The sequence below is a fragment of the Carcharhinus amblyrhynchos genome, chromosome 9, assembly GCF_965287045.1.
Source record: "Carcharhinus amblyrhynchos chromosome 9, sCarAmb.v2.hapA, whole genome shotgun sequence".
Classification (NCBI taxonomy): Eukaryota; Metazoa; Chordata; class Chondrichthyes; order Carcharhiniformes; family Carcharhinidae; genus Carcharhinus; species Carcharhinus amblyrhynchos.
This window is the reverse complement of record NC_137332.1, coordinates 98,782,291-98,853,249: the sequence shown is the minus strand read 5'-3', so window position 1 is coordinate 98,853,249 and position 70,959 is coordinate 98,782,291. Positions and strand designations below refer to the sequence as shown.

General features: G+C 49.9%; 3 protein-coding genes and 1 non-coding gene across 4 annotated transcripts in view; 3 read left to right on the top strand and 1 right to left on the bottom strand.

The window, feature by feature from the left end:
• Positions 1-8,683, top strand: part of LOC145348481 (zinc-binding protein A33-like) — a 12,572-nt gene extending 3,889 nt beyond the window's left edge. Inside the window, exons 3-6 of the mRNA XM_080196669.1 lie at positions 1-234; positions 4,587-4,609; positions 5,046-5,161; positions 7,094-8,683. Of these exons, the coding sequence (XP_080052795.1) occupies positions 1-234; positions 4,587-4,609; positions 5,046-5,161; positions 7,094-7,638 (918 nt within the window). The 3' untranslated portion in view covers positions 7,639-8,683. The remainder of the gene's footprint in view (positions 235-4,586; positions 4,610-5,045; positions 5,162-7,093) is intronic.
• A 10,583-nt stretch (positions 8,684-19,266) lies between these two features.
• On the top strand, positions 19,267-19,430 carry LOC145348770 (U1 spliceosomal RNA). Its single transcript, XR_013888008.1, has one exon. It is a non-coding gene; the product is annotated as a U1 spliceosomal RNA (small nuclear RNA).
• A 9,848-nt stretch (positions 19,431-29,278) lies between these two features.
• LOC145348645 (nuclear factor 7, ovary-like) lies at positions 29,279-38,940 on the top strand. Its single transcript, XM_080196811.1, has 4 exons — positions 29,279-29,526; positions 33,693-33,709; positions 33,975-34,087; positions 38,393-38,940. Exons 1-4 carry the CDS (start codon positions 29,341-29,343, stop codon positions 38,938-38,940), a joined length of 864 nt encoding a protein of 287 aa, XP_080052937.1. The 5' UTR covers positions 29,279-29,340.
• Positions 38,941-43,839: 4,899 nt separating this feature from the next.
• On the bottom strand, positions 43,840-64,525 carry LOC145348137 (butyrophilin subfamily 1 member A1-like). The gene is made up of 8 exons (XM_080196299.1): positions 64,458-64,525; positions 61,061-61,168; positions 59,754-59,870; positions 54,894-55,232; positions 52,109-52,390; positions 49,111-49,149; positions 48,975-49,001; positions 43,840-44,721 (listed from the first exon to the last, which is right to left on the bottom strand). Exons 1-8 carry the CDS (start codon positions 64,489-64,491, stop codon positions 44,180-44,182), a joined length of 1,488 nt encoding a protein of 495 aa, XP_080052425.1. The 5' UTR covers positions 64,492-64,525; the 3' UTR covers positions 43,840-44,179.
• Between the last annotated feature and the right edge of the window lie 6,434 nt (positions 64,526-70,959).

The window sequence follows — 70,959 nt, the reverse complement described above, 5'->3', positions numbered from 1 at the left end:
GATATGATTGAGGATCTGACGAGCCATGTTGCGGAGCAGTTTACAAGGATGCACCGGATCCTGGATGAGAGGGAGCGAGTCATGAGGATGGAGCTGGCCGAGTACACGAGCGGCTTGCTGCTACCCTTGGAAGAAAACCTGCGCGGTATCCAGCGGGCCCTGATCTCCATACAGAAGGACATCATCTACTGCCAGGCTGCTGTCAATCAGCGCGACAGCCTGCAGTTCCTACAGGTAGCACAGACTCGGGGCGGGGGCACTAACACTGGACATGCACACTCCTGGAGCTTTCACTGCAGGAACTCTCATCAGTCACCACCCCAGCCCCACTCAATCTGTCTTAGGGGAGGGGGAGAGGTGTGCTGAGTGGGATTACTCCTCAGTATCTTAAAGAAATTGGGGCCGCACAGCTGACACAGTGGCTCGTGCTGCTGCCTCACAGCACCAGGGACCTGGGTTCGATTCCCAGCTTGGGTCACTGTCGGTGTGGAGTTTGCACATTCTCCCCATGTCTGCGTGGGTTTCCTCCGAGTGCTCCGGTTTCCCCCCACACTCCAAAAGATTGGCCATGATAAGTGAACCGCAGTGTCAGTGGGATTAGCAGGGTAATATGTGGGGTTACAGGGCTGGGATTATAGTCAGTGCAGATTCGGTGGGCCAAATGGCCTCCTTCTGCACTGTAGGGATTCTATGATAAACAAAAATGGTCAATACACACAGTTTTTTGACACTCCTTTGATGATTTTCTCACATGGTTTCCTGCAGCAGCGTCTTGGGGCTGAATTCTTAGTCTCTGCTCGTGGGCTGCCTTGTTCCGAGGCTTTATTTCAGGAGTCGAAGAGAAAATTCCAGTTGGCCTCAAGGCCCCGAAAGGCATCAGAGATCACAGCCTTCCCTCTCCGCAAAGGCGCCAAGGAATGTTTAACAATATCTTCAACTGAAAACATCGCCAAATTGAGAGAGAGAGAGAGACTTGTGTGAGATAGATAAGGGGGGGGGGGGGGGGGGGGGAGGTTTCCATCTTGGGAAGCTCGCACTCTCCCTTACCGAGAGGCCGTCACCTGCTTTTAGAGGGCTGAATGGCCTCCTAACCACCCTGTGGGCAACCCACCTCTACCACCCTCTCAGGCAGCGCATTCCAGACTGCCACCACCCTCTGGGTAAAACAGATTTCTTCACGTCCCCCCTCAATCTCCTACCCTTCACCTTGAACCTATGTCCCCTTTGTGACTGACCCTTCAACTAAGTGTAACAGCTGCTCCCTTTCCATTGTGTCCAAGTCCCTCATAATCCTGTCCAGCTCAATCAGGTCATCCCCTCAGTCTTCTTTGTTCCAACGAGAACAACACAAGCATACGTAACCTCTCTTAATAACTTAAATGTTCCATCCCAAGCAGCATCCTAGTGAATCTCCTCTGCACTCCCTGCAGTTCAATCACTTCCTTCCTATAATGTGACGACCAGAACTGCACACACTACTCTAACTATAGCCTCACCAAAGTTCTATACAACTCCAACATGATTTCCCTGCTTTTGTAATCTATAGATCTTAGAATCCTACAGCACAGGAGGGCATTCGGCCCATCGAGTCTGCACCAACTACAGTCTCACCCATAACCCCAAGCATTTACCCTAGCTACTCCCCTGACACTAAGGGGCAATTTAGTACTGCCAATCCACCTAACCCACACATCTTTGGAGTGTGGAGGAAACCCACACAGACATGGGTCGAATGTGCAAACTGTACACAGACAGTGACACAAACCGGGAATCGAACCCGGGTCCCTGGCGCTGCAAGGCAGTAGTGCTAACCACTGTGCCATTGTGCCTCCCATCTCAATGCCTTGATTGATAGATGTAAGTGTCCCATATGCCTTTTTCATCACTCCACTAATATGCCCTTCTGCCTTCAGAGGTCTGTGGACAAACACATCGAGGTCCCTTTCTCCCACAGAACTTCCAAATTCTCTACTGAGGACTTCTTCACTGAGCACTTCTTGTCAAATTACTCTTTTGTACCGTTATGCTAAAGAATTTAACCTGGTCACTTTGTTTACCTGTTTTACACACGGCCCTGCTGGATTTCCATGGTACCGACAGAGATGGAAGATCAGCCATGACATATTGAGTGGCGAATGGAGCAGGCTTGAAGGGCCAAATGGCCTACTCCTGCTCCTAGTTAGCGTGAGACAGAAAACCAAAGCAGCCTTGTATAAAATGGGTCAGCAATCCGATTGTGTTAGCTTCATAATGGAAAGCATAGGCTAAAATGAACCCTCAAGATTCTCTCTCTCTCTGCTCAGTGAAAAGCCAGGCCTATCCTCTCTGGTTAGAATAACTTCTCCTAAACACCCCAATAGTAGAAGCTATCTTATCTTTAAGCCCTGTTTTCAATCTCTTCCAATTGGCAGTCAATGTTCTTCCAAAATACCCACTTTTCCTCAAAATCTGCCGTTCCCGTCAATCTTCAGCCCAGCAGTGTTTGGGTCAAGTTTCTATACTCTTTTGCTCAGTTGATGTCCCAGTACCAATGTCCATTTGTCACTGGAATTCCAAGATTGTTTCTGCAAACCCTACCCTGCTGATTTTTCAGTAAGAATCAGGAATTAAAAATCTACGGATGGCCATGAAACCATTGTTGATTGGCCCACGAATCTGGTTCACTAGCTTTCAGAGCGCTTACTACCCCTCCCCCACCTGACGAAGGGGCAGCAAGCGCTCCGAAAGCTAATACTCTATGGTACACAGAGGGCTAAGGAGTAGGAGTGGGCCTTCAAACCTATCCACCCTTCATTAAAGTCACGGCTGATTGGAACTGAGACCCCAATCCACTTTTCCATCTGCCCCTTTGCTTATCAAAAACCTGTCTAATGCAAGTCTTGGATCATGTTGATGGGCTAACCCCATTACTTGCTAGACAAGCAAATTCCAAGGACAAATGGTCCTTTGAGAAAAAAAAACTATTCTCCTCATCCCCTTCTTAAATGGTAAACATCATATTCTCAAACCGTGCCCCCTAGTTCCGGTCTCTACTACGAATGCAAACATCCTAATGGTATCCCCGTGCCTGAAAGAGCATCAAAAGGAGATTTGATAATTACAGTCAAAGGGGAATTGGAGAAATAGTTGAAAAGAACACAATTTGCATGGCTCCTGAGCGAGAGGAAGGGAGTGAGATTCATTTGACACTTCTTTCAAAGACTTTTCAGCTATAAAGAGAAAAGCAGTAGACATAGAGGGTTTTCTGCACTGCAGTGCTTGCTGGGATATCTGACATCCATAGCTGTACATTGCTTCCCCCCGCCTCTCTGACTACACAAAGAGTGACAAAAAGCCCATCATTAGCTGCACTGTGAAACAGAAAGGCAAACACAGTGGAAAACAAACTCCCAAAAGCCGCTACAAGTTGCGAGTCAGGAGTACAATGGAACACTCTCCACTTCATAAAATCATAGGCTCCCAACTGTGCAGAAGGAGACCATTCAACCCATCAAGTTTGCACCAACTGCAATCCCACGCAGGCCTTATCCCCATAGTTCCTCATATTTACCCTGCCAATCCCCCGACATTAGGGTTAATGGCCAATCCATCTAACCCGAACATCTTTGGACAGTGGAAGAATGAGCGCCCGGAGGAAACCCAGGCAGACATGGGAAGGATGTACAAACTTGGCACAGACAAACCCGAGGCTGGGATTGAACCCGGGTCCCTGGCGCTGTGAGGTAGCAGTGCTAACCACTGTGCCGCCATGCCCGATTCTGTGCCGGAGTGGTTATTATGTTTGGAGGTATGATATTGAACACTGATAAAGATCATAAGACCAGTGATAGTAAACTAGTGGAACAGTTTATTCTATATCTAAGTCCTAGCACAGTCAACATAAGACTGCCGCAGACAAACTCAACGCAAAACGGGGCTTAAGTCCTGGGACCTGACCCGTTCTCCCAAACGGGCAATATCTTTCTAACCTAATCATGCCAAAGGGCTTTCATTTAGAAAGGCATCATGTGACGGCACAGGCTTGGTGGGCTGAAGGGCCCGTTCCTGTGTTGTAATGTTCTTTGTTCTCTTTCCCAATGCGAGCTCACTTTAAGGCTTCAGAATTGGCCCAGGGGAGGGGTTTCTGTTTTGGCTCCCGCGTGGAGGGGTGTGATGGCTACTGAGTTCAGTGCAGTGAGAACTGTGGGGTTTAAAAAAAAACTATCTTTTCCCAAGGCCTCAAAGAGCTGTCCTTAAAGCCATATCCACCAATAGAGAAACAGGAGACAGGATTTAATAGGACGTTCAGTATCAGATCTACAGCAGCCATTTTGCTGCCTCTGAGGTCACACCATGACCCCAAAACCTCACCCCACTGATTTCAGTGATGAAGAGGGGGTGGTGGGAGGTTGTGGGGGAGGGGGGGGTGGTAGTAGAGGGGGCAGAGGTGAGGAGGATGGGGAGGCAGTGGCGGTTGCAGCCTAGGCCCTTGCCAAGGCCCAGAGTTTGGGGAACCCCCTAGTAACAGTGATTCAATTTCCGTGAGTTAACTGCCGCGGCCATCTAACATTTGTTCTTCTATCTTTCTTTTGTTTTTTTAAAAAAAGGAGATCAACTGGCTGAGGGAGAGGTATGTATGCAATTCACTCGCCTGCTGTTCATCGCAATTCTTAGAATCACATTGTCGTGTATGAGGACCCGTGTTTAATTCCCGGCTTGGATCACTGTCTACGTGGAGTCTGCATGTTCTCCCCGTGTCTGCGCGGGTTTCCTCCAGGTGCTCTGATTTTCTCAAATAGTCCGAGAGACGTGCTGGTTAGATGCATTGGCGATGCTAAATTCTCCCTCAGTGTTACCCAGAGTGTGGCACTAGAGGATTTTCACAGTAACTTCATTACAGTGGTAATGTAAGCCTACTTGTGGCACTAATAAAAAAAGCTTAAATAAATAAATGGATCACTGCATGTCTTAACAACCACCTGCATGGACCCCACCACCCCTCCTCCCACTCAGATCTGTTGTCACTGGTTCCATCCTCTCACTTTCTGTACTCTTACTGTGCACAGGCCCCACGAGGAGATTCAACATCCCAAAGTGCTCTCCGCAAAGCTGTGCATGGGCCTATTCAAAGGCCCTCTCCAGTACCGGGTGTGGAAGGAGATGAGGAACAGCATCGTCCCAGGTAAAGAATTCGAATGGTGGTGGGGGGAAAAAAAATTTAAATAAAATTCTGCAGCTGCCGATAATCTGAGGCAAAGTGTGGATGGGCTGATTTGTTCCATTAGAACATAAGAACATAAGAAATAGGAGCAGGAGTAGGCCATCTAGCCCTTCGAGCCTGCCCCGCCATTCAATAAGATCATGGCTGATCTGTTGTGGCTCAGTTCCACTTTCCCACCCTCTCCCCATAACCCTTAATCCCCTCTCTTATCAAGAACCCATCAACCCGCTTCTTAAAAATATTTAGCGAGGCAGCCTCCACCACTTCAACGGGCAGAGAATTCCAGAGATTCACCACCCTTTGAGTGAAGAAGTTCCTCCTCAACTCCGTTCTAAACCGCCTCCCCTTTATCTTGAGGCTGTGCCCCCTAGTCCTACTGTCTTTTTTGAGCGGGAAGAGTCTCTCCACCTCTATCCTATCCATCCCATTCATCATCTTATACGTCTCAATGAGATCTCCCCTCATTCTTCTAAACTCTAACGAGTACAAGCCTAGTTTATTCAGCCTCTCCTCATAGCTCAATCCCCTCAACTCCGGTATCAGCCTAGTAAACCTCCTCTGCACCATTAACTCCTCACTTGTCTGTGCTGAAAGTTTCCTGTCAGATCTCCAACCAGGCACTTTCTGGGAATTAAATCTCTCGAACCGGTTACTATTTATAGGCGGAAATTAGAGTTAGGGGTGCGGCGCAGTGGTTAGCACTGCTACCTCACATTGCCAGGGACCTGGGTTCAATTCCCAGCTTGGGTCACTGTCTGTGGGAGTTTACACGTTCTCTCCATTTCGGTGTGGGTTCCCTCCGGGTGCTCTGGCTTCCTTCCACAGTCCAAAGATGTGCCGGTTAGGTGGATTGGCCATGGTGATTTACCCCTTAGTGTCAGGGGGATTAGGAGGGTAAATGCATGAGGATAGGGTGCCTGTGGGGCTGTGGTCAGTGCAGGCTTAATGGACCGAATGGCCTCCTTTGCACTGTCCGGATTCTATGTTCCATTCAAGAGTCACGTCAGGGAACACACAAGTCTTCAAATCCAGGACAGAATTAATCTCCTTGGAACACATACCATCAACAAAATAGAGGATCGAGAAACTCAAATACAAACGTTTTTAGGGCATCAGGGTTACAAATTCAGGGCAGTTGGGAGACAATGGCCTAGTGATATTATCACTAGACTATTATTCCAGAAACTTAGTTAATGTTCTGGGGCATAGGTTCGAATCCCACCACAGCCACTGGTGGAATTTGTATTAAACAAGAAGAAAATCTGGAGTAAAGAATCTACCGAAGAAACCACTGTCCATAAAACCCATCAGGTTCACTAGAATTGTAGAATCGCAGAAGGAGGCCATTCGGACCATCGAACCTGCCCTAACAACAATCCCACCCAGTAACCCCCACGCATTTACTCTGCTTCTCCCCTGAACACTAAGGGGCAATTTAGCATGACCCATCCATCTAACCCGCACATCTTTGGACTGTGGGCGGAAACCGGAGCACTCGGAGGAACCCAGGCAGACACAGAGACAATGTGCAAACTCCACATGGGCAGTCACCCGAGGCCGGAATTGAACCTGGGCCCCTGGCACTGTAAAACAGCACTGTGCTGTCATGCCACCCTCTTAGAGGGAAGGGAATATGCCAACCTTACCAGGTCTGGCCTACACGTGACTCCAGAACCACAGCAATGTCGTTGACTTTCAATTGACCTCAAACAACTAGGGATGGGCAATGAACGCTGACCAGCCAGCGATGTCCGCTGAATGAATAAAAGAAAGTATAGTTAAGGGTCAGAATAATAGAGGGGCTGAACAGCCTTCTCCTGTGCTGCTTGAGGCTCTGACTCCAGGCGATCAAGATTTTCAATTGGCTTAACAGGCTTCCTCTCTTTGTTGCAGTCCCCACAGCCCTGACCCTTGACCCAGACACTGCCAGCCCCTGGCTCACCCTGCGGGAGGACATGACCAGCGTCGGGGTCAACGAGAACTGGCAAGAGGTCGCCGATGACCCGCGGAGGTTCGACTCCTCACCCTGCGTCCTGGCCTGCCAGGGCTTCACGGCGGGCAAGCACTACTGGGAGGTGGAGGTGCAGGACAAGACGGAGTGGGTGGTGGGGGTGGCACAGGAGTCGGCCCAGCGGAAGGGGGACATCACCCTGTCGCCGCAGGACGGCTACTGGGCCGTGTGGCTGAGGAATGGCAGCAACTACCGTGCTCTGACCTCACCCCCCACCCGGCTGGACCCAACCTCCCAACCTGGCAAAATGGGCATTTACCTGGACTACGAGGGGGGTCAGGTGTCCTTCTATGATGCCGACCGGATGTCCCACCTCTACACCTTCACCGCCAACTTCACCGAGAAACTTTACCCGTTCTTCAGCCCAGGGCTGCGGGACGGGCGGAGGAATTCGGCCCCAGTCACCATCTGCCAGCCCAAACTCTAGGCCAAGGGGCGACCTGGGCGCGTGATCCATCTTGAAAGGTCGCTGAGGGGTCGACTAATGGGAAGGAAAAAGGACTTGACCGCGCAACCACACCTTCAGAACATCCCAAAGTGCCAACGCCACGTTACCACTGTTGCCATGTAAGGGAAGAAGGTGGCCAATTTTTGCACAGGAAGATCCCACAACATGGCACCAGCATCCATTTGCATTTGAGCATCATTGTTTCGAGAATTATGTCTATGCAGAGCCTTTTATGATGCTTTCCCCAACCAGTCCTTTCCTGAAGTGAAATCATGGTCGTGAGGGAGGAAACTCCACTTTCAGATTGTGCAGAGTAAGATCCCACAGCAGCAGCATGAGCATCTGCTTTTGTTCCATTGACATCAGTGAAAGCATCGCATTGATGCAGAGCCTTTCCGTGACACCTGGAAGCACTTCCCCAACTAATGATGTCCTTCTTTGAAAATGCAGTCACTGTCATGAGGTGCAACAGATCAATGCGTGCACAGCAAGATCCCAAAATCAGCAACAGAGCAACAATAAGATAACCTAGGAGGGTGGCTTTGTGTTGATGCTGGTTGAGGGATAAGCACTGACTAGGTCACCCGGGAGAACACATCTGCTCTTCCAAATGGCACCCATGGGTGCCTGAGAGTGGAACCCAAGACTGTCGATGCACTTATGACTGTGAGCACAGAATGGATTTTCTATAACTTGAACCCAGAACCTTCTGCCTCTGGGGTGGGAGTGTCACCCTCATGGCAACAGCTGACATTCTGCTTGACCACCCAGTTTTATAGTTACAGTGATAGACTCAGAATCCCTACAGTACAGAAGGAAGCCATTCAGCCCATTGAACCAGCATTGACTCTCCCTGACATATACCTTACCCAGGCCCTTTCCCATACACCCTATCCCGTAACCCCACACATTTCCCATGGCTACACCCCTTAACCTGTGCATCTAGGGACACTAAGGGTCAATTTAGCATGGCCAATCCCCCTAACCTGAACATCTTTGGAGTGCGGGAGGAAACCGGAGCACCCGGAGGAAACCCTCACAGGCACGGGAGGACACGTAAGTAACTCGGCTAGCATTGCTGCCTCACAGCGCCAAGGATCTGGGTTCGATTCCTGGCTTGGGTCACTGTCTGTGTGGAGTTTGCACATTCTCCCCATGTCTGTGCGGGTTTCCTCCGGGTGCTCCAATTTCCTCCCACAATAAGAAAGACATGTTGGTTAGATGGATTGGCCATGCTAAATTCTCCCTCAGGGTGCCAGAATGTGGCAACTAGAGATTTTTCACAGTAACTTCATTGCACTGTTAATGTAAGCTGACTTGTGACAACAATAAATTTTTGAAATATTTAAACAGGGTTTCTGAAAGGATTATCAGCGTCACATTTAAGGTTATTGTAGTTTGAACAATGTTTGCCGGGCAATTGTCACTCAAATCCGTTTTATAAAATGTATCTGCAAAGTTTTGTACTCTGCCTTTCAGTGCTGTTGTTTGTGGTGATCTGATAATTAAACAGGGACATTGTAGAGTCATTGTGTGTCTGCCTGTCATCTTGTATGAAGTTAAGGGAAAGAAAGATTGTACATTGATATAGCACCCTGTCATATCCTCAGCCCATAGTTCTTCACAGCTGACAGAGTAACCCTGGAAGCGTTTTGCAATGTCAGAATTGAGGCAGCCACAGCACAGCAAGATCCCACTTACACCAAGGAGATAAATGACAGTATTTATGGTGTAGGAAATGGAGGTAACCCATTGTGGCTCCAACAACAAACAGTGTATTATTAATAATACACTACACATACAGGATAGGAAGTCTGACAGAACTATACACAGGTCAAATCTCTTCCCCTCCCTGCCTCCAACTGAGGGTCCTCCCCATCCCAGGACATGCACCCTCGCGAACCCTGCTGCCTCTCCATAGGATCCAGCCCAATCATGCAACCCACAAACGATCACCCCCTTAAAAGGAATCACATTACCACGCATTTATTTCCCATCCCTAATTGCCCCTTGAGAAGGTGGTGGTAAGCTGCCTTCTTGAGCTGCAGTCCCTGAGGTGTAGGCACACCCACAGCGCAGTTAGGGGGAGAGTTCCAGGATTTTGATCCAGTGACAGTGAAGGGACGGCTGATATATTTCCAAGTCAGGATGGTGAGTGACTTGCAGGGGAACCTCCACGTGGGTGGTGTTCTCAGGTATCTGCTGTCTTTATCCTTCTAGATGGACAAATGTCAAATAGCATGTACAAATATCTGCAAATTAACAGCAGGGGTAGGCCATTCAGCCCCGTCCAGCCTGCAAAGGTAGAGACCACTTTGTGCTAGTGTGCTCCTTGGTCAAGTTGGCCAATTAATCCCACTCCAGTTCCCCCCCCACTCTTTTCCCACATTCCAACACATTACTGCTTTGAGGAATTATGTAATTACCTTTCAAATGTTAATCTGCTTCCTCTGCTCTTTTGGATAGCACATCCCAAATCACAAACACTCTTTTAAACAAACAATTCTCCTCATCTTCCCTCCGTCTCTGTTGTCAATTGTCTGCAATCTTCAACATCCTGGGCATCAGTATTGACCAGGGACAGAACTGGACTAGCCACATAAATACTGTGGTTACCACATCAGGTCAGAGGTCAGGAATCCTGTAGTGAGTAACTCACCTCCTGACTCCCCAAAGCCTGTCCACCATCTACAAGGCACAAGTCAGGAGTGTAATGGAATACTCTCCATTTGTCTGGATGAGTGCATCTCCAAAACACTCAAGAAGTTTGATACTATCCTGGATACTAGCCCGCTTGATAGGCATCCCATTCACCACCTTCAGTCTCCACCACCGACACACAATGACAGCCATGTGCACCATCTACAAGATGCACTGCCGGAAACCACCAAGGTTCCTTAGGTAGCACCTTCCAAACTCAGAACCATTTCCATCAGGGCAAGGTCCATCGGGGACAAGGGCAGCAGATACCTGGGAACACCACCACCTGGAGGCTCCCCTGCAAGTCGCTCACCATCCTGACTTGGAAATATATCGGCTGTTCCTTCACTGTCTATGGGTCAAAATCCTGGAACATCTTCCTTAATAGCACTGTGGGTGTACCTACACCTCAGGGACTGCAGCGGGTTCAAGAGGACAGGACACAATCACCTTCTCAAAAGACAATTAGGGATGGGCAATATATGCTGGCCTAGCCAACGATACCCACATTGCATGGACGAATACATTTTTTAAAAAATTATGTTAAATCTCTTCTGCACCTCCTCCAAGGCTCAAACATCCTAACGTGTGGTTAGTCCATAACTCAACACAAGACTCTAACTAAGGCCAACCGCGGTTTTATAAAAGTTTAGCATAGTTTTGTACACGTAGCCTGCTGTTACTTCAAAGTAGTCAGGATTGCAGTGTGGTTGGAGGAGCCTTAATCCCACCTTGAACTGTGGGCAATACCTCAGAGGTGATAATGATCAGAATAGCATTTGATATTCTGGGGGGCTGGCATAGCGGTTAGCACTGCTGCCTCATAGCATTAGCGACCCAGGCTTGATTCCAGCCTTGGGTCACTGTCTGAGCAGAGTCTGCATGTTCTCCCCATGTCTGCATGGGTTTCCTTCAGTGCCGTCCCACGGTCTGAAAATCGTGCTGGTTAGGTGTGTTGGTCATAGTAAATTCTCCCACAGTGTACCTGAGCAGGCATCGGAGCGTGGCCACTAGGCGATTTTCATAGTAACTTCACTGCAGTGTTAATTTAAGCCTACTAGTGACACTAATAAATAAACATCCATCATATAAGAGGATCTTCATCCTCAGAAACATACACAGTTATCGTGGCTTGATCCTGGGACCCATTAGCTTCTTATTCTATAAGAGATCTCGCGAGAGGCTTCCACATAATTACAGTCCACTTTTTCACAGAGGTTAGAAAATGAGCACTCTCAATAAGAACAGAAAATCTGGGTGGATCCTTAGTGAGATTAGCTTTATCTGACTTTTGTCCTAACTTATTTCTTTCAAGGGAGGTGAAACTATCCCAGCTGCCCTTGAAGGGAGTGTCTCACTCGGCCATGTCAGAGAGTAGTCAAGGGTTCATCACATTGCTGTGGGCCTGGAGCCACATACAAGCATACATATGAATTAGGAGAAGTAGGCCACTCTGCCCCTCAAACCTGCTCTGTCATTCTATAAGATGTTGGCTGATCTGATGTTAACCCCATGTACCTGCCAATCTCCCATAATATTTCACCCCCACATTAATCAAGAATCTATCTCGCTCTGCCTTTAAAATATACAAAGAATGTGCTCCCACTGCCTTTGGAGGAAGATAGTTCCAAAGATTCACAATCCTCAGAGAGAAATTTCTCCTCATCTCCATCTGAGAGACCCTTTATTTTTAAACAGTGAACCCAGTTCTAGATTCTCCAACAACAGGGAGCATCTTCTCCACATCCACCCTGTCAGTATCACTCAGGAATTTAACTCTTCTAAACTCCAATGGATAAAAACCAAACCTCTCCAGCCTTTCCTCATAAGACAACCTACCTATCCCTTATATTAATCTGGCAAACCTTCTCTGAACTGCTTCTGACACATTTATATCTTTCCTTAAACAAAGAGACCAATATTGTACACAATATTCCAGATGAGATCTCATCAATTCCCTGTTGAACTGAAGTATAATGTCACTACTTTTAAAATCAATTCCCCTCACAATAAATAACATTTTATTAGCTTTCCTAACTATATGCACTAGGACACCCAGATCCCTCTGCATCTCAGAGCTCTGCAATCTCTCACCATTTAGATAATAAGCTTCTTTGTTATTCTTCCATAATAGATAATTTCACATTTGCCCGGGTGTCACCGTGACAGTTTGCACTACTGCCTCATAGCACAAGTTCGATTCCCGGATTGGGCCACTGCCTGCTCGGAGTCTGCATGTTCTCTGCATGGGTTTCCACTGGGTGCTCGGTTTCCTTCTATAATCCAAAGATGTGTTGGTTAGGTAGATTGGCCATGCTAAATTGACAGGGTGTCACTATGGATAAAGTGTCAGGGGGCTAGCCAGGGTAAGTGCACGGGGTTATGGGGATAGGGCCTGGTGGGATTATGGCTGAAGCAGACCCAATGGGCCAAATGGCCTCCTTGTGCACTGTAGGATTCTATGATTCTGTATCTCTTTTGTCAGATTTTTGCTCCTTTGTCACCTCCTTACGTCCTCTTCTCTACTTATTTTCCTACCTATCTTTGTGTCCTCAGCAAATTTAGCAACCAGACCTTTAATTCTCTTGCCCAAATCATTTCTGAAGATTGAGGACTTGGGCACAGATCCCTGTGGTACACCATTCATCACATCTTGCCAACTAGAAAAAGACCCATTTATGCTAACTGTGTTTCCTGTTGGTTAGCCAATCTTCAATCCATACCAATATGTCACCCAGCCCTTCAACTTTTATTTTGTGCAATAACTTTTGATGTGGCACTTCTGTCAAATGTCTTCTGGAAATCCAAGTACAGTACATCCACAGGTTCCCCTTTATCCACAACGTATGTGACTCCTTTAAACAACTCCAATCAACTGGTTAAACAAAACCTCATTGGCTTTGATTCCCCTGAGTTTTTCCATGTGTCCTGCTAGAACATCTTTAATAATAGCTTCTAACACTTTCCTTATGACAGATTATTAGGCTAACTGGCCTGTAGTTCCCTGCTTTCTGTCTCAATCTATTTTTAAATAAAGAGGATAACTTTGCCGATTTCCAATCTAATGGAACCTTCCCCAAATCGAGGGACTTTTTGAAAATTAAAACCATCATGTCAACTATCTCACTCGCCATTTCTTTCAACACTTCAGGATGAAGTTCACCTGAACCCAGGAATTTGTCAGCCCGCAGACCCAACAACAAGGAGGTGATGGCTTAGTAGTATTATCACCAGACTATTAATCCAGAAACTCAACGAATGCGCTAGGGCCCAGTGTTCGAGGCCCGCCACAGCAGATGGTGGAATTTAAATTCAACAAAAAAAATTCTGGAATTAAGAATCTGTTGATTATTGTCTGAAAATCCTATCTAGTTCACTAATGCCCTTTAGGGAAGGAAATCTGCCATCCTTACCTGTCCTGCATGTGGGTGGCACAGTAGTCAGCACTGCTACTTCATAGTACCAGGTGCCCAGGCTCAATTCCAGGCTCGGGTCACTGTCTGCGTGGAGTCTATACATTCTCCACACGTGAGTTTCCTCCAGGCGTTCCAATTTCCTCCCACAGTCCGCAAGATGGACTGGTTAGGTGGATTGGCCATGCTGAATTCTCCCTCAGTGTATCCGAACAGGTGCCAGAGTGTGGTGACTGGGCGATTTTCACAGCAACTTCATTGCAGTGTTAATGTAAGCCAATTTGGGACACTAATAAATAAACTTTAAACTTAAATGTGACACCGGAGGTACAGCAGTATGTTTGACTCTCAACTGACCTTGGCCAACTAGGGATGGGCAATAAATGTTGGCCAGCCAGCGAGGTCCATGTCCCACAAATTAATGAAAAAAAATTTACTCAGTAGCACTTTCCTAGTGATTGTGATTTCCTTGTGTTCCTCCTGCCCTCCCATTTTGTGATGTGCAGCTATTTCTAAGTTGTTGGCTATCCTCTATACGAAGACAGGTACAAAATACTCATTCAATCCATCTGCCACCTCCCTACTTTCTATCATTAATTCCCCAGACAATGCACTATTTTCTTATTTAAATTTCTATTCTTCATTAAATATCTATTGGAATTCTTACTGTCCACCTTCATATCACTGGCTCCCGCTTTCTCTCCCAGACATGCTCCCTTCCACCTTCTTCCATCGGGAAAAAGATACAAAAATCTGAGGTCACATATCAACTGACTCAAGAACAGCTTCTTCCCTGCTGCTATCAGACTTTTGAATGGACCTACCTTACATTAAGTTGATCTTTCTCTACACTCTAACTATGGCTGTAACACTACATTCTGCACCCTCTTATTTCCTTATCTATGAACAGTATGTTTTGTCTGTATAGCGTACAAGGAACAATACTTTTCACTGTATACGAATACATACATAGATCAGCTAAATAGTCAATATCTTTACTCAAGAGTAGGGAAGTCTAAAACTAGAGGGCATAGGTTTAAGATGCGAGGGGAGAGATACAAAAAGGTCCTGAGAGGCAATGTTTTCTCACAGAGGGTGGTGAATGTCTGGAACAAGCTGCCAGAGATAGTGGTAGAGGTGGGTACAATTCTGTCTTTTAAAAAGCATTTAGACAGTTAGGGTAAGATGGCTATCGAAGGATATGGGCCAAATGCAGGCAATTGGGACTAGCTTAGTCACTAAAAAAAAGGGTGGCATGGACAAGTTGGGCCAAAGGGCCTGTTTCCATGCTGTAAACCTGTATGACTCTATGTGACAATAACAAATCAATCTCGTAGGCCAGACCAGCAATTACTGAGACCAGATTTATATTCCAGAAGTATTCATGGGTGGCACGGTAGCACAGTGATTAGCCCTGCTGTTTCACAGCTCCAGGGACCTGGGTTAAATTCCTGGCTCGGGTCACTGTCTGTGTGGAGTTTGCACATTCTCCTCGTGTCTGCATGGGTTTCCTCCCGGTACTCCGGTTTCCTCCCACAGTCCAAAGATGTGCGGGTTAGGTCGATTGACCATGTTAATATTGCCACTTAGTGTCCTGAGATGCGTAGGTTGAGAGATTAGTGGGTGAATATGTAGGGATATGGGGGTTGGGCTTGAGTGGGATTGTGGTCAGTGCAGACTTGATGGGCCGAATGGCCTCTTTCTGTACTGTCGGGTTTCTATGATTGGATTTAAGTTCCATCAGCGGCCGTGCTGGGATTGGAACCCATGTTTTCCCCAGAACAGTTATCCCCCTGGGGGCCCCATTGGATTCCAGTGTCATCACAGCAACACCGCCATCTTGCTGACGTCACTGTGACAGAGCTCCTTTTGCACATGCCCAGTAGTTAGTTTTGCACATGCCCAGTAGTCGATAAAGTTAACCCTTTAATCCACAACTCATCCCCAAGTCCTTACCCCCAAACAGTCTGACACACCTACATGTCTGACTTCAATCATGTACCTGCAACATCTCTGCCGCACCGAGACAGAATTCACCAGCATAATGAGGCCATTTAGTCAAAACGGAACAGCCCTGCAACAACAACAAGGTGCATTTATATAGCACCTTTAACTGTCCCAAACACTTCACAGGAGCATCAAATCAGACAAGAATCTGACACCAAAACATGCACGGAAGTATTGGCTTAGCTGATTAGAGGCCATGTCAAAAAGGCAAGTTTTTAGGAGCGTCTTAAAGTGAGAGAATGAGAAAAAGAGTGAGAAAGTGGGAGCGCAGGAATGGGAGAGCAGGAGTGAGAGAGAGCGGGTATGTCATAATTCTTATTCGCCAGTTAAGGGGAAAACAGGATTTATTGCAGAGAGAGGGAGGGAGAGAAGGGGGGGAGGGCAAGGAAGAGGGTGGAAAGGGGAGGGGGGGAAGATAGATAAGATTGTGAGTGAGTGATTTAGGCCGAGGGTTCCAGAGCTCAGGGCCTCAGGCAGTTGAAGGCACGGCTGCCAGTGGTGGAATAATAAAATCTGGGGATGTTCAAGAGGTTGGAAATAGAGGAGTGCAGAGATCCTGGGTGGTTGTAGGGTCACAGGAGCTGGAGAGGCAGGGAGGGGGCTAGGCCATGGATTTTAAATCGAGGATGCGACCGCAGGCTTTATCTAATGGAGATGGTGGCTGCTAATCCTTGCTCAGCCTGCAGGATTTTTCCAGAGCGATCCAGCCTGGAACTCCCCTGATTCAGAGAAATTCTCTGTCCAAGTTGCGGGTTCATCTAAAAATTGCGTCGGAGTAATTAGAGAGTGAAACCATTCATTTAGTGACCTCCAGCATGGTGTCCTAGGCCCAACCAACTTCAGCTGCTTCACCGTCCTTCCCTCCGTCATATGGTCAGAAGTGGGGATGTTCGCCAATGACTGCACAATGTTCAGCACCATTTGCCACTCCTCAGGTACTGAAGCAGTCCATGTTCAAATGCAACAAGATCTGGACAATTTCCAGACTTGGGCTGACAAGTGGCAAATAACATTCCCGCCACACAAATGCCAGGTAATGATCGTCACCAAAAAGTAAGGATCTAACCAATTCCCCACTGACATTCAATGGTGTTACCATCACTGAATCCCCCACTGTCAACATCCTGGGGGTTACCATTGAGCAGAAACTGCACTGATATGTAAATACAGGGCCTACCAGGGCAGGTCATAGTCCAGGAGTCCCGCAGCGAGTAACTGACAGCAGTGTGTACGGACTCCCCAAAGTCTGTCCATCATCTACAAGGCACAAGTCAGGAATATGCCCCCCTTGCCTGGATGGGTGCAGCTCCAACACTCAAGAAGCTCAACACCATCCAGGACAAAGCAGTCCTGCTTGATTGGCACCACATCTACAAACATTCACTCCCCCTATCACCAACACACAGCGGCAGTCGTGTGCGCCACCCATTAAATGCACTGCAAGGACTCACCAAGGCTCCTTAGGCAACAGCTTCCAAACTCACGATCACTATCATCTAAAAAGAGACAAGGGCAGCAGATACCTGGGAACACCACCAGCTGGAGGTTCCCCCTCTAAGTTACTCACCATCCTGACTTGGAAATATATCGGCCGTTCCTTCACTGTCACTGGGTCAAAATCCTGGAACTCCCATCCTAACAGCACTGTGGGTGTACCTACACCACAGGGACTGCAGCGGCTCAAGAAGGCAGCTCACCACCACCTTCTCAAGGGGCAATTAAGGATGGGCAACAAAAGGCAAATTTGTCAGCATCGCTCACTTCCTACAAATGAATTTAAAACAAGATATACGGATCGGATGGACCGAACGGCCTAGCTGTCTTCAGCATCGTATATCCAGTGTAAAGAGGACTCACATTGATGTAGTGACTTCCCAATCCCTCACGGCATCTGTAAACAACGCTAGGATGGCCTGGGTGCTGACTCTGTGACGTCAGAAATGCAGCAGTTCATTTGTGCATAGCAAGATCCCACAAGCAGCCACGCGAGAATGACCCCTCCATGATGTCGGTGAAGGGATGACAATGGGGCGGGGGCTCTGAACAGGAGGGGACGGAGAGGTGGGATGGTGAGAGGGGGCAGAGGAGAGAGTTGGAGGGGGATCAGGGGAGTGGTTTGCTGGAGCGTCTATTCAGTGGCTATCAGCGTCTTTGACAAGCGTTCAAGAGGGCAGTTTGTGTCCTTGCACAGAAACACCTCCGCAGAATGACTGACAGGGGTATGATTGCAGCCAAGGTTCCTGAGTCACATTCACCTATTTATTGACGACAGCTCAGCCTTCAACACCATTATTCCGATGAAACTCATCTCCGACCTCTGTGGCCTGTGGCTCGGCTCCTCCCTCTGCAACTGGATCTTGAACTTTCTACAGACCACAATCAGTACAAAAAGTGGTGAATGTAGCCCAATCGATCGCGCAAGTCAGCCTCCTATCCGTTGACTCTGTCTACACTTCCTGCTGCCTCAGCAAAGCAGCCAGCATAATTAATGACCCCATGCACCCCGGACACTCTCTCCCCCACCTTCTTCCTTCAGGAAAAAGACGCAAACGTCTGAGGTCATGTGCCAACTGACTCAAGAACAGCTTCGTCAGACTTTTGAATGGACCGACCTTGCACTAAGTTCATCTTTCCCTACACCCTAGCTATGACTGTCACACTACAGTCCACACTCTCTCATTTCCTTTTCTATGAACAGTATGTATAGCGCGCAAGAAACAATGCTTTTCACTGTATGTTAATACAATATTAAATCAAATCAAAAATATTTCTATGTTCCTCAAACTTAGAAAGCTGCAATCAAATCACCAGTCAACTTTCTACATCCCAGGGGATACAACACTACCTGCTAGTCTTAATCTTGTTTCATGGCCTCGAGTTTTATTTTCCCCAGTGTTATCAATAGAAATGTGGTCAATTTTTTTTTGCAGGTATATGTTTTAAAGCAATTCTGCCTTTCCTTTTGGGTTTAACGAGGATTGCTGGGTTAGTTCATCTGTCTGCAAATGTGAAAAGAATCAATGTAAAAGCAGTGTGAAATTTAGTGGCCAGGTTCACCATGACTCCCCCTTTGACTTATCAATGAGTGTCATGTCCTTCTGCACTCTAAAAGCTAGTGGCTTTTGCTACTGAATAAACCTGTTGGACTTTAACCTGGTGTTGTGAGACTTCCTACTGCGTCACGTCCTTCCGCAGAGGTGAGGAAACAGCGCCACCAGCTGGAGATTATCCATACTGCAGCCAACTTTCCAGGAGGGCGGTTCATTTTCCTTTTACGGGTAATATGCAAATAAGAGCTGAGAGTAGCAGAATTTTGTACTCAAGATAGAGGAATGTTCAATATTAATCGTAATATCTGAGGAACAGTGATATGGGCAGTGCAAATAGATTGATAAAAAGGCGGGCTTGTGTGTTTTTGAAACTGAGTAGGTATGACTATGAAAGGTAGTGATTGAGGCCTAGGGGAAGTGTTTGTGAGTGTTTGAGCATACTTACCTGGCAGGGGTGAAACCATGATCAAGCAGGTGGTTCGCCCAGGACGAGGCTATCCCATTGCACTCCGGGTGTGCTGACGCCTGCGATGTCCCCAAATGCGGGATACTCGACTGCAAAATTTGTGGTAGTGGGGGACTGCGTTCGCGCTCTCCCCTGACTTTCGAATTAAAAACAGATTTCGCGTTTCACTTGTGCCCAGAAGAGGGCGTCTGAGAGTAGTTGTTCTGCTTTAAAATGTGTCTATTGTATTTTATCCTTCAATTTGATTTATTCTTGTCACGTTTGTATTGTCAGACACTGCTCAGTGAGATTGCTTATCACTGCTGGTCCCAGCTTTTGAATCCTGGCTCGGGTCACTCTCTGTGTGTAGTTTGCACATTCTTCCCGTGTCTGTATTCGTTTCCTCCCGGTGCTCCACTTTCCCCCCACAGTCCAAAGACGTGCAGGTTTGGCCTCTTTCAAAGCAAACCAAATAAACCAACTCAAATTAACTCTGGGATCACGTAAAAGGGGCAGCTCCTCAAAAAGAAGGGAGAACAGCCTGGACAGAAACTTAAAACGTCAAATTGTAATGTCATTATCGGGGTCTATATCGCACTCCAACCCCTGCAGTGCCCAATGGGCACGGAAGGCATCTACTGTGCCCATGGACACTGCATCCTCCCTCCCCAGGGACACCTGGCTGCAATCGTAGCCATGGTAGGGGGGCAGACAGTCAGTATGGACCACCCCATCGATCGCCCTCTGCCTGGACTTGTTAATGGAAAGTTTTGCCAAGCCCAGGAGCAGGTTCATGAGGAGGTCGCCATCCTGACCCGCCCCTCTCCCTCAGGAGTATGGGATTGAAGTGCCAACGAAACATTAATAAGAGGCTCTTTAGGAAAACAAAAAAGGGAATGCAACCTAAGGCCCAACACATAGGCATGGTCCACGGACTCCACAAGGCCACAGAAGGGGCAAGCTTTGGAGCCCGTCAGACCGCGAAACCTACGATTGTACGGGCACTGCTGCATGCATCACCCTCCATCCCAGGCCCCCAAGATAATTGGGGGGGGGGGATCCCTCCGTCGAGGGACCTCCACTGGGGACCTCTGCTGGCCAGCGGCAACAAGGCCCACCAAGGTGAATCCGGGCGAGAGGTGAGGGCGCAGTAATGGAAGGCGGCTCATGATGTGCCGACCTGACCCAGGAGGGGGGGCATAGGCTTTGGGCCAATGTGGAATTCCGTCCGAACACGGAGAATGCTTGGGCGGGATCCCAACACACCGCCTCGCGACCGCGTGCACTTTCGGGGCCAAGCACGACCGCCCTAAGGTCTTGGGCAGTTTTGGAGCGCGCCAGACGGGCATCCCCGTGCGCTCAGCCAGCATGTGGGGTCTCATCCTGTCCGCTCCTCCACATCCAACACGTCCCCGATCCTGGTCACCCTGGCATCCATAATCCTCCCTTTCCGCCAGCCTCCTGAAGTTATACGGCTGGAGGAGCGGATTCCTGATCACACGAGAGCCGCTACTCCTGACGGGGACGAGCTGCACCGCGAGGCGACCGTGTTCCAGGCAGTGAGGAGGTCCTGGGAAAAGACGGGACAACTCCTGCAGGGGGTTCGAACCGCGCCCCAGATTGATATGCAGGAGCTGCACTCCTTAACTCGGGCTGTGCAACTGGCACATCGCCAGGGCGCGCCATCGTGGAGAAGGCCCCACGTAGAGGTACCTCTGCCGGGTGCGGAGGCGGAAGGTCACCACCTCTGTGCGAAGGCACACGAGGTGGGAACTGCTCCAAGTAAAAGGCCTGAGCTTGTCCGGAACATTTGGCCCAGTTGGTCCTGGCGGAGGACGTGGCGGAGTACACCGCCTGGCATTCTCGCATCCTCCGCAGGTCAGCCGGGTCCGTGAACACGAGGAGCCCGTCATTGGCGTAGGCCGACAGGACCACCCCTACGTCCGGGCTGCGCAGAGTCAAACCCGACAACCTCCTCCGCACAAGGCGCAGGAACAGCTCCACGGATATAGAATGGAGTCGGCCAGACAAGGGGCAGCCCTGCCGTACTCCTCTCCCAAAGTGAGCGGGCACCGTCAGAGACCCATTAACCTTAATCAGACACTCTGCGGCCGAGTACAGTAATCGGATCCGGAGACAAAACGCGTCCCAAACCTGAATGCCCGCAGAGTTCCGAGTAAATACTCATACTCCACCCTGTCAAACACCTTCTCCTGATCTAATGTCAAGAAGGTGCGCGACAGACCAGCCCCCTGGGAGTGGTGTATTAGGTCTTGGGTCAGATGGAGATTGTCATAGGACTGTATAGGACTGGTCAAGGTGGATCATGTGGTCCAGCACGGATCCAAGGCGTGTAGCCATCACATAAGAACATAAGAAATAGGAGCAGGAGTAGGCCATCTAGCCCTTCGAGCCTGCCCCGCCATTCAATAAGATCATGGCTGTTCTGTCGTGGCTCAGTTCCACTTTCCCGCTTTCTCCCCATAACCCTTAATCCCCTCGCTTATCAAAAATCACCCCGGCAAAGATCCTGTAATCCGTGCTGAGGAGGGAGTTCTTAAGTTGGGGGAGATCGCCCTTCTTGGGCAGCAGAGCAATTATGAATCTGCACCACAAAAGGGGCATATCCCCAGTAGCAACGCTCTCCCCCAGGACCTCTGGGTAGTCGTTCCCCGGGACGTCCCAGAACATCCTGAGGAGCTCCACTGTCACCCCATCGAGCCCCGGGGCCTTTCCCCGCCTGAGGCCACTGGGGGCGCCGGTCAGCTTGGCCAGGCTGATGGGGGCCTTGAGCCTGCCAATTCCCTCCGGGCTGACCTGCAGAAGGTCCTCCCACAAAACTCTGCGGGCATCCTCGCTGGACGGATCCGGAAAGAAGAGGTTGGTGAAATAATCCCAGGCAATGGCTCGGATACCCTCTGGATCTGTGACGGAGGAACCATCATCGGCCAGCAGTGTAAGGAGCTGCTAATGGTTAGCCCGTCCTGTTTCCAGCGAGGAGAAGAAGGGGGAACCGCGGTCGGGGTCCACTCGGAACTGGAGCCGCGACCTCACATACGCGCCCTTCTTCTCCCTGTACTCCAGACGCAGGACCAGGTCCGTGTGGTGCTGACTGAGACGTGCATCCAGTTCGAACACCTCCTTCTCCAGCTCCTCGAGCTTGGATTCCCACCTCTTTGTCCACTCCTTTGCGTACTCCTGACAGAAGGTACGGATATGACTCCTTGCCCATGTCCCACCTTAGCCTCAAGGAGGGGAAGCCTCCCCACTCCCTTCTCCAGCTGGCCCAGAATCGACAAAACAAGGCAAGGAAGCGCTCGTCCTCCAGCAGCGTGTTGTCATAGTACCAGTACGCACCATTCCAGGGGCCATTGGTCTTCGTCTCCTGGAACGGTATAGGTTTCCTGCAGGAAACATACTTCCCCTCACAGGAACTCAGGGACCTGCGGAGTGGCTCACTGCTGCTGTTGGTGTTGAGGCTGGCTATCGTCACCTTCATGTTAGAAGCATCATGCCACCGTCACCACTTATCTCATCGTGTGGGGTAGCATCAGTCCATTCCCCACAAGCCCGTAGAGGAACTCCAGTACCCATTGCTGCTCTATTTCAGCGAGGCCCAACGAGCAGTGCCAGGTCTGTCCAACGTTTGAGGGATAGCGGATGCTGTCAGGGTGACCAAAGTGGTCTCGCAGAAAAGCTCTGAGTCCCCCAGAGGAGTTGATCTTTCTCTATCCCCTGGCTATGGCTGGAACATTACAGTCTGCACTCTCTCATTTCCTTCTCTATGAATGGTATGCTTTGTCCGTATAACGTGCAAGAAACAATACTTTTCACCGTACGTTAATACGTATGACAATAATAAATCAAGACAGAGTAGGGATAGGCAACAACACCTCCTCCACGATCATCCTCAACACCAGTTCCCCACAAGGCTGTGTTCTCAGCCTCCTACTAAAGGGTTATGGGGAGAGGGCGGGAATGTGGAACTGAGCAGCGACAGATCAGCCATGATCTTATTGAATGGCGGGGCAGGCTCGAAGGGCTAGATGGCCTACTCCTGCTCCTATTTCTTATGTTCTTGTTATGACTGTGCGGCCAAATTCCCCTCCAACCCGATTTTCACCACAGCGGGTCGGATCTCAAACAATGACAAGACAGGGTACAGGAAAGAGCCAGCAAAATTTTCCTGTGCTGCATCTGGAAAAGCTGTCATCCGTGGGAGTCATGGCAGACATCCCAAATTTCCTTAGTGTTTGAGAAATTAGAGGCTTTGTGGCTTTCTTAACTGTAGTGTTGGCATGGGGGGGGGCTTCAAATTTTTAGGTGTCCAGATCACCAACAAGTCCTGCTCCCCCCCATGCCAACACTACAGTTAAGAAAGCCCACCAAAGCCTCTAATTTCTCAAACACTAAGGAAATTTGGGATGTCTGCCATGACTCCCACCAGCTTTTCCAGATGCAGCACAGGAAACATTCTTGCTGGCTCTATCACAGCTTGGTTTGCCTCCTGCTCTGCTCAAGGCTGCAAGAAACTACAAAGGATCATGAATGAATCACTCACACCAGCCTCCCATCCATTGATTCTGCCGACACTTTGCCTTGGAAAAGAAGCCAGCGTAATTAAGGACCCCACGCACCCCGGACATTCGCTCATCCACTTGCTTCAGGAAAAAGATACAAAAGCCTGAGGTCACAAACCAACCGACTCAAGAACAGCTTCTTCCCTGCTGCTCTCAGGCTTTTGAATGGCCCTATCCTGCATTAAGCTGATCTTTCTCTAGCTATGACTGCAATACTACATTCTGCACTCTCTCCTTTCCTTCTCTATGAACGGTATGCTTTGTCTGTATAGCATGCAAGAAACAATACTTTTTACTATACGTTAATATATGTGACAATAATAAGTCAAATCAAAACCAGGAGCATTTGATCCTGTCCCTTGGAAATTGTTCTAAGGATGTAGGCCGGAGGCTTCTTGCTCATTTTGGGGAAGGTGGGGAGGGAATAAAGGAGAAATTAGCCTAAATGTGCATCACCGTGGCAACCCAGTGTCATCTCTGATGGGCTAATCACAGTTGAGAGACACGCCCAAGTCCTTGATTGCCAGTAAATTCTCATTTGGGCCTGTTGAAATGGTCTGGGCAGCAGCAAAGAACAGGCCCTGGGATTGGCTGGCAGGCCCAAGTAGGAACCAATCAGCGTGGCACCCAATGGGCTCCTAACCTTTAAAGGTGTCCCATGTGACAGTGCCTCTGTTTGGCCTGCTCCGGGTTGCCATGGCTCTGGCCTGGGCTCATGTCAGCTTCACGGAGGAGCTGCTCTGCCCCATCTGCCTGGAGGTGTTCTCTGACCCCGTCATCCTCCACTGCGGCCACAACTTCTGCCGGGTATGCGTGCAGCGGTACTGGCAGCGGCAGCAGGCCCCGGGCCCCCGCTGCCCAGAGTGCCGGGAGCTGTCCTGCCAGGGCCCGCTCCGCTCCAACCAGGTGGCGCAGGCCATGAGCGAGGAGGCCCGCTCGCAGGCCGGCCTGTACTGCCAGCAACATGGCCTGAGGTTCAAGCTGTTCTGCGACACCGACCGCCAGCTAATGTGTGTGCTCTGCCGAGACAGCCCGGCCCACTGCGAGCACCAGGCCAGCCCTGTGAGAGAGGCTGCCCAAGTCTATAAGGTACCCGGAGCTACTGCGGGCAGGCTTTGGCCTACTAACCCTCTGTTGAATTGGGGATTTGACAGCAGGAGCATTGGGCCAGGAGTGGTGCCACACCAGCACCCCCCCACCCTCCCTCTTGCCCCCGTCCCCCTCCCCGTCCCCCTCCCCGTCCCCCTCCCCGTCCCCCTCCCCGTCCCCCTCCCCGTCCCCCTCCCCGTCCCCCTCCCCGTCCCCCTCCCCGTCCCCCTCCCCGTCCCCCTCCCCGTCCCCCTCCCCGTCCCCCCGCCTTCCTCCCCCCGTCCCCCCCTTCCTCCCCCCATCCCCCCCATCCCCCCCCTTCCTCTCCCCGTCCCCCCCCTTCCTCCCCCCGTCCCCCCCCCACTTCCTCCCCCCCATCCCCCCCGTCCCCCACCCTCCCCCCCCCGTCCCCCACCCTCCCCCCCCGTCCCCCACCCTCCCCCCCCGTCCCCCCCATTCCTCCCTCCGTCCCCCCCCTTCCTACCCCCCCCTTCCTCCCCACTTCCTCCCCCCGTCCCCCCCCCACTTCCTCCTCCCGTCCCCCCCCCCACTTCCTCCCCCCGTCCCCCCCCCAACTTCCTCCCCCACCCTCCCCCCCCCGTCCCCCCCCCCGTCCCCCCCCCCCGTCCCCCCCCCCCGTCCCCCCCCGTCCCCCCCCCGTCCGACCCCCGTCCCCCCCCCGTCCCCCCCCGTCCGACCCCCGTCCCCCCCCCGTCCCCCCCCCCGTCCGACCCTCCTTCCTCCCCCCCCGTCCGGCCCTCCTTCCTCCCCCCCCCCGTCCGGCCCTCCTTCCTCCCCCCCCCCCCGTCCGGCCCTCCTTCCTCCCCCCCCCTCCGGCCCTCCTTCCTCCCCCCCCGTCCGGCCCTCCTTCCTCCCCCCCCCCCGTCCGGCCCTCCTTCCTCCGCCCCTCCTTCCTCCCCCCCCCTCCTCCTCTCCCAGCCCTCCTCCTCCTCCTCCCCCCTCCGACCCCCCTCCGGGGTCAGTGCCGAGGGAGTGCCACACTGTCAGAGGGTCAGTGCCAAGGAGGGGGCTGCATTGCCGGTGGGTCTTTTGACTCAGGCCCTTTCTGCCCCTTTTGGGTGGAGTGAGAGATTGTGTGGGATGAGGAGCAGGGCAGTTGTCCCGAGTCCTGACCATATTTAAATTCACGTACTGCCCAAAGGAGGCCACCCTGACCACTATCTCCCCTTGGCCCTTCCGACAGGCCTTACCCACCCTTGGCTCCAGGCCTTTTCCCCTCTACCTTGGCTCACTCTTCTCTTTCTCTGCGATTGAATTCCTCACCAACTCCCTCGCCAAATCTGCCCACTGCCCCGTCTGCCCACCACAGAAAGGGTATGGTGCAGAATGTGGCCATTCAGCCCATCGTGCCTATGCTAGCTGCAAATAAACTAGCCCCCCTTTCTGATCCCACTTCCCAGCAGCTGCACCGCAGGTTCCAGTATTTCAGGTACAGATCCAGGTACCTTTACCAAGTCTTTCAGCCTCAGCCAACAATGTAGGCTGTGGATTCCAGACGCCCACCACCCTCTGGGTGTCCCCTCTAATCCTTCCGCCAATCACCTTAAATCCATGCCTCCGGTAACTGACCCCTCGCCCAGGGGAAACCAATCTTAGCATCGTAGAAACTCTACGGTGCAGAAGGAGGCCATTTGGCCCATTGAGTTTGTACTGACGCAATCCCACTCAGGCCCTATCCCATACATTTACCTTGCTAATTTCCCCTGGCACTAATGGGCAATTTCAGTATGGCCAATCAACCTAAACCTGCACATCTTTGGACTGTAGCAGGAAACCCACGCAGACACGGGGAGAACATGCAAACTCCACGCAGACAGTGACCCAAGCCGGGAATTGAACGTGAGTCCCTGGCACTGTGAGGCATCAGAGCTAACCACTGTGTCGCCGTGCCACCCCAATCCTTCCTGTCTAACCTGTTTGGGGCCCCTCGTAATTTTGTCCCGCTCCTTCCCCTCAGCCTCCCCTGCTGGAAGGTAAACAGCCGTGCTGTCCTGGCCGATCTCCGGCATTGCTACGTGTTGACGTGGGTGTGGGTGAGCCCACGTGTGGGGTGGGTGGCATCGTATCACAAAGTTACCCTGTCTTCTCTGAATCCCACCACAGGAACAGATGCAGGTGAAGATCGCTTCTGTCCGCAATCAAATGGCAGCGTTCACTGACTTCATCGATACGGAGCAGGGCAAAGCCTCGGAAGTCAAGGTAAAATTGGGAATATTTCAGGTTTTTAAAACTCTGCGTTCCCCCTCTCCACAGCTCACAGTCTGTCACTGGGAACGAGTGGAAAGGCTGTGCCTGGAGATTTTAATTTGGAGACAAGAAATTGCAATTTGGAAAAGTGCAGGTTCATAAATGTGTCGGTTTAATTCATCTTAAGAAGTTTAAACGACAAGATCATGGAATATTATTTGGGTGTTGCAAACCCGCTTAGGAACAACAAGGTTCTGTATTCAAGTCCCACATGAAAGGCTGCACCCAAAGATCATGGATGATGCAACTGCTGCACTGTCAGAAGTGCCTGTTTTTTTGTGTGCGGGCATGCATGCCCGTGTCTGTCTGTGTGCGGGCATGCATGCCCGTGTCTGTCTGTGTGCGGGCATGCATGCCCGTGTCTGTCTGTGTGCGGGCACACAACTGCGTTGGCGTGTGCCTGGGTCGGCCTGGGCGTGTGCCCATGTTGGCGTGTGCCAGGGCTGGTCTGCGTGCGGACATGCACGCCTGTGTCAGTGTGCACACAAATCCTGGACTTTATTGAATGGTCCTGCAGTAAGGGTTGGCAATTTGTATAAGTCGCTAGTTTGACCTCAGTATTGTGTACAGTTCTGGGTGCTGCACTACGGGAAGGATGTGCATTGGAGAGAGTGCGGAAGAGGTTCACTAGAATGACTTTAGGGATGAGAAGGTTCAGCTATAAGTTTAGATTGGAGAGGTCGGGACTGTTCTTGGAGAGAAGGTGCCTAAGCGGGGATGTGATACAGATGTCCACGATCATGAGGCGGGGGCTGGACAGAATAGAAACTATCCAGCTCGGAAAAGGATTGAGAATGGAAGTAAGAACATAAGAACATAAGAAATAGGAGCAGGAGTAGGCCATCTAGCCCTTCGAGCCTGCCCCGCCATTCAATAAGATCATGGCTGATCTGTCGCTGCTCAGTTCCACTTTCCCGCCCTCTCCCCATAACCCTTAATCCCCTCTCTTATCAAAAACCCATCAATCCGCGTCTTAAAAATATTTAGCGAGGTAGCCTCCACCACTTCAACAGGCAGAGAATTCCAGAGATTCACCACCCTTTGAGTGAAGAAGTTCTTCCTCAACTCCGTTCTAAACCACCCCCCCTTTATCTTGAGGCTGTGCCCCCCAGTCCTACTGTCCTTTCTGAGCGGGAAGAGTCTCTCCACCTCTATCCTATCCATCCCATTCATCATCTTATACGTCTCAATGAGATCTCACCTCATTCTTCTAAACTCTAACGAGTACAAGCCTAGTTTATTCAGCCTCTCCTCATAGCTCAACCCCCTCAACTCCGGTATCAGCCTAGTAAACCTCCTCTGCACTCCCTCCAAGGCCAAAATATCCTTGCGTAAGTACGGCACCCAAAACTGCACACAGTACTCCAGCTGCGGCCTCACCAATGCCCTATACAGCTGCAGCAAGACCTCCCTACTTTTATATTCAATCCCCCTCGCTATGAAGGCCAGCATCCCATTCGCCTTCCTGACCACCTGCTGCACCTGCAGGCTGGGTTTTTGCGACTCATGCACAAGGACCCCGAGGTCCCTCTGCACCGTCGCCTGCTGCAGTTTTTCGCCACGTAAGTAATAGTCCTTCCTACCATTATTCCTACCAAAGTGGACCACCTCACACTTGCCAACATTTAAATTCCATTTGCCATTTCCTGGCCCATTCGCCCAGCCTATCTAGATCCTTCTGCAGACTCTCCACACCCTCCGCACAATTTGCCGTTCCACCAATCTTGGTGTCATCCGCAAATTTCGACACCCTACACTCGGTTCCCTCCTCCAGATCATCTATATAAATGGTAAATAGCTGAGGCCCCAGCAAAAGTGATTTGCAAAAGGTGAGGAGGAGCTTTTCCGTGTGGTTTTGGGGGGGGAGGTTGGAGGGACAGGGGTTCAATTGGAGTAGTGAAAAGGGGATCAGAGCGGGAGGGGAAAGTGAAGACAGTTTGGGGCTGGGGAGCGAAGCGAGGTGAGCTCATTTAGAGAGTCAGTACAGACACAAGGGCTGAAAGGCCTTTGCCCCCCCACCCCCCAACAGCTCTGTCTCGCTCTCTCATTGACGTAATGCCCCCCCCCACTCTCCTCGGCAGAAAGGGTCAGACGAGCTGCGTTCACACGTGAAGGAGCAGTTCTTGCAGATGCACCGTTTTCTTCAGGAGCGGGAGGACAGCCTGATGCGGGAGCTGGCCGAGCACGAGAACTCCGTCCTGGGACTGATCCGGGAGACCGCGCGGAAAGCGGAGGAGGGCCGGCGGAGTCTGGACGCTCAGCTGAAGGAGCTGGCAGAACAACAGGCCCAGGGCGATGACGTCGAGTTCCTGAAGGTGAGGGGGGGGGTGGCGGTGGTCCTGACCTTGAGTTCGAAGGAGCAACTTGGTAGAGAACAGGCCCGCCTGGAAACATCCCACTGTGCCTCACAGGAGAACGGTTAAACAATAAAACAGTGGCACGGTGGTTAGCACGGCTCCCTCCCAGCGCCAGGGACCTGGGTTCGACTCCCAGCTTGAGTCACTGTTTGTGTGGAGTCTGCACATTCTCCCAGTGTCTGTGTGGGTTTCCCCGGGTGCTCCAGTTTCCTCCCACAGTCTGAAAGACGCGCTGGTTAAATGCGTTGGCCGCGCTAAATCCTCCCTCAGCGTACCTGAACCGGCGCTGGAATGTAGCGATTTTCACAGTCACTTCATTGCAGTGTTAACGTAAGCCAAATTGTGACACTAATAAAAAAATGTTAAACTTTAGTTTGCTGGCAGAGTTTTAAAGAGGGAATGAAGAGGAAAAGAGGCTGATGATGCCCAGGGAGTGAATTCCAGAACCTCAGTAGCTGTCTATCCTTATCGAAATAGCACAACATGGAATCACGGAATCTCTGCAGTGCAGAATGAGGCCATTTGGCCCATTGAGCTTGTACTAACCACCATCACTCAAGTCCTATTCCCATATATTTACCCTGCTAATCCCCCCGGCGCTAAGGAGCAATTCAGCCAATCAACCTAACCTGCACATCTTTCAGACTGTGGGAGGAAACCAGAGCACCCGGAGGAAACCCACTCAGACATGAGGAGAATGTGCAAACTCCACACAGACAGTGACCCAAGCTGGGAATCGAACCCTGGTCCCTGGCACTGTGAGCCAGCAGTGCTATCCGTCGTGCCATTGTGCCGCCCATGAGCAGGAATAGGCCGTTCGGAGCCTGGGCCCCACTCTACGCCATTCTACACAATCTGATTGTGGCCTCTACTCCACTTTCTGACCTGCCCTCCTTCGCCCCCCCGCTCCACCAACATAACCCATGACCCCCTTGTAGATTAAAACCTGCCTAACTCTATCTCAAATTCACAGATTTAACGCAATTGTTGACAGGATGAGAGTGGAGTTGCGAAATGTTTTTTTTTTGGTGCTGACAGGGTATTGGGTGATGGATGTAGAATCACTCGATGGAAAGGTGATAGGGACAGAGACCCTCACCAAAAAGCCCATAGGTATGCCCTATCCTCCCAGACCACAGACACGAGCAGGGGAATGGGAATTGCTTGCACAAGCTGTTCCCGGCCAGCAGCCATGAGATAGGCCGAGTGGCCTCTACACTACACTCCAAACCTGTGATAGATTCCTGTAGCACAGAAGGAGGCCATTTGACCCGTCCAGCCTGGCAGGAGTGATCTGATGACTCTTGCTCTGCACTTCCCTGGGGGCCATGCGATAAAAGGATTTTCCTTGGTGAGTCTCCAGTTGCCATCTGAACCTCACTGTGGTAGAAGGAGGCCATTTGGCCCATCCAGTTTGCTTCACCCTCTTCCCATCCCACCCCCTCAGGCAGCACAGGGTCAGCTCGTGATTTGACACGGCCAAGCCAAATTTCTTCCCAAACTCCAGCACTTGGTCCCGTTATCTTCAAACATGGAGATCTGGACTCTCTCTGGGACTGATTCCATCAGGAACTGACCTTTCTCTCAGCTCCTACGCCTCCATCGCACTGTTCCAGCGATGCCACTTTCCAAAGTAGTGCTTCTAATACGTGCTCCTTTTCCCTCAACCATGGATTCCCATCTACAGTTGTCGACAGGGCCCTCAACAGCGTGCGCTCCAGCCCCTGAGCCACAACCCTCACCCCCTCCCCTCCCTCCCAGAATAAGAGTAGACTCCCCCTTGTTCTCACATTTCAATCCGCCAGCCTCCCTCTACAAAGCATAATCCTCCACCATTTTCACCGACTCCAGCGTGATATCACCACTAAACACATCTCCCCTTCTCTCCCTCTGTCAGCATTCCATAGAGACCGCTCCCTCCAGGATAACGTAGTCCACTCCTCCACTGCACCCAACACCTCTCCCGTCACTCATGGCACCTTCCCATGCAATTGCAGAGGGTGTAACACCTATCCCTTTACTACTTCCAAGCTCACCATTCAAGGTTCAAAACATTCATTCCAGGTTAAGCGGCGTTTCACTTGCACCTCTTTCAATTTGGTGCATGTGCTCTCCTCTATATCGGAGAGGCCAAGTGTAGACTGGGTGCTCACTTTGCTGAGCTCCTTTGGTCTGTGCACAATGAGGACCCTGATTTTCCGGTTGTTTGCCACGATCTTGCTCCCATGCCCACATGTCTATCCTTGGCTTGCTGCAATGTTTCCATGAACTCAACGCAAACTGGAGGAACAGCATCTCACCTTCCAGCTAGGGACATCCTTCCAGTCTCAACATTGAATTCAACAACTTCAGATGATTTGCTCTACCCCACATCAACCCCTCTGTTTTCACTCTATTTAATTTTTCTTACTGTCCTCTGCTTTGTATTTCTTTCTTGTCTGTCTTCGCTTTACTTCCCACTCTTTTCCCCTACTTCACCCCCCTTCCCTTACCTTTTCTCTCCTTTGCTTCCCTTCCCCTAAATCTTCCTTCTGTCCCATACATTCCCCCCCCACAACCCCCAACCCAACATCTTTATTTCACCTTCTCTGGCGTCTGGCCATTCACACCCTCTATTCTCTCTGTGGACAGCTATTAACCGGTTTCCCTGGTTTCTGTGACTCTGCCTCATCTTCTATTCCCTGACCCTGCAGTGCAAATATCTCCCACTTTCTATGCCTTTTAGTTTTGATAAAGGGTTGGCTGGACTCATGAGAACATAAGAACTAGGAGCAGGAATAGGCCATTGGGCCCCTCGAGCCTGCTCCGCTATTCAATAAGATCAGGGTTGATCTTTTCATGGATTCAGCTCCACTTACCAGCCTGCTCTCCATAACCCTTAATTCCTTTACTGTTCAAAAACGTATCTATCCTTGCCTTAAAAACATTCAATGAGGTAGCCTCAACTGCTTCACCGGACAGGGAATTCCACAGATTCACAACCCTTTGGGTGAAGAAGTCCCTCCTGAACTCAGTCCTAAATCTGCTCCCCCTTATTTTGAGGCTACAACCCCTAGTTCTAGTTTCACCCACCAGTGGAAACAACTTCCCTGCTTCTATTTTATATCTTCCCTTCGTAATCTTATATGTTTCTATAAGACCTCCCCTCATTCTTCTGAATTCCAATGAGTATAGCCCCAATCTACTCAGTCTCTCCTCAAAAGCCAACCCTCTCAACTCCAGAATTAACCTAGTGAATCTCCTCTGCACCCCCTCCAGTGCCAGTATACCCTTTCTCAAGTAAGGAGACCAAAACTGTACACAGTACTCCAGGTGTGGCCTCACCAGCACGATATACAGCTGCAACATAACCTCGCTGTTTTTAAACTCCATCCCTCTGGCAATGAAGGAAAAAATTCCATTTACCTTCTTAATTATCTGCTGCATCTGCAAACCAACTCCTTGAGATTCCTGCACTAGGACACCCAGGTCCCTCTGCACAGATGCATGCATGCTGCAATTTTTTTACCATTTAAATAATAGTCCATTTTGCTGTTACTCCTACCATAATGGATGACCTCACATTTACCAACATGGTACTCCATCTGCTAGACCTTCTCCCACTCATTTAGATTATTCATATCCCTTTGCAGACTTTGTGCCCTCTGCACACTTTGCTCTTCCACCCATCATAGTGTCATCTGCGAATTTTGACACACTACACTTGGTCCCCAACCCCAAATCATCTAAATAAATCATAAACACTGATCCCTGAGGCTTACCACTAGTCACTGATCGCCAACCAGAAAAACACCCATTTACCCCCACTCTTTGCTTTCTGTTAGTTAACCAATCCACTATCCATGACTCGAAATGTCAGCTCCTTTCTCTCCCTACAGATGCTGCCAGACCTGCTGAGATTTTCCAGCATTTTCTCTTTTGGTTTCAGATTCCAGCCACCGCAATAATTTGCTTTTATAGAAGTTGACCTTCCAAGAGTTGTTTGCATATTTGTCCACACAAAAGGTCAACGTGCTTGGCCCAGGTATGACAGAGCGCGAGGCCCTGGTGTAAATTGGGTAATTAGTCAGCAACCTGAAAAAATCAAAATGACCTCCCTCCATCTCTCTCTCTTATATTTGCAGGAATTAAGCAAGCAAAGGTATGTTCCTAACCTCCTCCTCTCCTCCCAGGCTCTCCCCCTCCCCCCACCATCCCCCCACTTCTTCCCCCTCCTCCCCACCCCCTCCTCTCCACCCCCTGCTCTTCCACCCTCTTCCCCCGCCCCTGGCCTGCCCTCCCTCCTTCCCTCCCCCCTTCCCCGGAACACTCCCCCCTCCAGACCCTCCCATCACCCCTTTCTCTCTCTCCCTCTGCCCTTTTTTCCATTGCCCTCCAACTTGACCAGTTCCTGACCATGCCCGCAGGCCTCAGGATGTCCAGTTGCCGGGTGAAACATCGACTCAGCTGCCTCTGGGCTTGTTTAAGGGACCGCTGCAGTACAAGGTGTGGAAAGAGATGAAGGACTTCATCAGCCCAGGTACAGGAACCTTTGTGTGGAGTTTGAATTCCCAGCTGCACCCAGAGAGGCTCAGAGAGCCGGCTCCTTTGCTGAGGCCTCCTATGTTAGGATGAGCTGTACGGCCTTTACCTTGTTACCTCTGAGTAACTTCGCCAATACAACTTACTGTCTCAATCTCATTATGTCAAAGGTTAGCTTCCCGATCGCCATTTAGTTAATGCACACTCCCACAATTCAATCTTCCACTTATCCATGTTAGGTCACCTACATTGACAGTCCCAGTGTGCTGCAAGCTTCTTATCAATGCTTAGAGTGACAGGTAAAATTACACTTACATCACCGTGACAAACACTCCCAGGACAGGGACAGCACGGGGTTAGATACAGAGTAAAGCTCCCTCAACACTGTCTCCATTAAACACTCCCAGGACAGGTGCAGCATGGGGTTAGATACAGAGTAAATCTCCCTCTACACTGTCGCCATCAAACACTCCCAGGACAGGTACAGCACGGGGTTAGATACAGAGTAAAGCTCCCTCTACACTGTCCCCATCAAACACTCCCAGGACAGGGACAGCACAGGGTTAGATACAGAGTAAAGCTCCCTCTACACTGTCCCCATCAAACACTCCCAGGACAGGTACAGCACGGGGTTAGATACAGAGTAAAGCTCCCTCTACATTGTCCCCATCAAACACTCCCAGGACAGGTACAGCACGGGGTTAGATACAGAGTAAAACTGCAGCTTTGTTTTGTCAATGAGAGCCCTTTGTCAGTACATTGGGATGGGTACCTCTTGTCTTACTGAGCCATTCCTCAATCTTGTAGCACAGGTAGACAAGGCCATTCAGCCCATAGAATCCCTACTGTGCAGAAAGAGGCCATTCAGCCCATCAAGTCTGTACCAACTCTCAGAAAGAGCATCTTACCCAGGCCCTGCATCTTGCCTGCATATCTTTGGCCCCTTTGCTGATCTAACTCAATTTTTGCCCCCTCTCAGCTATTACGCTTGGATAACAAACATCCACCAAATTTGATTTTAAATTCAACCATTAATCCAGCGTCAGTCACAGTTTGTAGAACGGTTCCAAACCACTACAGTAATTTGTGTGTAGTTTTGTTTTCTCATGTCTCTGCTGAAGATTCTGTCCCTCAGATTTTTCACCTTAGTTATAGATGTCCTCACCTCCAAGCTAGTCTCTTGGTGCACTGTCAAAACATGATCAATTTGTTACTTATCCATCTCAATTCCAATTTAATACAAGTTTAGTGAGTGTCATCTCTCATTGCCTTTAACCCATGGATTTTAGCTATCATGTAATGCTGGCTCAAGGTGATGTACTCTTTTCACCAGTGTAGTAATCAGAAGCCCCGGGCATGGGTTCAAGAATATAGAATCCCTATAGGGCAGGAGGAGGCCATTTGGCCCATCGAGCCTGCACTGACAACAATCCCACTCTATCCCCATAACCCCATATATTTACCCTGCTTACCCCCTCCCCGCCGCAACTCGGGCCAATTCAGCATAGCCAATCAACCTGACCCGCACATCTTTGGGCTGTGAGAGGAAACTGGAGCACTCGGAGGGAACCCACGCAGACACGGAGAGAATGTGCAAACCCCACACGGCCAATGTTTATTATCCATCCCTAATTGCCCCTTGAGAAGGGTGCTGGTGGGCCATCATCTTCAGCTGCTGCAGTCCCTGAGGTGTAGGTCCACCCACAGTGCTGTTAGGGAGGGAGTTCCAGGATTTTGACCCAGCGACAGTGATGGATTGTTAAATTAAATTTCCCTTCTGCTGCCTTCGAGTCCTGTCACAGGAACAGTTCCTCAATGCCATCTTCTGGTACCTGGCACTTCAGCTTTGAAGGGGGGCTGATGGTGAGTGACTTGGAAATACATGGGCCGTTCCTTCACTGTCGCTGGGTCAAAATCCTGGCACTCCCTCCTAACAGCACTGTGGGTGTACCTACACCAAAGGGACTTCACTGAAATTGAATGGTGGAGATAGGGTTGATAGTCAGAATCCTTTTCCCAGGGTTGAAATGTCCAGTAACAGAGGGCATGCACTTAAGCTGAGAGAGGGAAAGTTCAAAGGAGATTTGGGGGGCAAGTTTTATTACACAGAGAGTGGTAGGTGTCTGGAAAGTGCTGCCAGGGAGGTGGTGATGTAAGCAGATACAGTGGGGACATTTAAGGGCCTCTTAAATAAGCACATAAATACGCAAGGAAGAGAAGGATATGGACTCAGGTCAGGAAGAAGGGATCGGTTTAAGATGATTAGTTTAAGGGGCAGCACAGTGGCACAGGTTAGCACTACTGCCTCACAGCTCCAGGGACCCGGGTTCAATTCCCGGCTTGGGTCACTGTCTGTGTGGAGTTTGCACGTTCTCTCTGTGTCTGCGTAGGTTTCCTCCGGGTGCTCTGGTTTCCTCCCACAGTCCAAAGATGTGCGGGTTAGATGGATTGGCCAGGCTAGATTGCCCCTTAGTGTCAGGGGAAGCAGCTAGGGTAAATGCATGGGGTTGTGTGGTGACTAGGGGATTTTCATAGTTACATCATTGCAGCGTTAATGTAAGCCTACTTGTGACACTAATAAGTTAACTTTAACTTTTAACTTTAATTTGGTGTCATGTTCGGCACAGCATGGGGGGCCCAAATAGCCTGTGCTGTACTAGGGGGCACAGCCTCAAGATAAAGGGGGGGCGGTTTAGAACGGAGTTGAGGAGGAACTTCTTCACTCAAAGGGTGGTGAATCTCTGGAATTCTCTGCCCGTTGAAGTGGTGGAGGCTGCCTCGCTAAATATTTTTAAGAAGCGGGTTGATGGGTTTTTGATAAGAGAGGGGATTAAGGGTTATGGGGAGAGGGCGGGAAAGTGGAACTGAGCCACAACAGATCAGCCATGATCTTATTGAATGGCGGGGCAGGCTCGAAGGGCTAGATGGCCTACTCCTGCTCCTATTTCTTATGTTCTTATGTAATAAATGCTGGGCCTAGCTAGCAAAGCTCGCAATAACCTATCCTAAAAAATACAAGCCAGGGGTTATCTCCATGATTTGATCCGTACGGATTTAATGACACACTGACCCCCCTGGGTGTGTTCCCTTATATCATCACTGTACTCAGCCCCACATTAACCCACATCCTACAGTCTCCCACTCTAGTTCAGAATCACAGACATCTACATAGCATCCCAAAGGGCGGGAGAAATGTCCATCACAAGTTTCTGGGAAATTAGATCTGCGTATCAGGGAATCATAGAAGCCCTTTAGTGCAGAAAGAGGCCATTTGGCCCATCAAGTCTGCACCAATCATGATCCCACCCAGGCCCTACATATTTACCTGCTAATCCCTCTAACCTACCCATCTCAGGACACTAAGGGACAATTTAGCATGGCCAATCAACCTAACCCGCACATCTTTGGACTGTGGGAGGAAACCGGAGCACTCGGAGGAAACCCACGCAAACACGAGGAGAATGTGCAAACTCCACACACACGGTGACCCAAGCCAGGAATCGAACCCAGGTCCCTGGAGCTGTGAAGCAGCAGTGCTAACCACTGTGCTACCATGGTGCCTTGAAGGGCCCTGACTTATACCCTTACAGTCATCCATCTGGTCTCTGACCACCCTGGTGACCAAAAACATAGACATTAGGAGCATGACTAGGCCATCTGGCCAATCAAGCCTGCTCTGCCCACCATTGGGCTGCATGGTGAAACGGTGGTTAGCACTGCTGCCTCCCAGTGCCACGGACCCGGGTTCGATTCCCAGCTTGGGTGACTGTCTGTGCGGAGTTTGCGCATTCTCCCCATGTCTGCGTGGGTTTCCTCCGAGTGCTCCACTTTCCTCCCACAGTCCAAAGATGTGCGGGGTAGGTGGATTGGCTGTGCTGAATTGCCTCTTAGTGTCAGAGGGACTAGCAGGGTAAATATGTGGGGTTACCGGGATAGGGCCTGGGGGGGATTGTGGTCGGTGCTGATTCAATGGGCCAAAGGGGGTCCTTCTGCACTGTATGATTCTGTGATTCAACATGATCATCGCTGCACAGCGAGCCTGCAAGGATAGAGAAGTGGATTTAAACATCATTTTCGAAAGGAAATTGGGTAATTCCTTGGATTGGGAGAAGGACATTGATCTATGGGAAAAGAGCAGGGATTAATTGGCTAACACTTTCAAAGAGCTATCACAGGTATGATGGGTGGAATGGCCTGTCCTTGTGTGGTCAGGTGGAATGGCGGGATGGTGTTGGGAGGTGAATCTGTCGGGTTGTCGGTCGCCGCGCTCCTGCAGGTTTTAACCGGACTCTGTCTCTCCCAGTCCCAGCCTCCCTGACGCTCGACCCCGGCTCGGCGCACCGGAAGCTGGTGGTGTCCGAGGACCTGACCCACGTGCGGCTGACGGACAGCCCCCGGTTGCTGCGGGCCTCCACCGCGGAGATGTTCAACCCCTGCGTCAACATCCTGGCGGCACAGGGCTTCACGTCGGGCAGGCACTACTGGGAGGTGGACGTGGGGAACAAGACGGCCTGGGACCTGGGGCTGGCCAGGGAGTCGGTGCAGAGGAAAGGCCGGATCACCCTCTCGCCCATCGACGGGTACTATACCATTTGGCTGCGCAACGGCAATGAGTACAAGGCCCTCGAGTGGCCCTCCGTGCCCCTCACTCTGGGCGCCAGGCCCAGGAAGGTGGGCATCTACCTGGATTTCGAGGGAGGGCAGGTCTCCTTCTACAACGCTGACGACATGTCCCACCTTTACACCTTCAGAGACACCTTCACCGAGAGAGTCTTCCCCTATTTCAGTCCGTACCTAACCAGCTGTCCCGGAAACACCGAGGGCCTGAGGCTGTGCAGCCTGAATCTGTAACCGCCCCCCCCGCCCCACCCAAATCCCAACTCTCCTCCAACACTCACCACGCTCCTGCCAATCCCCGAAACCAACCGAGCCCCGGTCCTCCTCCCCCACCCCGCTCTGTGTGAAGCTGTTTAAGCCTCCTTCACCCTCACTGCCCCCCCCTCAGGCCTGTCTCCCGATCTCAGTTGTGTTGAACTGTGTGTTGTGTCCTGATTAAAATGTATCACGGGCTTCTCCACACAGCGTTTATTGTCAATCTGATTCCAGCCCGAACACAGCGCCGCAGCTCTGATTCTCCTCTCTGTTTTAACGGGTGTCTGACTTCTTCAGGAGAGCACCCTCAGTTCCCTAACCCATCGCTCCAGTACCCACTGCTCTCCCCCCCTCCTCGGGGCTCCACCTCTGTCCCACATTTTGCTCTCCCCTGACCTTCCTCATGGCTCACCCACTGCCCTGAGCCCCCTCCTCTGCCCTCCTTGAGCATCACCCTTTGCTCTCTCTTCTCCATCCCTCTGTGCCTCGGCCTCACACTCTGCTCTCTCTCTCTCCCTCCTCCTGCACCTGCTGTCCTCAGGCCTCTCCCTCTCTCCTCTCTCACTGCCCCCACCTCCCCCTCTCCTGTTCACCTTGGGCTTAGCCTCTGCCCAACACTACCCCCTGCCCCTCACCCTCTGCTGTCTCCCTCTGCCTGTCTCTCCCCCCAAACTCTACTCCTCCACCCTGGGTCTCACCCTGTCCACTCCACTTCCTTCCCCCCCTCACACCCTCTTATGCGTCCTTCTCTTCGTGCCCTGCCCTCTGATCTTCACCCCTCTCCAGGGTTTGGGTCCAATATTGGAGTGAGTCTTACTGTGTGTGTGAACCTGGCAGACTCAGTGTGAATGGGTTGACATGGGGGCTTTTTTGGGGGTTTCATGGGGTGGAAGGAGGAGGAGGCCTGCCCCGCAACTTAGAGCCTCAGGGAAAGAGTTTCCTCTGCTGCCTTTGCCCTTAACAGTGATGGGGCGGAGGGGGAGGGAGGTGGGGGGGGGAGGTGGTGCAGAGGGAATCTGAGAGGAGGCAGACACCATGGGAGTCACCTTCATGTGTTGCTGCAGGGCAGCCTGTAGGTAACACCTACAGGAGACAGCCCCAGCCCACTGGAGATGGACGGAGTGGCGTCTGAAGCTGAATGGACGATAGATCCCGCACTCCGCCTTGCCCTCAATGGTGTGGAGCTCCGACTGTTGTCACTACGAGCCACCCAGCCAACTGGGAGGGTATTCAACACACCCCATCCTGGGCTCAAACGCTACAGGCGGCCAAATGGTATGGGGAGTGGGTTGGGGGAGGGGTCCGATAGTCTAATAACATCCTCGCGAAGAATCGTGAACCACAGACAACATGTTCTCCTTTATTGCAAGGGGAATTAATTACAAGAATAGGGAGGTCACGCAGGGTATTGGTGAGACCACATCTGGAGTATTGTGTATCGATCTCCTTAAGGGACAATATAAATGCTTTCGAAGCAGTTTGAAGATTTACTAGACTGGAACGGACAGATTGTCTTCTGATGAAAGGTTGGATTAGGTTAGGGTTGGATTAGGTTAGGTTTGCATTCACTGGAGTTTGGCTGTGTAAAGGGTGGTGACACAGTAGTTAACACTGCTGCCTCACAGCGCCAGGGACTCGGGTCGCTGTCTGTGTGGCGTCTGCACATTCTCCCCATGTGGGTTTCCTCCGGGTGCTCCGGTTTCCTCCCACAGTCCAAAGATGTGTGGGTTAGATTGATTGACCATGGTAAACTGATCCTTAGTGTCAAGGGGATTAGCAGGGTAAATGTGTGGGGTTACGGGCATAGGACCTGGGTGGGATTGTGGTTGGTATAGACCCGATGGGCTGAATGGCCTCCTCCTATACTATGGGAATTCTAATACCTAATCGAAACTTTTAAGATCCTGAGTGATATTGACAGGCTGAATGTGGGGAGACTTTTTCCCCTTGTGGGAGAATCTAGAACTAGGGGTCACTGTTCAACAATAAGGAGTAACTCATTTAAGCCATAAGAACTTATTTTCAGAGGGTCATAGATCTTTGGAACTTTCTCCCTTAAAAGGCAGTGGAAGCAGAGACTTTGAATATTTATAAGGCGGAGCTGGATAGATTCCGGGGAGGGGGGGGTGAAAGGTTATCAGGGAGGTTGGTGGGAATGTGGGGTTGAGGTTACAATCAGTTCAGTCATGCTATTATAGCATGGTGGAGCAGGCTCGCGGGGCCGAGTGGCCTACTCCAGCTCCTAATTGGTGTGAGGTAATTGGCCCAGTTGAGGTCTTAGCCAATGGTGAAGATTTGAGTTGGGGTGATGGAGGGAGTGCTGGAGACCCCTCACTTTCTGCTTTAATCAGTAAGGGGATCAAAGGTTACGGAGGAAGAACACAGGAGAATGGAGTTGAGAAACTTAGCCATAAATAACGTTTATTTATTAGTGTCACAAATAGGCTCACATTAACATTGCAATGAAGTTACTGTGAAAATCCCCTAGTCGCCACACTATTCGGGTACACTGAGGGAGAATTTAGCATAGCTAATGCACCTAACCAACACATCTTTCAGACTGTGGGAGGAAACCCACGTAGACACGGGGACAATGTGCAGGATCCACATAGACCCAAGTCGGGATTCGAAGCCAGGTCCCTGGCGCTGTGAGGCAGCAATGTTAGCCACTGTGCCACCCAACTGAATGGTGGAACACACTCGATAGACCGAAGGGCCTATTTCTGAATCTATAGCTTATGATCGTACCAGGTTCTGGGAGAAGGGGGTTGATTTTTCCATTCTGCACCATGTATAAGCAGTCGGTACCTGTCATTTGAGCACTCTTCCATTCTGGTCACCAGGTCACTGGAGGAAATGCCTTTGTGTGTGTTGAATGACAGAGGTGTGCATGTGTGCGCTTTTGTTTAATTCATTCATGGGGCATCACTGGCTGGCCAGCATTTATTGCCCATCCCTAGTTGCCCTTGAGAAGGTGGTGGTGAGCTGCCTTCTTGAATCGCTGCAGTCCACATACTGTGGGTTGACTCACACTGCTGCGAGGGAGGGAATTCCAGGATTTTGACCCAGCCACTGCGCAGGGATGACGATATATTTCTAAGTTTGCTTTTTTACTACTCTTACACCATGAGCTTCACAACGTAGTCCAATAGCAACCCTCATGGGGGTCACTTGGGTGAGGCATCCAGGGTTGGGGTGGGATTGTGGGTGTTACCGGCCAGAGTTAAGAGGGAAGAACATTGAAGAGGAGAACAAACAAACAAACAAACTAACTCACTCGTTAATTGTATCAGAGGTTGTTTATTCGCACCACGTTACTGAGCAGAAGCCAGTATGAGCCAGTACCTACCCGAAAACCAGGCCCGAGCTGTACCAAATCATTGCTGACCTGACACCAGCACATTCCCAGCAGGGAAAGGCCATCCCTTAAAGAAGGTGCGACCTGTCACCGAGTTCCAGAGCCCGGGTCCCAGGCTTGCTGAAAGCATAGCCGTCAGTCGTGCCTGCCCAAGGGACAGGGAGTCTCAGAGGGTTGTGGGGCTGGGGGAGATTAGAGTTAGGAGGGGATGGGGAGTGATCGGAAAATGAGGTACAGCTCGGTTGAGATGTTGGTTTAAACATCATCTGATTCAGGCTTCTGGTCACCTGTCCTACTGTCTTCATAAGTGGCTCAGGATCGCACTCCAAATGAAGCATCTTGGGATTTTACTGAATTAAAGGTGCTACATAAATGCAAGTTGTCGCAGTAGCTTATTGGGCAAGAAGCTGGGGGGAGGGACTGCGGTCTCTCTGTCCGACACGTTAATGGGAGGGAGATGGTGATGGAGTATTCTGGACTAGTAATCCAGAGCCATCGGGCTCATACTCGAGGGAAATAGGTTCAATTCCCACCACGGCAGCTGGTGGAGTTTGAATTCAATGAACAAATCTGGAACTATAAAGCCAATCACAGTAATGGTCAGAATCATAGACTCCTACAGTGCAGAAGGAGACTGTTCGGCCCATCAAGTCTGCACTGACTGCTATCCCACCCAGGCCCTATCCCCATAACCTTACACATTTACCCTGACACTATGGAGCAATTTAGCATAGCCAACCCACCTAACCCACATATCCTTGGACTGTGGGAGGAAACTGGAGCACTGGGGGGACACTCACAGAGATACAAGGAAAATGTGCAAACTCCACATAGACAGTGACCCAAGCCGGGAATCGAACCCGGGTCCCTGGCAGCAGTGCTAACCACTGTGCCTCAGTGATGCCCATTAATGTCCCTTGAGGGATGGAAATCTGCCATCCTTGTCCTGTCTGGGCCCACATGTGTCTCCAGACCCACAGCAATGTGGTTGATTCTTGATTGCCCCTCTGAAATGGTCGAGTGAGACACTCTGGTCAAAGGACAATGAGGGGTGGGTGACAAATGCTGGCCCAGCCCGTGACCCCTCCTTAGGTTGAGGGAGCTGGGACTCTTTTCCCTGGAGAGACGAAGGTTGAGAGGCGACCTGATAGAAGTTTACAAAATGTTGAGAGGAATAGATAGGGTGGACTCTCAGAGGCTATTTCCCCGGTTTGAAATGGTCGCTACGAGAGGACACAGATTTAAGGTGCGGGGAGGGAGGTTCAGAAGTGATGTTAGGGGTAAGTTTTTCACTCAGAGGGTGGTGAGTGAATGGAATCGGCTGCCGTCAGTGGTGGTGGAGGCGAACTCGCTGGGGTCTTTTAAAAGACTTCTGGATGAGTATATGGGGTTTAATGAGATTGAGGGTTATAGATAGGTCTGTAGGTTGGTAGGTGATGTGGTCGGCGCAGCTTGTGGGCCGAAGGGCCTGTTTGTGCTGTAGTGTTCTATGTTCTATGTTCTATGTTCTATCCCCATGAATAATTCCAAAACAGAGTTGGGTTGCAATGTGGGCCGTCCTGGTGAAGTTGCGTCAGTACACCTTTCCTAGAGGTGCAGAGGAACTGAACCTGGTTCCTCAGGTGGGGTCTGCCCGTGGCCCCAATCCCGGACATAACTGGATGACACAACTTGGCGTCCGGCCTAGTAGGCCAGAGCCACAGGCCTACCCACTGGACTTTTATAGATTTAAGCGTATCACATTCAACTATTGCAAAAGTGAAGGAGCATACCCAGCCTTGCCCCGCCCCTCCGCCAACCCAATCTTGCATCTCTCATTCCTGGATATATTACACCACCCACGCTGGCCGGTCCCACGCGCTATGCCTCAGGGTTCCGCAGACGGAGGGGTTCACTGTTCTTTTGCCAGTCGTGCAGCCCTGGGCAGAGGAAGGGGTACACCCTCTCGGTGAAGTTGGCAGCGAAGGTGTACAGATGCAACCGCCCCACTCCCGCATCGAAGAAGGACACCTGCCCCCTCTCGTAGTTGAGGTAAACTCCGATGGCTGTGGGCTTGTGTGTGAGCACCAGGGCCCTGGGTGGCGAGTCTACGGCCTGGTACTCCATCTCGCCCAGGTGACTCAGGCTCCAGTGCCCGGCCCCTGGCACCCCTCTGACCTTGCCTTTCCGGCTGAGCGACTCGCCGACCAGGCCCAGGTCCCAGGCGCCCTTCTGGCCCACCTCCACCTCCCAGTAGCGCTTGCCTGCGGTGAAGCCCTCCGAGGCCAGCACGCAATGGCTGACCAGGAACCTCTTGGGGCTTTCGGGCAGATGCTGCCGCTCGTTGCTGTCCACCACGCTGGCACCCCCCTCTGACAGGACGAGCCAGGGGTTCGCCGTGTCCGGATCCAGTTTCAAAGGAACTGAAGTGAAAAGAGAGAAAAGAACAGAATTAAATTAACAGATCAACGTCACATCGAACCCAGAAAATAAAATCTATCCATCAATAATCTGTAAAACTTCAATTGTTCCCTTGTACACCAGTCAATGAGAGTGTCGAGGTAGGTGCAGCAAGCAATTAAGAAGGCAAATGGTATATTGGCCTTTATTACAAGAGGATTTGAGGTCTGAAGGAGGGATGTCTTCATGCAGTTATAGTAATAAGTCTCACAACGTCAGGTTAAATTCCAACAGCTTTATTCACAATCAAGAGCTTTCAGGGTGCCACTCCTTCATTAGGTAAGTGGAGACGTGGGTTCACAGACATGGCATATATAGACAGACTCGATTGCAACCTAATGGTTAGAATGTGAGTCATTCCAGGTAATCAAGTCTTTACAGGTACAGATCGTGCCTGTAAAGGAGGGACACGTTAAAGATGTGTGAATTGTCTCAAACCAGGGCAGTTGGTGAGATTTTGCAAGGCCGGGCCAAATGGTGGGAGTTACGTGTAGCGTGACATGAGCCCCAGGTCCCGTTTGAGGCCTTCCTCTTGCATGCGGAACTGATAGGCAAGTTCTACATGCATGAGGAAGGCCTCACCGGGATCCATAACACTCACCACAGTCTCTGGGTTTGCAAAACCCTACTAACTGTCCTGACTTGACACAATTCACACATCTTTAACTTGTGATTATCCCTCTCTCCACTCGCACTGTCTGTTCCTGTAAAGACTGGATGACCTGTAAAGACTCGCATTCCAACCATCGCATAATTGAGTTTCTGTCTATATATGCCGTGTTTATGAAACCTACCATTCCACTCACCTGATGAAGGAGCAGTGCTCTGAAAAACTTGCGATTCCAAATAAACCTGTTGGACTTTAACCTGGTGTTGTGAGACTTCTTACTGTCCCCATCCCATGCTGGCATCTCCACATTATTACTGCAGTTAGACAGGGCCTTGGTGAGACCACACCTGGAGTATTGTGCACACTTTTGTCTCCCTATCTAAGAAAGGATGTACTTTCCATAGAGGGAGTGCAGCAGAGGTTTACTCAGCTGATACCAGGGTTGGCGGGAGTGCATGTGAGGAGAGATAGGTTCCACTGGGCCTGTATTCATGAAAGTGGAGACCTGATTGAAACGGATAAAATTCTAACTGAACTGGACAGACTCGGTGGAGAGAGGATGTTTTCTCAAGTTGGGGGGGTCTAGTAGCAGGGGTCAGAGTCTCCGGATACTGGGTAGGCCATTAAGAACTGAGCTGAGGAAAATAATTTCTTCACTCAGAGGGTGGTGAACCTATGGAATTCTCGACCACAGTACACCGTGGAGGCCAATCAATGAATGTACATAAGGAAGAGAGAGATTGTTTTTAGATTTTAATAGGATCGGGGGAATGGGAAGAAAGCAGAAGGTGGCTCCGAGATTGAGGGTCAGCCATGATTATATTGAATGGTGGAACAGACTCAAAGGGCCAAATGGCCTACTGAAGCTCCAAGTTTCTATATTCCAACAACCCACCAAGGCAGTCACAGCATCTTTGAGGAAAAGACTTCGAGATTTTCACTCCCCTCTCGCATGCTAATGTGTTTCCCAAATTCCCTCCTGAATGTCCCAAATGAATTTTAAAAACTCAATCCCCTCCTGTTTCTGACTCACCCACCACCAGCCCCCATCCCCCCTTCCCTCTGCGCTCCCCCCCCAAGGCCAGACCATCTCAATCGATCCATCTCATCGAATCCTTTTGACATTTTCCACTCCCTTGCCCAGGTCACTTCTCGGCTTTCTGAGCTTAAGGGAATAAAGGCGATGTTCCTCATTATTCTACCCTGTTAGCCCTGCTACCAGTCTGGCAAAGCTTTGGAAATACACCCTTCCTAAAGATGCAGCTCCCAGAATTGGGACAGCACAGTGATTGGCACTGGTGCCTCACAGTGCCAGGGATCCGGGTTCAATTCCAGCCACGGGTCACTATCTGTGTGGAGTTTGCACGTTCTCCCCGTGACTGTGTGTTTCCTCTGGGTGCCCCAGTTTCCTCCCACACTCCAAAGATGTGTAGGTTAAGCTGATTAACCATGCTAAATTGTCCCTTAGTGTTAGCGGAATTAGCAGGGCTTGGATGGGATTGTGATCGGTGCAGACTCAATAGGCCAAATGGTCTCCTTCTGCACTGTAAGGATTCTAACTCAACATAGTTCCCCAGGTGAGGTCTGCCCAGGGCCCCATACAACTGAAGCATAACTCCCCCACTCCCATCCCCCAACCTCTCACTATCATTGACTCTATAGGCTTGGTTGGCCAATACCAGAGCCACAGGCCTACCTGGTAGATTTATTACAGTTACTGGCAAATAATGTATTTTTGGAGATCCAATTGGATGGAGATTCCCCCCTTGCTTTCCCCACTCTGCAGACAAGGCAAAGGGGAATCTCCCTTCAGTCGAAGAGTTCAGACACTGAACGTCGGGAAGCACCTCATCTTATAGAGGCATTGCAGCTGAGTTTCTCCATCACTCATTCCTGGGGCATCCCTCAGGCATAGCCTCCAGTTGCTGCCCACCCCTCAATGTCCCTCCTTGAACCATGGCAGTCTGTGTGGACTATAGTTTCACACAAGGGTTTCGATAGAGCTGGGTGGCTCACTCGACCATTTTAGAGGGCAATTAAGAGTCAGAACACAGATAATAGGAGCAGGAGGTCTGTCTATTAGTTTAGAATCATAGAACATAGAACATCACAGCGCAGTACAGGCCCTTCGGCCCTCAATGTTGTGCTGACCAGTGGAACAAATCTAATGACCCTCTAACCTAAACTATCCCAATGTTATCCATATGTCTATCCAATGACCATTTGAACACCCTTAAAGTTGGCGAGTCCACAACTGCTGCAGGCAGGGCATTCCACGCCCTTACTACCCTCTGAGTAAAGAATCATGGAATCCCTACTGTGCAGAAGGAGGTCTTTCGGCCCATCGAACATACAAAGACAACTGTCCCACCCAGTCCCTATCCCCGTAACCCCACGTATTAACCCTAGCTAGTCCCCCTGATACGAAGGTGTAATTTAGCATGGCCCACCCACCTAACCTGCACACCTTTGGAGTTGGGAGGAAACCGGAGCAGCCGAGAGAAGCCCACGCAGACCAGGGGAGAACATGCACATCCGCACAGACAGAGGCCGGAATTGAACCCCGGTCCCTGGTGTTGTGAGGCTTATCCCTTTTTCTGTCCTTGGCTTTTGTCCTTGATTCCTCCTCCTCTGACTCCATACATCGGTTCCCATCCCCCATATCTTTCTAGTTTAAACCCTCCCCAACCACTCTAGCAAGTACCTGTGGCACAGGTAGTAATCCTGAGATCACAGCCTTTGAGGCCTGACTTTTCACCTTGCTCCCTAACTCCCTCTATTCTGCTTTAAGGATGTCACCCTTTTTTTAAATCTATGTCATTGGTACCGTGTGGGGCTCTGGAGTCACATTTAGGCCGGGCCAGGTAAGGATGGCAGATTTCCTTCCCTAATTTCAAGAAGAAATGGGATATAGCTCTCGGGGGCTAAAGGGATCAAAGGTTAAGCGAGGGATGGGGAGTAATCAGGATGTTGAATACAATGATTAGCCATGATCAAAATGAATCCCAGAGCAGGCTTGAAGGTTCGAATGGTCTACTCCTGCTTCAAGTTTCTATGGGACATTGGTAAACCAGATGGGTTTTAATGACAATTGATGACAGTTGTCACAGTCACCATCACTGAGACTAACTTTACACTTCCAGATTTATTAATTGAGTTTAAATTCCACCAGCTGCGGTGGTGGGATTTGAACCTGTGTTTCCCTCAGAGAATGAACCTAGGTCCTGCTGGATCATTAGTTCAGTGACGTTATCACTACACCTTCATCTCTCCCCCCACTGCAGGCCTGGAGTCACAGGTAGGCCCAGACTGGGCAGATTTCCTTCCCTCCCTGAACTAGATAGTTTTTTTCACAACAATATGATGACCAGATTTTTAATTCCCTATTTATTTGATTGAGTTTAAATTTTCCTCCAAAGTTTCCATGGTGGGATTTGAACTCGTGTCTCCAGGTCATTAGTCTAGGCTCCTGGATTATCAATCTAGTAATGTTACCACGATGTACAGTTTCCCCTGAGCTTCATGGGGTGGTATCTCCTGGGAGGCCTGGCCAGTTTTCTTTACTCGAGGAGTGAGTTCGTTCGTTTGTTCATTTGTTCCACTTACCCTGGTAACTGCGAATTCTGCTCCATTCTACAAAACAAAATAAGATCCTGGGTCAGTATTAAACCTGGTCAACTTGAAGAGAGAGTGGAACGGTGACTAACAAAAAAAAGAATCAGAAAGTGAGAAAAGATCTTACCGGCCTCACTCACGTGGAACTGACTGCGTGGAAAAAAATCTGCAAAGGTTTAAAGAGAGAGACAGAGTTAATGAGTTTCTTTGCCAAGCTCCCAATGATGTTGGTCTCATCAGCCGGACAGTGGAGCGGCTGCTATTCTCACAGTCACCACCAGTGGTGCTGTAACCCCTCTCGGCCAACCCTAGCCAAACCCAATGGGGTGTGGGCTTCCATAGGGCCTCAGGAAGGTCATCAGAAGGTCAACACTCACTGCTGGTACAGACCGAGTCAGATGGAAGCTTACATGGTTGGCCATGGGCAGTCAAAGGTGGAGATCGGGTGGGGGAGAGGGGCACGGGGTTCTGACCCTCCACTGCGTCTCCTCCCCCACCAGCTTTGCTGCACTGGTGCCCAGCTAATAGATTTGGGTGCGGTTTTCCTCAAGTGGGTGTCTCACTCGACCACAGACGCCTTAGAATGCAGAAGGAGGCCATTCAGCCCAGCGAGTCTGCACTGACTCTCTGAGATCGTCCCGCCCTATCCCCATCGCCTCACATATTTAACCTACCCTACACATCTTGGGACACTAAGGGGCAATTTAGCATGGCCAATGCACCTAACCAGAAGGTCTTTGGACTGTGGGGGGGAAACCAGAGCATGCGGAGGAAACCCACACAGACATGGGGAGAATGTGCAAACTCCACACAGACAGTGACCCAAGCCAGGAATCGAACCCAGATCCCTAACACTGAGAGGCAGCAGTGCCGGCCACTGTGCCACCCCCATTCAGCAGGTAGTTAGAGTGAACCATGTTTCTTCTAAATTAATTTGCAGACAGTGGGAGTCTCAGGCTAGGTCAGCGTTTATTTCTCAACCCTAATTGCCCCTTGAGAGGGTGATGTTGAGCTGCCTTCTTGAGCCGCTGCAGTCTCTGTGGGACTGGTGGACACACAGTGCTGTTTGCTGAAGGAATGGTGATATATTTCAGGGAGATAAGTGGCTGGGAGGGGAACCTCCGGGTGGTGCTGCTCCAGTGTCTGCTACTACTTGTCCCTCCATCCACTCCTGTGCCTCTGGAGTCACATGTGGGCCAGACCAGGGTAAGGACAGCAAATTCCTTCCCTAAAGGACATCAGTGACCCAGATGGGTTTTGACAACAATGGACTATAGTTTTATGGTCACCACTGAGATAGCTTTCAATTCCAGAATTATTAATTTAATATTCATTTAACATTACCACATCCCCTCCTCACAGCAGGAGTGCAATGGAATATTTTCCAGAACTTGCCTGGATGGGCACAAACTCCAACAACACTCCAGCACTCGACACCATCCAACCCGCTGGATTGGCACCCCATCCACAAACATTCACTCCCTCACCACCAGCGCACATGTATTATCTACAAGATGTATTGCAGGAATTCAACAAAGCTTAGACAGCACCTTCCATACTGACAACCACTACCATCTAGAAGGGCAGTGCTCTGCTCTGTATCTAACCCCGTGCTGTACCTGTCCTGGGAGTGTTTGATGGGGACAGTGTAGAGGGAGCTTTACTCTGTATCTAACCCCGTGCTGTACCTGTCCTGGGAGTGTTTGATGGGGACAGTGTAGAGGGAGCTTTACTCTGTATGTAACCCTGTGCTGTACCTGTCCTGGGAGTGTTTGATGGGGACAGTGTAGAGGGAGCTTTACTCTGTATGTAACCCCGTGGTGTACCTGTCCTGGGAGTGTTTGATGGGGACAGTGTAGAGGGAGTTTTACTCTGTATCTAACCCTGTGCTGTACCTGTCCTGGGAGTGTTTGATGGGGACAGTGTAGAGGGAGCTTTACTCTGTATCTAACCCCGTGGTGTACCTGTCCTGGGAGTGTTTGATGGGGACAGTGTAGAGGGAGTTTTACTCTGTATCTAACCCTGTGCTGTACCTGTCCTGGGAGTGTTTGATGGGGACAGTGTAGAGGGAGCTTTACTCTGTATGTAACCCCGTGGTGTATCTGTCCTGGGAGTGTTTGTTGGGGACAGTGTAGAGGGAGCTTTACTCTGTATCTAACCCCGTGCTGTACCTGTCCTGGGAGTGTTTGATGGAGACAGTGTAGAGGAAGCTTTACTCTGTATCTAACCCTGGGCTGTACCTGTCCTGGGAGTGTTTGATGGGGACAGTGTGGAGGGAGATTTACTCTGTATCTAACCCTGTGCTGTACCTGTCCTGGGAGTGTTTGATAGGGACAGTGTAGAGGGAGATTTACTCTGTATCTAACCCCGTGCTGTACCTGTCCTGGGAGTGTTTGATGGGGACAGTGCAGAGGGAGCTTTACTCTGTATCTAACCCCGTGCTGTACCTGTCCTGGGAGTGTTTGATTGGGATGGTGCATGTTAAAGAATATGTCACGTTGTATTTGATCTGATTGCCGGATCTGAATTGAGAAAATACTGGATTCACAGTCAAAAATCTCCTCACTTAATGAGCAGATAATTTAGCTGAGACAAGGGGGAGTTCAGAGGAGGTTTGTAGATTGATAGCTGGAATGAGCGAATTCTCTTTTGAGGAAAGGTTGCATGGACTGGACTTGTTTCCACTGGAGATTGGAAGAGCGAGGGGGTGACTTGATCCTGGACAAGGTGGATGTAGAAAGGATGTTTCCTCTTGTGGATTGAGTCCAGAACGAGGTGGGCGCCATTTTAAAATGAGGGGAGTGCCCTTTTAGGACGGAGATGAGGTGAATGCTTTTTCTCTGAGAGAGTTGTGGGACTTTGGAACTCTCTGCCTCAGAAGGCGGTGGGGGCGGTGGTCACTGAATATTTTTAAGGCAGAGGTGTAGATTTTTGCTAAACAAGGGGTCATAGGTCATCAGCAGTCAAGGGGAAATATGGAACTCAACACAAACAGATCAGCCATGATTGTATTAAATGGTGGGACAGGCTCAAGGGGCCAAATGGACTACTTCTGCTTTTATTTGCACGTCCATATGCAATTGAATAAAACCGACGACTAAGCTTTGGAAGTTGCATTAACTGACCTACTATATCTGCGGTCCCCACCACCTTGGTCAGTTTGTTATAGATGATACAGGTCACAGAAGATGGAATGCTGTTGGTTGTCTGATACTGGATGTCCACACTGTACAGTCCCTGCCCGTCTCTCGCCTTGGTTACAGTGGACAGTGGCACCAGGCTGTGTCCGAAGCTGTCTTTCCAGGTGATGCCAGGTTCAGGGTACCAGCCCTCCGAGCGGCAAGTGTAAGTGACGCCGCTGCCCTCCTGGGATTGCATTATGGACAAAACCGGCTTCGTCCCGAAGGCTGGAAAAGAGCAGAATGACGGGCTCAATCAAGAGAATAGACCCGCGCTTCCCCCCACTGTGACGTACACGCGCTCCTTCCGATTCAGAGCACGGCCTCCTACACACTGCGGAGACCAAACGCAGACTGGGCAACCCAATTCATGGGGACACCTTTGCCAACTCCGCAAGCATGACCCTGAGTCTTCAGCCACCTGTCCTTTAACCACCCCCCTCGCCTAGCTCTCATGCTGACCTTTCTATCCTTGGGCCTGCTGCAGTGTTCCTGTGAAGATTAAAGGAAACCATACAGCATTGTCAATCAAGAATCATGAGTTCGATTCCTGTCCGTGCCTGTGGAGAGTTGCTGGATTTCCAGTTCTCCCTCCCAGCCTGGACTGTGCCCTCGAGTTGTCCCTTTTTTAATTCTCTCATTGGGATGTGGGCATCGCTGGCTGGGCCAGCATTTGTTGCCCATTCCTAATTGCCCCACGAACTGAGTTTCTCACCAGCCTATTTCAGAGGGCAGTTAAGAATTGGGGGTACAAATTCGGAATTGGACACTAGTTCTAAAGGGTTGTCTCTTTATTCTGAAGCTGTGCACTCCAATCCTAGTCTCTCCGACTAATGGAAACATTTTCTCCAAGTCCACTCTATCCAGGCCTTTCAGCAGGTATAATTTTGTCTTTTAAAAAGCATTTAGACAGTTACATGGGTAAGACGGATAGAGAGGGATATGGGCCAAACGTGGGCAATTGGGACTAGTTTAGACGTTAAAAAAAGGGCAGCATGGACAAGTTGGGCTGAAGGGCCTATTTCCATGCTGTAAACCTCTATGACTCTAATCAACCACATTGCTGTGGGTCTAGAGTCCCATGTAGGCCAGACCGGGCAAAGACGGCAGATTTCCTTCCCTATCGGGACAGTAGTGACCTAGATAGGTTTTTACATCAATCGACGATAGTTGTCACGGTCAGCATTTCTGAGAGACTAGCGTTCAATTCCGCATTTTATTAATGGATTGAATTTAATCCATTAAGTTTAAATGTAAATTCCACCAGGGTTCCGCAGTGGGATTTGAACCCGCGTTCCCCCCTCCCTTGGAGCAAAATCCTGCTGGAATCTGAAATAGGAATGGAGAAGGCCAGGATGGATTCAGCAGCTCTGGCAGCATCTGTGGGATTGGAAACATCAGCTCTGTTTTCATCTCCCTACAGATGCTGCCAGAGTCTTTCCCCCTGATGTTCCTGATTCTTTATAGAATCCCTGCAGGAGGCCATTCGGCCTATCGAGTCTGCACCGACCGCAATCCCACCCAGGCGCTATTCCCATAGCTCTTCACATTTACCCTGCTAATCCCCCTGACACTAGGGGCAATTTAGCCTGTCCAATCCCACCTAACCCGCAAGTGCGAGGTGGTCCACTTTGGTAGGAATAATGGTAGGAAGGACTATTACTTACGTGGCGAAAAACTGCAGCAGGCGACGGTGCAGAGGGACCTCGGGGTCCTTGTGCATGAGTCGCAAAATCCCAGCCTGCAGGTGCAGCAGGTGGTCAGGAAGGCGAATGGGATGCTGGCCTTCATAGCGAGGGGGATTGAATATAAAAGTAGGGAGGTCTTGCTGCGGCTGTATAGGGCATTGGTGAGGCCGCAGCTGGAGTACTGTGTGCAGTTTTGGGCGCCGCACCTGCACAAGGATATTTTGGCCTTGGAGGGAGTGCAGAGGAGGTTTACTAGGCTGATACCGGAGTTGAGGGGATTGAGCTATGAGGAGAGGCTGAATAAACTAGGCTTGTACTCGTTAGAGTTTAGAAGAATGAGGGGAGATCTCATTGAGACGTATAAGATGATGAATGGGATGGATAGGATAGAGGTGGAAAGACTCTTCCCGCTCAAAAAAGACAGTAGGACTAGGGGGCACAGCCTCAAGATAAAGGGGAGGCGGTTTAGAACGGAGTTGAGGAGGAACTTCTTCACTCAAAGGGTGGTGAATCTCTGGAATTCTCTGCCCATTGAAGTGGTGGAGGCTGCCTCGCTAAATATTTTTAAGAAGCGGGTTGATGGGTTCTTGATAAGAGAGGGGATTAAGGGTTATGGGGAGAGGGCGGGAAAGTGGAACTGAGCCACAACAGATCAGCCATGATCTTATTGAATGGCGGGGCAGGCTCGAAGGGCTAGATGGCCTACTCCTGCTCCTATTTCTTATGTTCTTATGTCTTTGGAGTGTGGGAGGAAACCCAAGCGGACTAGGGGAGAACATGCAAAGTCTACTCAACGAACTGAGGCCAGTATTGAACCCGGGTCCTTGGTGCTGTGAGGCAGCAGTGCTAACCACTGTGCCGCCCCTGTTTATCTGAGAGGCCAAGGCTTCTGATTCAGCAGGACTCGAAACGACAACCTTTCCGTCTCGGTGGAGACGGTGCTTACCCACGGACAGGCTGGGCCTACTGATTGTGTGGGGGGGGGGGGGCACCAGGTTGATGGTTTGGGGTCAGGGTGGGGCAGTTAAAGTTGCCTATCTTACCCATGACGCTGAGCTCCATCTCCACGTGGCTGGTATGTCGGTCGCTGCTGACGGTGCACCGGTACCTGCTGGCGTCAGACACCCTCACTGCCCGCAGTCTCAGCGACACATTGCCAGCCGCCAGCTCACCCTCAAGCAGGCGTGCCCCGCCCCTGCCAGCCGGGCATGGCCCCTCCCGGTCACTGCCGCACTTCAGGATAACAGCTCCAGAGTCCACATGCCTCCACTCTATCTGCAACGTCATGTCCGGACTGAAAGGCGCCACTGAACAGTTGAGGACCACGTCCTCACCCACGTGGGCCACAGTGGGGTAATCCGGCCCTTTCACCAAAAACGGGCCTGCAAAGAAAAGAAAGAGACACTCTTACATTGACACCGAGGCTCGGAGATCCTGATGCTCTTCACACACAACAAAACACTCTTCCTTTCCAAGTATACTCACTGCTGCCAACGCAACAGACTGCTAGCAATGTATTGCCCCTCCCGATCTGTGCAGGGAGCATACTGAGTTGCCTTCAGGGGTTGCAGCAATCTCCCTGGTGAAAATTTTTGCTGAGACAAAAGATGGCCGCCACAGCTCCCATGATGCACGGGATTGGCCATCTGTCTGGTAGCTGCCCCAGGAATTTCAGGAACAGTGTTGCCCTCTTATCTTCGTGGACTCTCACACACTATTGACAGCAAGATCATCAGACGTAGGAACAGAATTAGGCCATTCAGCCCATTGGGTCCACTCTGCCATTCGATCATGGCCAATATGTTTCTCAGACCAATTCTCCCACCTTTTCCCTGTAACCTTTGATCCCCTGACCAATTAAGAACCTATCTATCTCTGTCTTAAAGACACTCAATGACCTAGCCTCCACAGACTTTAATGGCAATGAATTCCATAGATTCACCACCCTCTGGCTGAAGAAATTCCTCCTCATCTTGGTACTAATGGGTTGTCCCTTTACTCTGAGGCTGTGTCCTCTGATCCGTGTCTCTGTTAACATGGAAACATCTTCCCACGTCCACCTTATCCGAGCCTTTCAATATTCAGTAAGTTCAAAACTCTATCGAGTGCAGAACCAGAGCGCTCAAACACTCCTCATACATTAAGCCTTTCATTCCCGGGATCACTCTCGTGAACCTCCTCTGGACCCTCCCAGGGCCAGCACATCCTTCCTTAGATACAGGGCCCAAAACTGTTCACAAAATTCCAAATGTAAGGACACATTACAATCACAATGCTAAGGGACTGACAGGAATCAAAATTCATTGCTTCCAGTTATGTTCCCATGTAAGATTTACCTACGGCCTCACCCTTGGGGGAGGGGGCCCTGGTGACCCTGTAAAACTCAGTAAAAAATACTTTCCTTCATATGGCACATTTAGTGGAGTGAAATATGCCAAGGAGCTTTACCCAAGTGTCACAAAACAAAATATTTGACACTAAGCCATATAATGAAATATTGGACAGTACTATGGGACATCAGCAGCTGTAGAATTGCATACAACCACGATCTCATGCCCTGGTCTATCCCCATTCCATCACTGCCATCAAATTGGACAATCAACCCTGATTTAATGAAGAGTGCAGGAGGAGGAGGAGGTCAAACAGGAGCACACCAGGCATACCTAATAGAATGAGGTGCCATAGAATCTCTACAGTGCATAAATCAGCCTTTTGGACCATTGAGTCCACACCAACTCTCCGGCTGAGCATCTTACCCAGGCCAATCTCCACAGCCTAGCCCTCTAATCGCACATATTTACTCCGCTAATCCCCCTAACCTACACATCTTGAGACAGACACTAATTTAGCATGGCCAATCCACCTTCATAGCGAGGGGGATTGAATATAAAAGTAGGGAGGTCTTGCTGCAGCTGTATAGGGCATTGGTGAGGCCGCAGCTGGAGTACTGTGTGCAGTTTTGGGCGCCGTACCTGCGCAAAGATATTTTGGCCTTGGAGGGAGTGCAGAGGAGGTTTACTAGGCTGATACCGGAGTTGAGGGGATTGAGCTATGAGGAGAGGCTGAATAAACTAGGCTTGTACTCGTTAGAGTTTAGAAGAATGAGGGGAGATCTCATTGAGACGTATAAGATGATGAATGGGATGGATAGGATAGAGGTGGAGAGACTCTTCCCGCTCAAAAAAGACAGTAGGACTAGGGGGCACAGCCTCAAGATAAAGGGGAGGCGGTTTAGAACGGAGTTGAGGAGGAACTTCTTCACTCAAAGGGTGGTGAATCTCTGGAATTCTCTGCCCGTTGAAGTGGTGGAGGCTGCCTCGCTAAATATTTTTAAGAAGCGGGTTGATGGGTTTTTGATAAGAGAAGGGATTAAGGGTTATGGGGAGAGGGTGGGAAAGTGGAACTGAGACACGACAGATCAGCCATGATCTTATTGAATGGCGGGGCAGGCTCGAAGGGCTAGATGGCCTACTCCTGCTCCTATTTCTTATGTTCTTATGTTCTTATGTTCCAACCTGCATATAGTTTGAGCGTGGGAGGAAACTGGAGCACCTGGAGGAAACCTACACAGACACTCACCCAAGGCTGGAATCGAACCTGGCACTGTGAGGCAGCAGTGCTAATCATGATGCCACTGTGCCACCCTTTGAGTGAAGCTGCAACTCAGGACCACTCGTGTGACAAACGGCGAAAGCAGCAAGTGACAGACAGAGCTGAGAGAGCCAACAACAATTGGACTGGACGTGAACTCTTACAGACTTGGCACACCCAGTCGTGAACAGAACAAAGCCCTTCAGCCCTCCAAGCCTATCATGACGCCTACCTAAACAAAAACCACACACACTTACAGAGTCCTTCCATTCCCGTCCTATTCATCTTTACATCGAGATGCCCCTTAAAATGCCGCTATTGTACCTGCTGCCACCACCTCCTCGGGCAGCGTGTTCCAGGCATTCACCAGCTTCTGTGTAAAAAAACTTGCCTCGCACAACTCTCTAAACTTTTCCCCATGCACCTTAAACCTGTGTTTAATAGTGGACCATTAAACAACTGAGGAGGAGGCTCCACCAATATCCTTATCCTCAGCAATGGAGGAAAGCCAGCACGTTAGTGTAGAAGACAAGGCTGGAGCATGGGCCTTCAGCCAGAAGTGTAACGGAGTGAATAATCCAGCCCAGCCTCCTCCCGAGGCGCACAGCATCGCAAAAGCCAGGTTTTTTTCAGCCAATTCGATTCACTCCGTGCAATATTGGGAAACAAGCCTAAGGATCTGGGATACAGCAGAGGCCACAGGCCCTGACTATATCCGGGCTCCTCTTCCGAACTTGTAAAGCACCTTGACACAGGAAAATACACCAAGCCGCTTCATCAGTCAAACGTCAGAAGACATAAGGGCAGAGGACCCCACCCTTTCAACCCCTCATCTTTACCCTGTTAATCCCCCTGACAGTTGGGGCAATTTACTCCATTTAGCATGGCCAATCAACCTAACCCGCACATCTTTGGACTGTGGAAGGAAACAAGAGCACCCGGAAGAAACCCACACAGACACGGGGAGAATGTGCAAACTGCACACCCGAGGCCAGATTTGAACTCGGGTCCCTGGCGCTGTGAGGCAGCAGTGCTAACCGCTGTGCCAACGTGCCGCCCATTGTGTCGGCTAAGTGTAGCATTACGGAGCCCAGCGAAACTGGAATCAATGGGTAGCGGGGGGAAAACTCTCTGCTGGCTGGAGTCATACCTGGCACAATGGGAAATGGTTGTGGTTTTTGGATATCACAGCAGGAGTTCTTCAGGGTAGTGTTCTAGGCTGAACCATCTTCAGCTGCTTCATTCAATGACCTTCCTTCCATCATAAGGGGGTGTTCGCTGATGATTACACAATGTTCAGCACCATTCAGGACTCCTCAGATACTGAAACACTCCATGTCCAAAAGCAGCAAGACTTGGACAATATCCAGAGTTGAGCTAACAAGTGTGGTGTGAATATCTCTTGCCTCAACTGACAATGACCATTTCCAACAGGAAAGGATCTAACTATCGTCCTTGATATTCAATGGCATTACCATAATTCGCGAGGTGGACAAGTTTTGGGAGGGAATATCGGAGCTTAGAGGCCCAGGCTGCTTTAGGCATGGCCAATGGTAGGGTTGTATAAAGTGGGGATGCACAAGAGGTCAGAATTGGAGCGATGTAGAAATTTCAAAGTGTGGTGGGGGTGCTGGGGAACATAGGAATTCATGACCAGGTCACCACAATTGGTGACATTTTTTTCAGTTAACCAGGAGCTGTATCCTTGAGAGATGAGGCTGTCACCAATTCCACAGAATCCCTACAGCACAGAAGGAGGCCATTGGCCCATCGAGTCTGTACCGACCACAATCCCACCCAGGCCCTATTCCCATAACCCCACACATTTACCCTGCTAATCCCCCGACACGAGGGCGAATTTAGCATGGCCAATCCACCTAAGTCGCACATCTTTGGAGTATGGGAGGGAACCGGATCACCCGGAGGAAACCTATCCAGACAGAGGGAGCAAGTGCAAAGTCCAAACAGACGGCGACCCAAGGCCGGAATCAAACCCGGGTCCCTGGCACAGTGGGAGGGCAGTGCTAACTGCTGTGCCACCATGCCTCCCTCTTTTTCCGTGAACAAGGTAGCAGTTGGTTGGGTGTGGAGTGTGACAGGGTGGGCAGGGTTGCTGGATTTCCGATGGGTGGGTGGGTTTCTGCCAAGGTGCTCCGTCAATGGGATTGCTTTGTTGGCTGGGAATGAGGACTTATGAACACACACACATTCCCACTCACTCACACGCACTGGGTTAGGTCTTTGCATTCTATCAGGCCACCCTCAGCAGCTGGCTTCCTGTCTCACAGGAAGTGACCTGGCATCAGCCTCACCTTGTTCGGAGCCATTCAAATACGAGGCGAAGACGGCTCCTGCGAGGATGGTCGCCTGCAGCAACAGTTCTGTCCGCAGGCTTAACCTGTGCGCTGACGTGGAGCTGTCCAACCATCCTGTAAGAGATGCAAAAGCTGTGTTACTCCGTCGTCTCTCACTCGTTCTCTCCCCTGTGGGTGCAGGTTCCCCACTGCCTCGTGACTGAAGCTTTCCCCAGCGATGTTCCCACCCTGGCGTCAGCCTCTCGGAAAACCCTTGCCAACGTGGCCACCTCACTGGACAACAGTAACCTCCTCTTATCCATTGAAGTATCACTCTCACTCCAAACAAATTCCACTCTCTCTATCACTGACACACAGTGTGTACCACCTCAGAATGCAGGAACTCATTAAGGCTCCTTAGGCCTTCCAGATCTACAGCCTCAACCTTCTAGAAGGATAAGGGCAGCAGATACCTGGGAACACCATCACCCGTAGCTTCCCCTCCAAGCCACTCACCATCCTGACTTGGAAATATATCGGCCGTTCCTTCACTGTCAAAATACTGGAACTCCCTCCCTAACAGCACTGTAGGTGTACCTACACCATAGGGACTGCGGCAGTTCAAGAAGGCAGCTCACCCAGCACCTTATCAAGGGGTAATTGGGGATGAGAAATAAATATTGGGCCTAGCCAGCGATGCCCACATCCCATGAATGAATAAGAAATATTTTTCAAGCTAATTATCTGCGTGTTATCACAGTGCTGTCTGCGGGGCCTGTGTGGGTTGGCCCCTGTATCTGATGTTACCACAATGCCGCATTGGTTTTGGGAGATGATGAGGTTGAGAAAAGTGCTGTGTAAATGTGACTCATTTTTCCCTTTCTCCAACCACACCCAGTGGTTTTGAGCGGGAATCCCGTTCAATTTCGACTCGGTGCAATTCTCCACACTTCCCTCATCCCCCCCCCCCAAAAAATGCTGCATAGAATCAGTGCAAAAGAGGCCCGTTGGCCCATCGAGTCTGCACTGACACATTAGAAATACCTGACCTCCCACCTAATCCCATCGCACTTGGCCCAAATTCCTTAATGTTATGGTGTACCAAGTCCAGGTACTTTCTGAAGGATATGAGGCAACCCACCTCTACCACCCTCCCAGGCAGCGCATTCCAGATTGTCGCCACCCTCTATGTTTTTCCTCACATTCCCCCTTAAACCTTCCGCCCCTCACCTTGAACCTACGTCACCTCCTGACTGACCCTGCAACAACTGCCCCGTATCCACTCTGTCCATGCCCCTCATGCACATCCCGGCTTCCTTACTTACTTTGCCGATAGGCTATCCAAGAGAGCGCGCTGGCAGCGATTACTCCCACCGCCAAAGCTCCCCACACGTGACTGGACCATCCCGAGATTCCAGAGGGATATAATTGCCCTGTAAAAACATGGAGATTGACCAGGGGGAGGGTGACACTATTCTGAACGTAGCTTAAACTATGAAGCTGGGCTAGCACTTAATATAAAAAAGGATAGCAAGAGTTTTTATAAATATATAAAAAGGAAGAGGCTGGCTAGGGTGAACGTTGGTCATTTAGAGGATGAGAAAGGGGAGCTAGTGGTAGGGGATGGGGATATGGCTAAGGTATTGAATAACTTTTTTGTTTCTGTCTTCACGGAGGAGGACGTGAATAATTTGCCGGGTGTTAGCGATGGAAAGGTGGTAGGACTGGAGGGTCTTAATGACATTACTGTTGCTAGAGAGGCGGTGCTCGACAGACTGGAGGGACTGATTGTGGACAAGTCCCCAGGACCGGATGGAATGCATCCGAGGGTTCTGAAAGAAATGGCGGAGGTGATAGTGGATGCCTTGGTGGTTATTTTCCAGACGTCGCTGGATTCTGGGGAAGTGCCGGATGATTGGAAAACGGCTAATGTTACGCCGTTGTTTAAGAAGGGTGCCGGGCAAAAGGCAGGGAATTATAGGCCGGTTAGTTTAACATCTGTGGTAGGTAAAATGTTAGAATCCGTCATTAAGGAGGAAATTGCGAGGCATCTTGAAGGGAATTGCTTGATAGAGCAGACGCAGCACGGTTTCATTAAAGGGAAGTCGCGTCTGACAAATTTACTGGAGTTCTATGAGGATGTGTCTAGGGCGGTGGATAGAGGAGAGCCGGTGGATGTGGTCTTTCTGGATTTTCAGAAGGCGTTTGACAAAGTACCTCATAAGAGGTTATTGCAGAAGGTCAGGGGACATGGAGTTGGGAGTAGGGTGTTAGCGTGGATAGAGGATTGGTTGTCAATTAGGAGGCAGAGAGTGAGGGTCAACGGGTGCTATTCGGATTGGCGGATGGTGACTAGTGGAGTGCCCCAGGGGTCGGTGCTGGGGCCTCAGCTTTTTACCATTTATATAGATGATCTGGAGGAGGGAACCGAGTGTAGGGTGTCGAAATTTGCGGATGACACCAAGATTGGGGGAACGGCAAATTGTGCGGAGGGTGTGGAGAGTCTGCAGAAGGATCTAGATAGGCTGGGCGAATGGGCCAGGAACTGGCAAATGGAATTTAATGTTGGCAAGTGTGAGGTGGTCCACTTTGGTAGGAAGAATGGTAGGAAGGACTATTACTTACGTGGCGAAAAACTGCAGCAGGCGACGGTGCAGGGGGACCTCGGGGTCCTTGTGCATGAGTCACAAAAACCCAGCTTGCAGGTGCAGCAGGTGGTCAGGAAGGCAAATGGGATGCTGGCCTTCATAGCGAGGGGGATTGAATATAAAAGTAGGGAGGTCTTGCTGCGGCTGTATAGGGCATTGGTGAGGCCGCAGCTGGAGTACTGTGTGCAGTTTTGGGCACCGCACCTGCACAAGGATATTTTGGCCTTGGAGGGAGTGCAGAGGAGGTTTACTAGGCTGATACCGGAGTTGAGGGGATTGAGCTATGAGGAGAGGCTGAATAAACTAGGCTTGTACTCGTTAGAGTTTAGAAGAATGAGGGGAGATCTCATTGAGACGTATAAGATGATGAATGGGATGGATAGGATAGAGGTGGAGAGACTCTTCCCGCTCAAAAAAGACAGTAGGACTAGGGGGCACAGCCTCAAGATAAAGGGGGGGCGGTTTCGAACGGAGTTGAGGAGGAACTTCTTCACTCAAAGGGTGGTGAATCTCTGGAATTCTCTGCCCGTTGAAGTGGTGGAGGCTGCCTCGCTAAATATTTTTAAGACGCGGGTTGATGGGTTTTTGATAAGAGAGGGGGTTAAGGGTTATGGGGAGAGGGCGGGAAAGTGGAACTGAGCCGCGACAGATCAGCCATGATCTTATTGAATGGCGGGGCAGGCTCGAAGGGCTAGATGGCCTACTCCTGCTCCTATTTCTTATGTTCTTATGTTCTTAAACAGAGCAAACACGCGCACGCACACACTTCAGCCCCATGCTCCAGATCTCTGGAGCGAGGGGGAAAGAGAACCTCCTCATGAGCCATCTCCTGGGCTGTGCCAAAGCTGGCCGTTGATAGGTTCAGACAGTAGGCAAGCGAGGGGAGAGGGGAGGGAGTCATCTGACCTGACAACCTGCCCCGTCCTCCGCAGCTATGTTTGCTGCTGGGTACCCCTCGTAAGGGATGTCTGCTGGCACCATCGCAGGGGTTGGGCACGCCATCTTTAATCACATTTTGTTCTGATGCTTTACATTTCCTCTGAGATTCCGTTTACTTTGACACGCTGTCCCTTAATGGGGCTGCATTTTTAATTCACCCCTCAGCTTGTTCACTTAGTTTATTTGGTTCTGGGGACTTGAGTTCGAATCCCGCCACGGCAGATGGTGGAATTTGAACTCAATGAAAAAAAATTAAGAATCTACTGATGACCGTGAAGCCATCGCCAATTGTCACACAAACCCAGATGGGTTTGTGTGCCATCCTTGCCTGGTCTGACCTACATGTGACTCCAGAGGCACAGCAATGTGGCTGATTCTTAACTGCCCTCCAAGGGCAACTAGGGATGGGCAATAAATGCTGGCCAGCCAGCGACGCCCATGTCTCATAAATGAATAAAAAAAACACAAAGACACCAGACAACACCCTGGTGAGCCTTTGTTTTTTGCACTTTCTCCAAAGCTTCCACATCCTTCTGGTGGTGTGGCAAGCAGAAAACTTGTTGGGGCTAAGATCAAGGGTCAGATCAAGCCCAAGATGCGGTTCAATGCCTTATCCTGTCAGCTTCGAACTGGTTTCTCTTTCTCTCTCACTCGAGGGGACCTTGCATTGGATTTGTTTTTCTTTTGGAGCAAGCAAGGAATGCATTTGGATTTGTCCAGTCCATTCTGAGCCTTGGCTTTCTAATTTGTAAGGATGAACTTTTCTTAAAACAAAAAGGACTTTCTTAAGTGATGCACTGAAGAATTCTCTACTCGCCCCCGGCACACTTTTGGATGGCACAGCATGCAGTGCCTGGTGTACAGCGCAGGTTACTGTACTTGTCCCAGTTGTTTGCCAGGGACTCATTGCGGGATAGCTGCACCCGCCCCGGATTGTGCTGTACACAGCGCAGAGAGCTGTGTTGATTTCCTCTATGTCAGTTTCTCGGTCTCTCCGTGTGTCTGTTTCCCCCCCCACACTCTGTCTCTCCGAAGTAGCTGTTATTGCCTGTAGGTCAACAGCAGAGAATGGATTCCAACCGCCCCAACCCGCAAAAAACACACACACACATGTTGGGGTTGTAGAGAAGCTTACCCGAAGGTGGACTGAAGAATCCCACAGCACTCATTGCAAACCAGCAAGCCTTCCGAGAAACTTACTGAGACTTCTCATAAACTTCCTGATCTATAAACCAATCACAATACAACGCCCAACCCGTAAGCAGTTACCATGGAGTAAAATCCACACACTTTTTCTCCTATACCCTGCCAAGGGCTGTGAATGACGTCCAGACCATCACGTAAACCAGCCCCCCATCCATTTGATCAAAGCAAAACACTGCGGAACCTGAAACAGAAAACGCTGGAAAATCTCAGCCAGCCTGGCAGCATCTGAGGAAAGAGAATAGAGCCAACGTTTCGGGTCAGGATGACCCAAATGTGGCTATAGAGCCACAGTAATGTGGTTGATTCCAAAGACAACTAAGGATGGGTAATAAATGCTGGCCAGCCAGCAACGCCCATGTCCCATGAATGAATATAAAAAAACAGAGTCATCCTGTCAGCTCAGCAGGGGTCCATATTGAAAAGCGTCAAAGAAAGTGACTTTATAAAGTAGTCCAGCTGACAAAGATATATAGATCTTATTTTTTCTACACATTTTAAACGTGACAAATGTAAGGCACTTGTTTCTCTATGAGATCATTCTGGCTGGGATAATATCCAGATGCTGTGTAGTTCTGATGCAAATATTCCTTGCAAGTATTCATGTCTGATATTGTCTGCCGTCTGGCTGCTTTTCTCATTGTTGCATTGCTGAGCTTAGTCCACCCTGCTTGTAAAAAGTCTGACAACACCATGCTTGTGTCAGCTTTGGGGAACAGCTATCTGTCCTCTTCACCACCACCCCCGCCCCCAGTCTCGCTCTGTCCTGACAGTTCTGCGATTTCCTCCACTCCACTTCAATTTTTGATCCAAATCTCTTTGGAAAGTTATTGTGGAATCACATTGCATTGCCCTTTCAGATCACAACTCAAAATTTTAAAAAAACATTCCCCTCGCATTGCCCTGGTTTTCTTACCAATCACCTTCAACTTACATCCTTAGAATCATATTATATCCCCACAGGGCAGAAGGAGACTGTTCCACCCATTGAGTCTGCACCAACCACAATCCCGCCCAGGCCCTATTCCCATAACCCACATATTTCCTTCTCCGCCTGACACTAGGGTCAGTTTAGCATGGCCCTTCCTAACATTCACTCTTTAGAGTGTGGGAGGAAACTGGAGCACTTGGAGGGAACCCACGCAGTCATGGGAGAACGTGCAAACAGACAGTGACCCAAGACCGGAATTGAACCCGTGTCCCTAGCGCTGTGAGGTAGCAGTGCTAACCACTGTGCCACTGTCTGGTTAGCCATTTTCCTTCCACTTTGTGTTGCTTCAACTCTCCCTGTCAGAATTAATTACCATCTATATTCTGACACCAGCTTCTGAGGCTTGTAGTGTTAGCAGGGGAATGGTTGTCTAAGTCAATTTATTAGTACAGGTCGTTTGCAACAAATCGTTCATTGTGAATTAAATCGGGTCCTACAAGACATTACAGCCTGTCGGGAATAAACACTTTAAAGGATAAATTTAAAAGATTTATTAACCATTAAAAGGTAGACAGATCACAAGTTAGAAAGATAAAAAGCAAAGCTTCAATTCAACATAATTGTTCTTTATTCAACTGTGGCATATAGGTGTTGATGGCTGGATAGCATTTATTGCCCATCCCTAGTTATCCTGGAGAAAGTGGTGGTGAGCCGCTTTCTTGAATCACTGCAGTCGATGTGCTGTGGGTTGACCCACAATGCCGTTCGTGAGGGAATTCCAGGATTTTGACCCAATATATTTCCAAGTGGCTTTGAGGGGAACTTGCAGGTTATAGTGTCCCCATGTACCTGTTGCCCTTGCCCTACTAGATGGAAGCAGTTGTGGTTTTGGAAGGTTCGGTGAATTGCAGCAGTGCATCTTGTAGATCGTACACACTGCTGCTACTGAGCGTCAGTGGTGGAGTGAGTGAATGTTTGTGGATGGGGTGACTTTCAAAGAACTGCTTTGTCCTGGATGGTGTCAAGCTTCCTGAGTGTTGCTGGAGCTGTACCCATCTAGGCGAGTGGAGAGTATTCCATCACACTCCTGACTTGTGCCTTGTAGATGGTGGACTGGCTTTGGGGAATCAGGAAGTGAGTTACTCACTGCAGTATTCCTAGCCTTTGACATGCTCTTATATCCATTGTGTTTATGTGGCTAGTCCAGTTAAGTTTCTCAAGGATGTACCCAGTGGGGGATTTAGTGATGGTAACACTATTGAATGTCAATGGGAGAAGGCTAGACCCTCTCTTCTTGGTGATGGTCATTCCCTGGCATTTGTGTGACATGAATATTACTTGATAATGAGAGGACTAATCTTTACTTTAACAATTCAACAGACTTTTCACAACTTTCTTCAGTTGAAGGTGTCAAGTGATGATTCCAAAATGTGGATAACTTGCAAACAAAAATGCCTTCTTAAAATATTTATTACCATCCCCATACCTCCCATTTTCCAATCTTGAATTAGCCTGTGTCGAACAATAAATTAACTGTCTGCTGATTTAATCTCCTTACGCTCGCTAACATCCCCTGATATCTTAACACAAAGGCCCAATGAGAAAGTCTGCGTCAGGCCTTATTCATTACCCTGACATACAGAGGGATCTGGGTGTACAGATCCATGAATCTCTGAAAGTGGCAACACAGATGGATAAAATGGTCAAGAAGGTATACAGCATGCTTGCCTTCATTTGATGAGGCACCGAGTATAAAAGTTGGCAAGTTATGTTACAGCTGTATAAAACTTTAGTTAGGCTGCATTTGGAACATTGCGTACACTTCTGGTTGCCACACTACCAGAAGGATGTGGATGCTTAGGAGAGGGTGCAATGAAGATTTACTAGGGTATCGCTTGGTCTGGAGGGCTTTAGGTATGACAAAAAGTTGGATAAACTCGGATTATTTTCACTGGAAAGACAGAGGCTGAGGGGCGATCTGATAGAAGTCTACAAAATTATGAGAGGCATAGATAGGGCGGATAGTGAAAGGGTTTTCCCAGGGTGGAAAAGTGGACTGTAAGAGGGCACAGGTTTAAGGTGAGAGGGGGAAAGTTTAGGGGAGATGTGCAGGGAAAGTTTTTCACACAGAGGGTGGTGGATGCTCAGAGATGGTGGAAGCAGGCACATGAGCAACATTCAAGGAGCATCTTAATAGACAAATGAACGGAGGGATAGAAACCACGATCGGCGCAGGCTTGGTAGCCGAAGGGCCTGTTCCTGTGCTGCATTGCCCTTTGTTCTAATGTAAGTTGTCAAAGTCATAGGTTTTGGGAGCTGCACACCAGACTGGCTGGGCAGACACTACTTTATAATTCACATGATGTATGATTATTATATAAAAAGTCAAGTGTTAATTATGTGTAATTATAAAACAGTGTGGAGTTTGCTCTTTCTCTTAGTGTCTGTGTGACTTTCCTCTGAGTGCTCCACTTTCCTCCTACAGTCCAGAGATGTGCAGGTTAGGTGCATTGGCCATGATAAATTGACTCTTAATGTCAGGGGGATTAGCAGGGCAAATACATGGGGTAGTGGGGATAGGGCCTGGGTGGGATCGTTGTTGGTGCAGGCTCGATGGGCCAAATTGTTTCCTCCTGTACTGTAGGGATTCTATGATTACAGGTTTCATGTAATTATATTCAGATTCTATGAAAACATTACAGGTTTTGTGTTATAAGTTATATTATCAGACTTTCTAATACTTGTTGATTAATTACTTATTCTTTAATTGTCTCACAATTAAAGCTCTTTATTTTAATAATTTGGCTGGTTTTCCACAATGCAGTAACTGGTTTAGCTTTTAAAATATCTTCTGGGTTAGTTCAAAATGGCTTCTGACCACATTAGCTTTTTTTCACATTTGTGGGACATGGGTGTCGCTAGTTGGCCCGCATTTATTGCCCATCCCTAATTGCCCTTGAGAAGGTGGTGGTGAGCTGAGTGGCTGGCTCGGCTATTTCAGAGGGCAGTTGAGAGTCAACCACATATAACAGATTGGGTGAGATTTTCCAGCCCCGCTTGCCCCAAGACTGGAAAACCCTGCCCCAATGGACCTTTGCATGATCTGCCCCCACCCACCACAATTGCCATGGTGGGTGAGATGGGAAAATTCTGCCCATTGACTCAGACCACAAAAAATGGTCATCGCACTAAAGCTAGTGTAAACATTGTAAAACTAGCGACAGTGAGATAGGGGTAATGGACTGGCAATCCTGAGGCCTGGACTGACGCTTTGTATACATGTGAGTTCAAGCCGTGTGTGGGGAATTTAAATTTGATGAATAAATTGGTAGCCTTGTCAATGATTTTTAAGTTGCTGTAAACAAAATTGCAAAAAAAAAAGCCCAACTGGTTCTTCAGGTCCACAGCTTTCCTGAACCCTCCTGAGGGCTGACCCCAGATCCTCCAGGAATTAAGACAACTCCCCAGGACACTACTTTGTGTAAACCTGGAGAAAAATCACTGGGACATTGGCAATAATCTGTCACTTTTTGTTTGGTTTTCTTTAAACATTTCTATTTACCAGATATAAAAATGGTGAAAATTGGGGCTGAAGTGCTGTTTGGCTGGCAGACCCGTATCGTGCAATTGAGTATGAGTCTTTTTGCTTTCCAATTGGCATAGGAAGGCGGAACTGGATAGGCACAGGTGAGTGGGCCAACTAATGGCCAACAGGGGCAAGTCATGTGACCAAATCCCTGGGAATGCATTTCTAAAACTGCTTTAGAAGCAGTTCAGAGAAGGTTGACTGGATTTATTCCTGGGACGTAGGCTTATGAGGAATTATTGAATCCCTACAGTGCAGAATGACCCATCGAGCCTCCAGCCGCATATGCCCACATATGCCCAATCCCCTTAACCCCACAAATTTACCCTGCCAATCCCTCTGACACTAAGGGGCAATCTAACATGGCCACTTCACCTAACCTGCACACCTTTGGCGTTATGATGTGGAGATGCTGACGTTGGACTGGGTAAACATAGTAAGGACTCTCACAACACCAGGTCAAATTCCAACAGGTTTATTTGGTAGCAAATGCCACTAGCTTTCGGAGCGTTGCTCCTTTATCAGGTGACCAGAACTCCCACTTACCTGACGAAGGAGCAACGCTCCGAAAGCTAGTGGCGTTTGCTACCAAATAAACCTGTTGGACTTTAACCTGGTGATGTGCGACTTCTTACCATCTTTGGAGTGTGAGAGGAAATGGGAGCACCCGGAGGAAACCCCCGCACACACGGAGACATTGCGTAGATTCCTCACAGACAGTGACCCGAGCCAGAATTGAACCTGGATCCTTGGCACTGTGAGGCAGCAGCGCCAACAAATATGGCACTGTGCAAGGAAAGGTTGAGCAGGTTGGGCCTGTAGCCATCCGAGTTTAGAGGAATGACAGTCATAGAGACATAGCCTCATAGAGGTTTGCAGCATGGAAACAGGCCCTTTGACCTAACTTGTCCATGCTGTCCAGTTCTTACCACTAGGCTAGTCCCAAATGCCTGCATTTTGTCCACATCCCTGTATACCCATCTTACCCAACTGCCTAAATGCTTTTTGAAAGACAAATTTGTACCTGTATCTATTACTGCCTCTGGCAGCTCGTTCCAAACCCTCTGAGTGAAAAAAAACTGCCCCTCTGTATCCTCCCCTCTCACCTTAAACCTATGCCCTCAATTTTAGCTCCCCTTTGGGAAAAGATATTGACTATCTAGCTGATCTATGCCCCTCATTATTTTATAATCCTCGATAAGAAGTCTTAGCCCTAAAAATATCAAACCAAAAATCAAAAGATTACCCCTAAGCCTCCAACACGCCAGGGAAAATAAATCCCAGTCTACCCAGCCTCTCTTTGTAACTCAGGTGATCTTACTGAGAGATTTAGAGTGGGTTTTTTTTTCCCACTCCATGAAGTTTCCCATTGAACACACGTCCTCTCCGTTCCGAATCCCACGGCGGGGGTGTGTGCTGTCAGCGGGGACCACAAGGTCCCACCAGTGTGACCCTGAGGTGACTTGATAGAGTGGCCTCCTCCTACACTGAAAGGATTCCATGGTTCTCTGGTTAAGCATCTTCTAAACCCTGTTATGAAATATCGGCCTGTATCAAATGTCTTTAATCTCATCCATGGGGGTTGCCTATTGTGAACCTGCCCCCTGAGATGAAGAACGGCCCGCTCATGTGGCCCATTCTCTAAGCCTGAGGTTGCCCATCGCTGCTGCAAGTCCTCGGACACCAGTCATAGAATCTTGGCATCCCGACAGTACAGAAGAGGCCATTTGGCCCATCAGGTCTGCACCGACTCTCTGACAGAGTATTTAACACAGATCCTCTCCCCTACCCTATCCCCGTAACTACACACATCTCCCATGGCTAATCCATCTAACCGACACATCTTGGGACATCAAGGGGCAATTCAGCACGGCCAATTCCCCCTACCCTTGCACATCTTCAGACTGTGCGAGGAAA

Bases quoted from the DNA above. Each gene is read 5' to 3' on its own strand.
- LOC145348645 (XM_080196811.1), top strand. From the start codon at position 29,341: ATGCACCGTTTTCTTCAGGAGCGGGAGGACAGCCTGATGCGGGAGCTG. The intron at 34,088-38,392 runs GTACAGGAACCT...TGTCTCTCCCAG, and splicing joins GAAGGACTTCATCAGCCCAG to TCCCAGCCTCCCTGACGCTC.
- LOC145348137 (XM_080196299.1), bottom strand. From the start codon at position 64,491: ATGAGTGCTGTGGGATTCTTCAGTCCACCTTCGG. The intron at 59,871-61,060 runs GTAAGTAAGGAA...CATCTCTTACAG, and splicing joins TTGGATAGCCTATCGGCAAA to GATGGTTGGACAGCTCCACG. The intron at 52,391-54,893 runs GTAAGATAGGCA...GCTCTTTTCCAG, and splicing joins GATGGAGCTCAGCGTCATGG to CCTTCGGGACGAAGCCGGTT.